Below are 72,089 nucleotides of genomic sequence, written 5' to 3'. Positions count from 1 at the left end.
GGATAAATCGATGGGTCATGAGTCAACTTCTCCCTCATAGAAGATTGGCTTCGAAGCTTCTATTGCACTAGACAAAGAAGTTCTTCCATAAGCTTTAATGGGTCTTGTTGGCTTGCATTGACTTTGGCTTGCTTACGATCCCTAATGTGGCCCACTATGTTTGTCTCATCTATCATGAGGTGTTGTAGTTGAACGATATCACAACATCATCACGTCCGTCTTTCTTAATCGCTAAAGGATCGGATTCGGCAGAGTAAGTCTGGGAGGTGGTGGAATCTAGATGAGATAAGCACATCAAAATGGTTCTTTTGAGGGCCTAGACCATCCCTGTGAGTCTGAATGACTAGTGGTGCATGCACTGATATTTATTTAACTTCCATAGATGATATTCATGTTTTCAATGTGGTCTTCTAAAATCCCACAACAGTTCAAACCTCACGGTTTGTAGAAACAATAGGCGCCCTCATGAGGCCTCTTCGAATGACCATCATCTTATGCATCATTCCCTAACCATCGTTTCTCAAGCAGGTCACCCTTCTAAGCACCATTTTTCTCCATGTCCAGTCGATGGCCATCTTGCTTTGTGTATTCCCTTATTTGACTTAGCAGTGGGTGGGATATGGGCGGGTACTAGTCTGTTGCACCCCTCATGGGTGTTCGGCGGGAAGCTGTTTGGCCCCCCTATGCGATGTTTACCATTACTAGCCACCCCTCACTGGTGTCGACGTCCCTTCATGTTATGTGCCCTATGGTTCCCACTCCTAACTTTAACCCACACGTTTTCCATTTTGCTTAAATCTGCATAGCAAGTTTGGTTGCTCATGCAGTTGCATGAATGTCCCCTCATTCCCTGTGGGCCTAAAGTTTTCACCCCTGACCTTGACAAACATGCCCCTTTGGCCACAAATTGCGTGGACTCTTTTGTTCCATGTGCAGTTCGTTAAGTTATGTTTATGCAAATGTCCCATTCAGGTGAGTCCTTAGTGTTGGAGGGCCCCACTTTGTGTTTTTTCTAGACTTTCTCTGCCTCTCTAATAATCTTTTCAACCCAACCCAACCCCTTACCCTACGGTCTCTCCTTCCCTTACAAACACTACAAGAAAAACATTAATTAGCGATAGAAATTTATGACAAAAATAATTCATTGCAAATTTGTGATGGATTAGCTAGAGAAAACTAACTGTCCCTAAAATTGAAATTAGTTGCAGAATTGGCGACGCAAATTTTTTGTCACAAAATCCATCGCTAATTAGTGACAGAAACATTCTGTCTCAAACTTCATCGCAACTTAGTGACAGATTTTGAGATAGAATTTTCTGTCACTAGACCATCGCTAATTGGCGACAGAGTTTGAGATGAAATATTTTCATCACTAATCCGTCGCTATGTTTCCCGTAAAACCCTAATACGAGCCCCTTTCTTTCCCTTTCTGTTTCATCCCTCACACGCAGTCGTCGCCCGCCACCCGAGTTCTCTCCTTCACCTCCTCCTTCCCTCACTCTATCTCTCTCGCCGTCGTGTGCCACCGCCGACCACCGACCCCGAACCCTCACTCACCTTTTGACATTGTTGAACCCTCTCCCTCGATCGATCGTTGATCGTCGACCACCAAGTTCTCTCCTTCGATCGAACCCCGAACCCACTCCCTTGCTCGACTCTCATAGTCGAACCCTCACTCACCTCGTCTGCACCTAATGTCGGTGGTCTCCCTCTCATCGATCCCTTTTTAGGTAACCTCTCACCCCCTCTCTCTTTCTTCTGTGCCTTCTTCTTCTACTTTTTCTTCTCCTCCTTCTTTTCTGTCGACCGGCAGGGGTCTATCATTCTTCCCTGCCGATAAACCATGGCCGACTGACTGGGGCTAAAGCCTCTGCCAGTTTTTTTGAGAGGTCGGTAGGGGAGACACCCCTTGCCGCTTGTGATAAAGTTTTCAATAGGGGCTTTGGGCCCTTGCCTTATTCCTTCCGACCAGCAGGGGCTGCCTGGGTGTTTCCGGCAAGCAGGGGCAAGGCCCTTGCCCCATCCGTTCCTTCTTTTTTGCCAGGGAGGGGTCAATTTCCCTCCCTATCTTCTTTTTCTTCATTTTGAGGGAGTGGCTCAGCCCCCTCCCGTTTCTCCTTCTTCGTAAGGGAGGGGCCGAGACCCCCTCCTTATTCTCCATGTCTTTATTTTCTACGGTTTTTAGGGAGGGGCTCAACACCCTCCCATTTGTCCTTCGTAAGGGAGGGGCCGAGACTCCCTCCCTGTTGCTTGGGTTACGAGGGAGGGGTTCGGCCCTTCCCCCGTTCCTTCTTTGTTTTCATTCGGTCGGTAGAGAGCGGAGCCCCCTATCCTTGGTTCTTTTAGTCGGCAGGGGGTGGAGCCCCTCCGCCCCCTATCCACTTTATTTCTCTGGCCGACAGGGGCTTTGCCTCCTTGCTATTATCTTTTCTTGTCTGGCAGGGAGGGCGAAGCCCCTACCTGAGTGGTTCTTCTGCCAACAGGGGGAGGAAGCTCTACCCCCTATCGTGTTCCCCTTTCGTCAGGCAGGGCAGGACGAAGCCCCTGCCTGTGTCTTTGTCTTTGGCCAACAATTTTTGTCATTGCAGGTGCGTAGCAGAGCAAAATGTGTGATACTGAATGCTAAGCATCACATGCAACTTAAAATGTCATGCGAAAAGAAAGAAGAAAAATGCAAATGCAAAAGTATGCAAATCAGGTAAATACCAATGGTGAGTAAGTAATGTAAGCACATCACATATTATTTACTTTCTTGGATGCAACACTTTCCTGCTCACACACTCACTTAGTTGTGGATATCTAAGACTGTTTTGCTGGAGTTTGGAGATCATGTTGAGCATGATTTGAATGTATGGGAAAATAAGTGCTCTTATTTGTGTAGTTCAGATTTCATGCTAGGCATAGTAGTAGTTAGCAGGATATTGGAGTATGTTTACTGCAGGTACATGCTTGACACTATTGTGATATGAATGATTGAATGTATTGCAATGTTTGACAAGACTATCCATGCTTGCATAAAGTTATTTTGGATTTAATTATGCATTCCTTGTAAAATTGTATCATGAAAACATGCTTAAATTGAATGTATCATGTTTGTGAATGTGATTTCATCTTTCTAAATATCCTTTTGATGTATGTAAATATGATGTGATGGTGTTATACATGAAAATATTGAATTATCAATGCATACATAATAGTTTATAGAATTACATTTTATGTTAAGTATGTTTGTGGTAGAGAGGGAAGAAAATTTGCGCATTAACTGAAACAAAAAAATTGCTCACCAACAATCACCAAACAAGAATTTTTAACAGATTTTTAAGCCACATAGCATTCTTATGATTCTCTTTTAACTGGTTAGGATAATATCCGTAATATTATAGGACAAAATGACTGCAAGCCATGAATGAATATATCGTAGAATAATTGATAATGAGGTGTCGCTTGAATATATGGATGGTGTTGACAATTTTATTGAATTTGCAACAGTAAGTGTCAGTATAGTGGATCCCACCAGTCAGATCAGGTGCTTCTGTATGATGTGCAAGAACAATCAATTTGTAGAACCTCATGGCGTTAGATATCACTTATACAAGAAGGGTTTTGTCAGTGGTTATCAGAATTGGATGCTTTATGGTGAAGAATTTTAGAACAATTTTGACGCATAGGTAGATGTGGTGCACGATAATCCATATATGGATTTGATATTTGATGTCGCAGGACCAAAACTGAGTTTTTCTATGGGTCCTAGTGATGTACCAACTGGGGTAGAGGAAGAAACAACAAACGATGCAGCTAGTAGATTTTATGACTTACTTAGAGATGCTGATGAGCCACTGTGGAATGGTTGCGAGAGTCACACTATCTTGTCTACAGTTTTTCAACTATTGAATTTCAAGTCAGAGTATAATTTGAGTCAATCATGTTTTAACCGTTTATACTCTATTGTGAAGAGTATGTTGCCCACAGATGAGAAATTATCACAAAATTTCTACTGTGCGAAGGTTATGGTCAATGCTCTAGGTATGAGATATCAAAATATAAATGCTTGTCCAAATCACTGTATGTATTTTAAAGATCAAGAAAATAGCAGATCATGTTCGTCATGTGATCATCCTTGATTCAAGCTAAAGATAAGTGACAATGCTAGCATGAGGTCAAAAAAAGTGCCATACAAGTCACTTCGCTACTTCCCTCTCACTCCTAGATTGCAACCACTGTATATGTCTTCGAGGACAGCTAAACACATGAGATGACATGCAATTAAAGTTTGACATGATGAAGACAAGATCACACATCCTGTTGACGTGGAAGCTTGGAAGCACTTTGATCGTACTCATCAAACCTTCGTAATGGAAGTAAGATATGTTAGGCTCGGTTTATGTATAGATGAATTTAATTTATTTGGGGTAAATCAACCCCATACTCGTACTGGCCGGTATTTGTCACCTCATACAACCTTCCTCCAAACTTGTGTATGAAACATCAAAATCTTTTCTTGTCTCTATTAATCTCTGGTCTGACGTCTCCGGGCTAAAATCTTGATGTATACTTAAGGCCATTGATTGATGAACTGAAAATACTGTGGGATGACGGGATTCTCACGTACGATGCCCACAAAAAATAAAACTTCAATATGAAGACTGTTGTTCTATGGATAATTAGTGACTTCCCTGCATATGATATGCTATCTGGTTGGAGCACACATAGGAGGTTGGCATGTCCGTACTGTATGGAGGATACAAAATATTTTATATTGATGCATGAAAGGAAGTCGTGTTGGTTTGATTGTCACTGTCAATTTCTACCCAATGACCATCCGTTCTGACGACAAAGGAATACGTTCTGAGAAGGCACAACTAAAATAGAAGGTCCACCTACACGGTTGTCTGGCATAGAGACTTTAAGATAATTGTGATACTTTTTATATGGACTGACAGATGCCCGTAGTGCGACGCCCTTCCTTGGATTTGAGAAGAATCATAATTGAACAAAGAAATCTATATTTTAGAAACTACCATATTGGCCGACCTTATTAATACGACATAATTTGGATGTAATGCATATAAAGAAAAATGTGTTTGATAATGTGTTCAATACAGTAATGAATGTCAAAGGAAAAATAAAGGATAATCCGAAAGCTCGTATGGATTTAAAAGTAATATGCAAAAGACCAGAATTGAAACTCCAAGAGTACAATGGCAAAGTACTGAAACCAAAGGCAAGGTATGTGCTTGAATCAGATTAAGTAAAGCCGGTATGTCAGTGGTTGAGATAGTTGAGATTTTCAGATGGATACGTCTCTAACATTGCTCGAGCTGTGAAGATAAATAAGGGACAATTATATGTGTTGAAGAGCCATGATTGTCATGTCATCATGCAATGGTTGATTCCCTTAGCATTCCATGATAAAACTATATGGGGGGTATTATCCGAGTTGAGTCGATTTTTAGAACATTGTGTGCATCGAAAGTTTTAGTAACTGAGGTAAAGAATTTCGAGGATTCTGTCGTCACTATTATTTGTCAGCTAGAGAAGATATTTTCACCAAAATTTTTTGACGTTATGAAACATGTGATGATACACTTGCCATATAAACTTAGGGTTGGTGGTCCTGTGCAATATCAGTGGATGTACCCATTTGAAAGGTATATTTTTATTTATATTTTTTTCTTTAATGCTATTGAGAATTTATTGTATTACGAGATATATATTGTTAACAGATGCATGTTTGACCTCAAAAAAAGGTTTGAAATAAAACAAGAGTGGAGAGTTGAATTTCTGAGATGTACACTTTAGAAGAGATTTTAAATTTCTCATCTATGTATTTTGAGACTCACATTACACTTGCCCACCTTGTAATGATGATGGAGAATAAGTTATTGTGGCTGACAAACTATCAATATTTAAACTACTTGGGAATGCCTTTGGCAGTTGCCGATCAAGAATCTTGAAAGATCAAGAGCAAGACACAACATAAATCTATATCTTTTTTAATTGCTCAGAGATAGACTACCACATCGAGTAAGTATACAAAGTATGTTACACTAAGTTCTCTACGCACATGGTTCGGTAATATAATTATTTATTAAGTGCAAACAATTTGATCTAGAGTTGCGAAGAGAACTTCCACATCTCACTGATTCAGAAGTACAGAAAGAACGTGAAAATAAGTTTGGGGCATAGTTGAAAGAGTTGGTAAGGACGATGACATGCATTCTTTTCGTGTAAACAATAATATGTTACTTAATTGGTCGTGTTTACAGCCATTGTTTATACTTATAGGTCTGCCATGGTGATGTTAATGATCAAGGAATATGTGATTTACAAAATGGTCCGACCAAAGCTGTGCAATGTTACAACGGGTACATCGTAAATGGTTATCGATTCCATACAAAAGACTATGGTGTAAACAAGTCAATGATGAATAGTGGCATGTGTGTCAAGGGTAGCAGTTACGGTGAAAATGAACTTGACTACTACGGTGTTATAGAATAAATAATGAAGTTGACTTACTTAAGCATAAATAAGAGGGTAACTTTATTCAAGTGTCATTGGTTTGATCCCACAACAACAAAAGTTGACAAAGCCTCAGACATTGTGGAGGTGAATCATAAATCAAGGTTTGGAACATATGAACCATTTATATTAGCATCGCAAGCTCAACAAGTTTACTATACTTCATATCTGAATACAAGAAAGTCAGATAGAAATGAATGGTGGGTGGTGTGCAAGGTGAAGTCTAAACTATACCCCGAGTATGATCAGTTATAGGAAGACAAGATTGTTAAAGAGGGTGATTACTATCAATCATATGATATGTATGACTTCTCTTATGGTCACAATGTCATACATGGTCTGCATGTCATATCTCCATTGTTCGATGGCACACGTATGAAAGAATGTGATCCAAATGATATACCAAGTGGATGTCCGCCCAATGAAAAAGAAGACGAAGATGAGGAGAAAGAACAAGAATATGAAAGTTAAACAAGTGATGAGAAAGCATACTCGAGCTAGTGAAATACATCTTGTAATACATACCACATCACTTTCTCATATGCTATTATTTTTGTAGTTCGGAGACCATGCTAGTAATGGTTGTAGTTAATGAGATAGTGGAGTGTATTTACTGTATGTACATGTTTGACATTGTTATGATATGAATGATTTGAATGTATTGCAATGTTTGACATAACTATCCATGCTTGCATGAAATTATTTTTGATTTGATTATGCATTCCATGTGAAATTGTATATGAAAATATGCTTAAAATGAATATATCATGTTTGTGAATGTGATTTCATCTTTCTAAATATCCTTGTGATGTATGTAAATATGATGTGATGGTGTTATACACAAAAATATTGAATTATCAATGCATGCATAATAGTTCATAGAATTACATATCATGTTACATTCCATGCATACTTAGCATGTACATGCATAGTTCATGCATAATTATAAAACTGATTCATGTAAGACCTTTAAATCTTTACATTTCATACGTATGTCATGTTCATGTTAAGATCAAGAGTTATCTAACTGATCCAAATAACATTTTTATTTGTTAGAATATGGTTCGTGGAGGTCACAGTAGTCGAGCACCCAGTGGTCGAGGAACAAGTGGAGGCCGTGGGACAACATTAGGTAGATGACTTTGTGTTATATTTAAATATGGGCATTCATTATGTTTTTGCTTATATGTTGATATAAAAATTATTACTTGTTAATTGTCTTTATAGGATCCCAGCTCAGTGATAGCCAGTATCAACCTTCATCTTCACATAATGCTTCAATATGTATATCATTTAGATAATTGTATATTTGATTAGTTTAAATATGCATTATGTGAATTTTTAACTCATTGTTCTGTAGATGATGTTTCGCCTGCACATGACCCACCTATACTAGCTACTCATACACATCACGAGACAACGTCGGATGTAGGGTCTTCTTAGTCTGACACACGATGACTCATTTAAATAGTGTATATCGATAGTCGACCGTAAGTATTACATTGTCAGCTGTCCAATACTTATCTTATAAATAGTGTATATCGATAGTCGATTGTTAATGTGTACCAATTCATTTGCAGCGTGAGGTTTAAGCCACAAGAAGTAATACTAGAAATTAGGAAGTCACTAGTTCAACATCTTCTAGAATCGGTCGCTCAATGAAAAGAGTACCCGAAGGAGGTGTTAGAAAGATTATAGTCCTCATTCATGGTATACAATTGTTTATCATAGCTAATGTGTTTCATATTTAATTTTTTGTTATAGTCATGTATATTAACTTTCTAAAATTATTTATAGGCTTCAAATCGCTTCGCGACTGCGAAGGAGAAGCAAAATACGAGGCTAGTGTGGCAGAAGGTGGTTGCCAAACGATTTGCCGACATGCTGCATAATATGAAGACTGTAGCAATAAAATAGCTGGTGGGATAGATGATCCACTGCAGTAGAAGGGTCATGACCCTTTTACTATCAGGATAAAATATTGGGATGCAATGTGCAACAATTGGGCGAGCAATAAATTTTGAAACCGCTTAGCAAAGGCTGCATAAAATTGAGCGAAGATGCCCAATGCCCATCTACACATAGGTGGTTCTAAGACTTTTGGGAGTTACTAGAAGAAAATGGTAACTCATCAATATATATATATATATATATATATATATATATATATATATATATATATATATATATATATATATATATATATATATATATATATATATATATATATATATATATATATTATCAAATTTATAAGTATTTCTGCATACTTTTTAATTGATTTTTTTATCATTTAACCTTACAGAAAGCCAAAAAAGAAGGCATTGTGCCTTATAAGGATGTGTTTGTTGAAACACATAAACGTAAAAGCATGAGAGAGTTCGTATCAGAGAAGGCAAGAGCGATAATGGTATGTATTTATTATATTAATAAACATTATAGTATAAAAGTTACCATGAATTACATTATCATAAATATTGTAACTCTTAATTATTAATTCATACTATAATCATTACTTTATATGAGTCATACGAGCAGCAAATGTTAGAGTGATATGACGATGACTCCACTCAGCATCTGCCTTTTGATCCTGTAGCATGAGTGAATGCAATCGATAAACCCAAAAAGGGTTGTGTGTTCGGGTTTGACAGTAATATGAATACCACACCAGTCGTTGCCTCCTGCAGTCAAGACTCTCAGTGTTCTCCCACCAGCATCAACTCCCACCGTCCAATTTACCCTGCTATTTCTTGGGATGGTGTCTGCCAGCTTCTTCAGGACATAATGCGTGACTTTAAACATGAAGCAATTCTCAACCTTGTCCATAATGAGTTGTGAAACTTTTTTTGGGATAGGAGAACTTTGTCTCCATTCAACATGAGCTCCAGTGTCCGTCAGGTATAAAGTTTCATGTCATTTGTTTCATGTTGTTGGATTTCAAGCTAGTATATGCATGATTGAATACATATATGCATGATTGAATCACTATTATTTTTTTTGACACCTTTAGAACATATATATGCATGATTGAATCAATATACAATTTTTATGACAACCTTAGAATACATATATGCATGATTGAATCACTATAAATTTTTTTGACAACCTTACAACACATATATGCATGATTGAATCACTATAACATTTTTATGACACCCTTAGAACACATATACGCATGATTTCATCACTATAATTTTTTTTTTACAACCTTAGAACACATATAAGCATGATTTCATCACTATAAATTTTTTTGACTTCCTTATAACATATCTATAAATTTTTTTAACAACCTTAGAACACATATAAGCATGATTTCATCACTATGAAATTTTTTGACTGCCTTATAACACATATTTGCATGATTTCATTAGTATACAATTTGTATGACAACCTTAGAACACATATATGCAAGATTGAATCACTATGAATTTTTTTTGACAACCTTATAACACATATATGCATGATTGAATCACTATAATTTTTTTATGACACCCTTAGAACACATATAAGCATGATTTCATCACTATAATTTTTTTTTGACAACCTTAGAACACATATAAGCATGATTTCATCACTATAAATTTTTTTAACTGCCTTATAACACATATATGCACGATTGAATCACTATGAAAGTTTTTTGACAACCTTAGAATACATATAAGCATGATTTCATCACTATAAAAAAAATTTATTGCCTTATAACACGTATATGCATGATTTCATCACTATAAATTTTTTGTACAACCTTATAACACATATAAGCATGATTTTATCACTATGAAATCTTTTGACTGTCTTATAACACATATATACATGATTTTATCACTATGAATTTTTTTGACAACCTTAGAACACATATATGCATGATTTCATCACTATGATTTTTTTTGACTGCCTTATAACACATATATGTATGATTTCATCACTATAAATTTTTTTGACAACCTTAAAACACATATAAGCATGATTTCATCACTATAAAATTTTTTTTGACAACCTTAGAACATATATAAGCATGATTTCACCACTATAAATTTTTTTGACTGCCTTATAACACATATATGCATGGTTGAATCACTATGAAATTTGTTTGACAACCTTAGAACACATATAAATATGATTTCATCAATATGAAATTTTTTGACTGCCTTATAACGCATATATGCATGATTGAATCACTATGAAAGTTTTTTGACAACCTTAGAACACATATAAGCATGATTAAATCACTATGAAAGTTTTTTGACATCTTTAGAACACATATAAGCATATTTTCATCACTATAAATTTTTTTTGATAGCCTTACAACACATATAAGCATGATTTCATCACTATGAAATTTTTTGACTGCCTTATAACACATATATGTATGATTGAATGACTATGAAAGTTTTTTGACAACCTTAGAACACATATAAGCATGATTTCATCACTCTAAATTTTTTTAACACCTTTAGAACACATATATTCATGATTGAATCACTATACAATGACAACCTTAGACCACATATATGCATGATTGAATCACTATGAATTTTATTTGACAACCTTAGAACGCATATATGCATGATTGAATCACTATGATTTTTTTTGTCAGCCTTAGAACAAATATATAAATGATTGAATCAGTATGAAATTTTTTTAACAACCTTAAAACACATATATGCATGATTGAATCACTAAATTTTTTTTTGACAACCTTAGAATACATATATGCATGATTGAATCACTATAAATTTTTTTTTGACTGCCTTATAACACATATATGCATGATTGAATCACTATGAAAGTTTTTTGACAACCTCTGAATTCTGTCAATGTCCTTCACTTTATTGTTAATCTATGTGTCATTCAGACATGTTACTTTGATTGCCTTAGATTAGGTGCATTGCATATAATTTATTTCATTATATTTTGTTTATCAATACTAACATTTTGGTTCTCTTGTAGGATGCTGGAGATGATCAACGTAGAGGAGTTGATGGAGGCATGTATGAAAGGGCAGATTGAGACAATGAAGAGGATGATCCTCCGAATCTTGGCGAGGATTAGATTCATGTGTTAAATTTGTTTCACGTACTTGTTGTTTCGAACAAAACTCTTTGTATATGTTCATTTGTAACTAATTAGAACTTAGCGAGGATTATACTGGGTTGTTAAATTTGTTTTACTATGTATTTTTTATGTCTACTTTATTTTTTATACACAGGTTATATAAATTGTATAACGAGAATTTTTTTCTCGATATTTATATTTCAAACAATTTTTTTTTTATTCTTTTTTAAAATTTATGATGGATAATATTCGTCGCTAATATCTGTTGCCAATTTAGCGACGGATTAGAGATGCATATTTATCTGTCTCAAAAACTGAATTAGCCGATGTTTTGCGATGAAATATAATCCATCGCTAAATTGGCGATGGATATTAGAGATTGATACGTATTTTTCGCTAAATTTTAGCGACGGATTAGCAACAAATATGTATCTGTCGTAAAACCAAATCAGTCTTTATTTAGCAATGGATTAGCAATGGATCATAACATTCACTAATCCATCGTGAATTAGCAATGAAAGTAACTACAAATCAGTTTTGTCGCTAATTAGCGACCATAAAATTGCAATGGATGCTATCCATCGCTACACCGTCGCCAATCCATCGCTAAACAATTCAGCGATGGATTGGCGTCGGATAGCACCCATCGCTAATCCGCAGAATTCTTGTAGTGAAACGACACACCTGATCCTGAATCCTCTTTGCCACCTTCTTGCCATGGCATCCCTTGACTACGATCCCTTTTCAACTATCCTTTCATTTTCTAGTGGGTCTCAACTTTCTCATTGCCTCCATGTTGCCCTTTGAGCCCACCTTTCCTCCCTCACTCGACCCTTATCGCCTGTCTTTCACATGTTATTCCTCACCCCTTCTCTGTCTCTCTTTCGTGTAACCACACCCCCCTTCCCTTTTCCCCTTCCCCCACTTTACTAGAACCCATCCCCAGTGATAGGGGGTTGATTTCTATGCTCCACTCTATGCTAGGTGCTCCCTTGAAGGTTTCTCTAGAGAAGGTAAGTCTGTATTTCACCCCTAAACAACTTCAATCACTAGATGAGGGTATGCCCGAGAGGGTTGCTTTGGCTTCGACACCATTTACTAGTCTCAGGCAAATCAAACACCTTGCAAGGGCTATCCATTCATCGGCCGATACCACCCCATTGCAGTGCTTTCTTTATAGGTTTGGTTCTTCCAGGAATATGTTCAAATGAAGAGTGTTTTAGAATATCAAATAACTAAATTGCCCTAAAAATAGGTGTTCATGTGCAATTGGTTACGTCATCATAATTTTGATATAGTTGGTCTTATTGAGATGGTGGATCTTCCGTTGATAAATCAGGTTAATTTGGCATAAGTGCAATTAGACTTCGCTTCCTGCTCGTGAATGCTTGGGTGGTATTCTGGTGATGTGAAAGTGATGCCACAACATCTTTACATTTGGTTGAGGCCTATTCTCTACCTCTCTATTGCTAAATTTATCATCAATACAATCCCCCATTGTGTTGTCTACGGTTTACGACCCTGTAACTTTGGCTAGAAAGTATATCTTATGGGAGGAAATTGAGGAGGTTTGTCGCAGGTCACCAGCTACATAGATTTTCTCTTTGTGACTTATTTGCACTCTCAATTCGACAGAAAGCAATCAGCTAGTCAAATTCATCCATATGAACTTTTTGGGCATATTTTCCCTTGTACCATTTTTTATCATGGTGCAGTAACTCTCAGTTGTGGAGTTGGTTTCAGCCAACATCAGAATTTTCGAGATTGAACAATGGTGGCTTCATGAGCCAGACTTCCTGGTCATTGTTAAGCATTCATGGTGTGCAGACATTTGATGGCCAGTGGGACGAGTTCCGTCTCAGTGGTAAGCTGAAGCGTCTGTGTAGTGATGTGAAGACGTGGGCCTCCAACATGACTGTGTCTAAGTTCAAAAACATTTTTGAGTGGGAAGCAGAGTTACCTCAAAGTTGGATTCACGAAAATTAAAGATTTATATCAAGTTTGAAATCAAGCTTCACTCTCCTTCAACAAAGATGGTATCAGATGATCCAATATAGCAATGGGGTACTCAAGTAATGAGTGAAAACCCATTGAAAATCAAGCACAACTAGTGTTATAATCTTTTGTTTATGTAGCATAAAAGTATGAGTCTTGTGGCATGTTTTTAATTGTAAGATATTTAATATTTTTGAATTGTTATTGTGAGATAGTTGATGTATGATGATGTCTTATGCAACTCATAGAGATATAAATGCTTCATATGTGATTTTATGGTTGTATTTCGTGCAATTCATCATTATTCGATGTGAAATGATTTTTTTTTAATTTTTTATTAATTTTTATATTTTTATTTTTTAGATATTTAAAATTTTTTTTATTAAAAATTTATGATACGTTTATAATGCGATACAATACGATACAATGTTACTATTGGCCTGATAGATACAGGTAATGATAGGCTACTTACAACCTTGGAATAAAGTATATAGTCTTACAAAAACTTTTATCATTAACCACACTAATAGGACATCTGAGCAGCAAGGTCTAGTGTCTGAAAGAGGACTATGACATACAGGGTAAAGTTCTATCGTGAATATGTGAATAACTATATAATTTTGAGCATGGATCAGATATGTGGAATCCTGATGCAATCTAAAAATCCAAAGAGAGGATCTAAACACAAAAAAAGTATCTAAGCAGATCCTTTAGACTGGATTGCACATTGCTCTGAATCTACATGACTGCATGAACACTGTAATTCGTATAAATTGATGTAGGAATAAACCCAGGTTGCCCGAGTAGCAGCGGGCCCCGCTGCTAATTCCTTTTTCCCCCAAGACAAGACCACCGCTAAATGTCGTTATACACAACAGTTGGACGCGCTGGATGCATACGATTTTGTCCGATTAAATGAGCCTCGATGTTACTCCCTTTCATGTATATATATATATATATATATAGTATAATACAATAATAGCAATAAATGACTTGTTACTCTCGAAAAACATGATTATGAACTTAAAAAATAATTGCTACTGAATAAACAAAATATCAATAAAACATGAATTATGAACTTCAAAAGTATGAATATCTTTTCATTGCCATTATTATTAAAACTTATATACATAATGACTTTCTTTTTAGTGCTTTGCACATAAATTGTAAACTATTTTAATTTTATACAAGGCCTAAATTATTCTTTTGAGAAATATGCATGAGAAAATGAAATGAAACTATGCACTTTAGTTATTAAATATCTTGATGTAAATGCATGCCAATTATTATTTTTAATTACTCAAGTTAAACTTTTTAGATACTCGCACCAAATTTTTATGCCAGATTAATGTTATTAAAAACTCTTATCAATAATTCTTTTTCACATAAAGTCATATACCAAAACGTTTTAGGCCTCTATGCACTAATACCAATACCCTATACGTGCACCGTTAGCGATTTCTAGCAAACTACATGCAAGATAATGAAAGCATAATTTGGTGACAACCATAAGGTCCTGGAATTTTCATACCAACTACAGTTTGTAGTGTCAATGGGTCGTGTTTGGTTTAGATTCAGATCTGATTTGAGATGTTGATATCAAGTCCGGATCCGAGTCCAATAAGACCTACCATAAGAGAAACCATACCCGGATCCTATAAAGATTACATGAACCGGACCTGGACCATATCGGGTAAATTTTATATCTTTTTATCCTTCTTACATTGAAAAACTGTGGATCCTAGTCAAAACTCGAGTTGGGGTCGGGTCTGTTATGAAAGTTCACAAACCATACTCGGCTCCATACATTAATGGAACCTTTCGGGTGAGACCCGAATTCTATTTGAACCTTCTTATTTATCACCAAACCCTGACCCTATAGGTTTGGGTCCAGGGCAAACCCAACCCAATGGCACCCCTAACTACAGTCATGCTTGAATTCAAATATACCCACTAGGACTTTTAGAAAGAATTCAATCACTGGTGAGGCTTTCTCTCATTTTGGTTGGGGGAAAACAGAATATGAAATGGGGGAAGCTCTCAAGGCAAACACAGAATTCCGGGGAAGCTCCTTAGTAAGTAATCTGTGTGCCAGCACCAACGGAGGGCTTGGCTTGATTGGTAGGACAGTAGCTTGTATAACCGGTGGGGGTCTGCAGTTTGCCTGTAAAACAAAAAAAAGAGAGTAATCTGTGTGCCAAAGGTCAAACGTCTGATTGTAACAGCTTTGATTTTTTGATCTATCATCATTTCAAGGCTATGTGCATACACATTTGGACTTGTGAATAAACGATTAAACAAATGAATTATCACCAAACAATTCAAAGCTTTTCGGTTGCTTTGCAGTTATATTATACGCAAGAAGTACAACACTAACAAGGAGAGATAGGGATAGCAGTGCACCCGGGCGGAGGCGTCTCCATCAAAATTCTGCCCTTCATCCCCGTATGGGTTTTGATTTTAACTTTCATTCTCACCTTCATCTCTGTTTCATGTTCTTTATCTCCGATCCAAATGGGGCGAGAGATGGCCCCGTTTTTTTTGGGTCCACTGCCATCCTAAAGGTATTTTAGTTATTTTACTAATGGGAACAGGGTGGAGGAAAGCATAAGTCCAAACAAGACGAGGCAGGGCAGGGCCCTATTTTTCCAGTCTATTGACATCCCTATAGAGAGAGTTTTTTATGAGAAGAATAAGATTCATTAAATAATAGCAAGAAAGAAGTATACAGATTAGCCTGATGAGGGAGTCAACAGACTAATGAAACATCAAAAGAAGTTCAGAGTTGATTGTGGGCTTTTAATCATCCCCAAAGCTTTCATTGATGTTGTTCTGAACCACAAACAACATTAAGGTTAGGCATAGTGACACATTTTTTTAGGTAAAATCTCGTTTTTCAAAAACTCGTGAGAAATTGAATTTTTTTCATAAATCTCACATTTTGTTCAGCAAAATCTTGGCAATAAAAAAATAAAAAAGATCTTTATAAGAAAATATTAATAAAAAATATTTAAAAATAAAAATACACGTTTTTTTCATGATAAATAGCCGTTTAAAACATAAATATCGTGTTTAAATCACAGTATTTATGTTTTCTCATAAATCTCGCAATATTTTGAAAATCTCACGAGAAATTGCTGTTTTAAACTTTCAGGCAATTTGTCACGATATTATCACGAGATTTTCATAAATCTCGCGATATTTGTCAGTATGGTGTTAGATGGCGTGGTAAATTGATCGGCGAGGAGAAATTTATGATAAATTTATCATGAAGAAAAGGCTGCTTGAGGGTGGGGGAGGGGAGGAGAGACATTTTATCTCTTAAATTTTTTAACGAGATTAACTCATCAATACAGTGGAAAACAATGAGAAAATTTTGGGCATGTTTGATGGTATGCGTCGGGCCTATAAAAAACTTAAAGTTTCTCCTTGGAGGAGAAATTTTCGGTGCCGTCAAACGCACCTTAAAAATAGGAAACGATTGAGCCGTCTGGCATGACTTTTCTTAAGGTCGTTGCCCTCATTTCTGCCTAATCTTTGGTGTTTTGGGAAAAAGATCAGGTGCAATTCAGAATTTCCATTTGGTGTCTAGATCTTTGCAAACAGGAGTGTTTACCACCATATGGTATTATAGTTGATATCTAATATTATACCATTACATTTTATTGTTGTTGAGAAGGTAAACTCAACAGCTCACAATTTATGGAAATAAGGGTAGTTTAAAACCAATATAAAACATCATATTTGAGTCAACTTTAATACATGAAAAATAATACATACAACCAATATATATATATATATATATATATATATATATATATATATATATATATATAGAGAGAGAGAGAGAGAGAGAGAGTCTTTTTTGACATAAAAAGAAGGGGTTAAGCAGACCCGTATCACAACCATATACCATTGGGATTTGAACTTGCAATGTCCCAATACAAGGTGACATGAAATAACTGCTCCTGCCCGATGAGCTGAGCCTCAGTTGATAGAGAGAGAGTTGAAATTGTGCTTTTCACCTTTTTCATACAAACTAGAATGATGTCTGCGGGGTTGAATGTGTACCATTAATCGTGGACCTGCATCAGGTCAGTTGCAGCTCTGATGACCTTGGCTGTTTGTTTTTTGATGTAGAGGTTGATATTTGGCATTGTAGATGTTGTTCATCTAAAACATGAATAACTCAAAAGAATTTGTGGTATCCATCCAACTAACAACCTATTCTTGGTTGCCGTTGATCACATGGATGAATGGTCTGCATCTAACCTGATGCGCCCTCTCGAACAAAATCCTTTCCTGAAATCGATATTTGAGGTGACCAAAGTGTTGGGAAAAAACTGGCTTTCCCACAAGTGTGAATCGATGGAGGCAATACAACGATGATAGTGGAAGAAAGGTAAACCAACAACGAAAATAAAAAAAATAGCACACAAAGATTTACGTGGTTCTCTCTCAAACTGGGGTACGTCCACGACGACCAATAGGTCAATACCTTCCACTATTTTCAAACAGATATTACAAAGTGGCCAAAAGGCATAAGCCTTACAAACACACACGGTGTAACGAAAATAAACAAAGAGGATATATATCTCACTGAAGAACAAAGAATGACTGTTCTGAAGATCCAGTCTCATGAAGCTGTCCTGAAAGAAGTGTAACAACACTTCTTGCTTTGTTCTCTTCACACCCTTTCGGTGCCCTGAAAGTGTTTTCACACTTTCTTCTTGCTTTTTTCAGCTCTCATTTTCTCTCTCTCATCCATCCCTTAAATAGAGGACGAGACATGTATTTAATGCGGAAGACTAAACATCTTGCACAACTTACAATGCGCCTAAATTGCCTTATCACAAATCGCTATCCAACGAGTACTACAAATCGCTTTTCAGCGAGTACTATAAATCACTATCCAACAAGTACTACAAATCGCTATTCAGCGAGTATTGAAAAAAATCGCTATGCAGCGAGTACTACAAATCGATATCCAACGAGTACTACAAATTGCTATGCAGCTTAATGCACTAACCACAAATCGCCATCGATAAATCGTTGATCCTCAAAACTCTGAACAATTGAATCGTCATTCAGCTGTGAGGACTTCTACAAATCTCTATCCAGTGAATACTCGAAATCATCCTTAAGAAGATCAAGCATCATGCTTGGGAATTTTGCCGCGATAATGAATATGCATCGAACTACTAATGATGCCATAAATGATCAGTTATCAGATGATTCATTTTCAAGATAGGTGGATCGCATAAGGAGGGAAACCCAACAATTCTCCCCCTTCCCGACTTATGAGGAGGCTTCTACCATTCCTGCTAGTAATCGACACTTCACAAGCTTGTCCTTGGGCAATGCCTTAGTCAACATATCTGATGTATTATCATCAGTGTAAACTTTCTCAAGTTGCAGCAATTTGTCATTCAAGTCATCTCAAATCTAGTGGTATCAAACATCAATATGCTTTGATCTTGAATGAAATAAGGAATTCTTACTCAAGTGAATTGCACTCTGGCTATTACAGTAAAGAACATACCTTTCTTACTTCAAGCCCAACTCTTGGAAGAATTTCTTTAACCACAATAATTTCTTACTTACTTCTGTAATGGTGATGAACTCAACTTCTGTGGTGGAGAGTGCTACATATTTCTGTAATTTTGACTGCCATGCAACTGCTCTCCCTGCAAAAGTAATCAAATACCCAGAAGTAGATTTTCTACTATCGACATTACCAGTCATATTAGAATCTGTGAACCCATCAAGAATAGATTCACCATTTCCAAAACACAGACTCATCTTTGAAGTGCTCTAAAGATACCTTAGAATCCATTTCACTACTGCCCAGTGTTCTTTCCCTGGATTTGACAAAAATCGACTAACAGCTCTATGTAATCTGTCACAAATGATTCTCATCCCAAGAATTTGCTTTGTTGGACCTAAATCCTTCATGGCAAAGGTTTCACTCAGCTCCAACTTCAGCTTGCTTATCCTGCTGATGTCTTGGCCTACAATCAACATATCATCCACATCTGATTTTTTTTTTCACAAACACACAATGGTCTATAGAGATTCTTAAATATCCATGCTCAATCATAAAAGAATCAAACTTCTTATACCATTGCCTTGGTGCTTGCTTCAATCCATACAAGCTCTTCTTCAGCTTGCAGACAAAGTGTTTTTTGCCCTTGTCAATGAAGCCTTCAGGTTGCTCCATATAAATTTCTTCTTCCAAGTCACCATGTAGAAATGCAGTCTTTACATCAAGCTGCTCAACTTCTAAGTTCATTGTTGCTACTATATCGAGCATAGTTCGGATGAAGGACATCTTCACAACTGGTGAGAAGATCTCATCAAAGTCAACTCCCTTTTTCTGACCAAAACCTTTCACGACAAGTTGTGCCTTGAATCTAGGTTGAGAGACATTCCCATCAGTCTTCTGCCCGAAGACCCACTTGTTCTTCAACACCTTCTTCCCTTTAGGTGGATTTACCATATCAAAGGTGTGATTCTCATGTAATGAATTCATTTTTTCTTTCATTCCCTTGAGCCACTCATACTTCTTTTCATTCTCCAAAACTTCTTCAAAAGTTTTTGGCTCTTCTTGATCTGTAATCATCACATACTCGTTTGATGAGTATTTTCTAGATGGTTGTTTCTCTCTAGTGGACCTCCTTACCAAAGTCTGAGGAATTGGCTCTTGGGGTGTTGGCTCTCCCTCAATTTCTGTCTCAACACTTCCTTCCTCTGCATCATTATAATGATGTGACATCTCCTCCACGAAATCATGAACAATCGGTGCATCAAGGGGATCTAAGTCAACAAGATCACATTTACTGGACTCTGATGGCTCAGACTTACCAATGTCTTCAATGGTCTGATCTTCCAAAAAGACAACATCTCGACTTCTGATCACCTTCTTATCAACAGAGTCATATAGTCTGTAACCAAATTCTTCATGGTCATAGCCAAGAAATATGCACTGCTTGGACTTTGAATCAAGCTTGGACCTCTTTTCCTTTGAAACATGAACAAAAGATCTGTAGCCGAACACTCTTAAGTGTTCATAGGAAGATTTTTTTCTAGTCCAAACTTTCTCTAGATCATCTTCCTTTAAGGGAATAGAAAGAGACAAGTTGATAAGATCAACTGTTGTTCTCATTGCCTCACCCCAGAGAGATCTTGGCAATTTTGAGTGTGATAACAAACATCTGACTCACTCAAGAATGATGTGATTCATTCTCTCAGCAACCCCATTCTATTGAGGCATCATCCTCACGGTCCTTTTATGCTTGATGCCATGATTGATGCAATACTGATCAAATGACTCAATGTATTCACCACCATTATCCAAGCAAACACATTTCAACTGTCTGTCAGTTTCTCTTTCAGTCATGGCCTGAAAATGCTTGAATACATCTAGAACTTGGTCTTTAGTTATCAGTGTATAAGCCCAGACTTTCCTAGAGTGATCATCAATAAAATTCACAAAATACAATGCACTATCAAGTGTCTTGACCTTTAAAGGTTCACACACATCAGAATGTATAAGATCTAGAACATGAGATTTTCTAGATGAAATGCTTTTATGAAAAGAAACCCTATTCTATTTACCATGGAAGCAATGAACACATGGTTCCAAAGATGTACCTTCTGCCCCTATTAGGAGCTCTTTCTTGACCAAGACTTGCAGCCTCTTCTCACTCATATGCCCGAGCCTTTTATGTCATAACTCTATGGATGAGTCATTCTTCACAACATTCACAATACTCTTGCAAATCTTTGCTTGCAAAATGTAGAGGGAGCAGGTCTTCGTTCCTCTTGCTACCACCAAGGAGCCTTTGGTTAGCTTCCACCTTTTGTCACTAAAGGTGTTGTTGTAGCCTTCATCATCCAACTTTCTGGCAGAGATCAGATTTAGTCAGATGTCTGGTACATGCCTAACATCTTTGAGCAATAATTTGCAGCCAACATTTGTTTCCAAGCAAATGCCGCCTATGCCAACAATCTTTGACACATCTTCATTTCTCATTCAGACATTTTTGAAATCACCTTGCAAATAAGAAGTGAAGAAATCAACCTACAAGGTAACATGAAATAAAGTGACAGAATCAATTACCTAACCAGTCTCTTGATCCATCAAATTGATGCTAGTACCATCACAGATAACCATGAGCTCTCAATCTGTGACTGCGGCTGTGACACTTTGCTTTTCTTCTGAGCTTTTTTCTTTGTTCTGCTCCATGAACTTGAGCTTCCTACACTCTCGCTTCTGTGCCCTTTCTTGTGGCAATAATAACACTCGACGTCTTTCTTTGAACTCGAGTGTGAGTGACCTCTGGATTTGTCACGATAGTGCAGAGTCTTGCTCTTACTCCTTCTCCTCCAATTTTCAATCACAAGTGCCTCAGAGAGGGAAGGATCTGATGATTTTCTCCTAGTTTCTTCATTCAGCAGACTGCTGGTAACTTGACTCATCATTATCGTTTCATTAGGTGCGAAGTTACTAACTGTGACCACCAAGGTTTCCCAACTCTTAGGAAGGAAACTAAGGAGCAACAAGGCTTACAACTCATCATCAAAAGTGATTTTCATTATAGCCAACTGATTTACAATGCTTTTTATCTCATTTAGATGTTCTGCAATAGAGCTGCCCTCTTTATATTTGAGGTTCACAAGCTTTCAAAATAGAAAGGCCTTATTCACTGTCGTCTTTCTATCATAAAGACTTTCTAGTTTGGTCCAAAGACCATGCACAAAAGTTTTTGTGGATACATAATGAAAAACACTATCATCGATCTATTGCCGGATGAAACCGACAACTTTTCTGTCTAGCTTTTTTCACTCATCATCTTTCATCTCTTCTGGTTTGCCGCTATCACCCTCTATAGGTCCATCTCAATTTTTACAAACTAAGAGGTCTTCCATTTTTGTTTTTCAGGTCATCCAATTTGTGCCATTCAAACTGATCATGTGACCGACGTTGTTCTCCATGACTTCACACACAAATATAACGAACTGAGACTAGAGGAACCAAGACTTTGATACCAGATGTTAGGAAAAAACTGGCTTTCTCACAAGTGTGAATCAATGAAGGCAATACAATGATGATAGTGGAAGAAAGGTAAACCAACAGCGGAAACAAAAAAAATAGCATACAAAGATTTACGTGATTCCCTCTCAAACTGAGGTACGTCCATGGTGACCAATAAGTCAGCACCTTCCACTATTTTCAAACAGAGATTACAAAGTGGCCAAAAGGCATAAGCCTTACAAACACACACGGTGTAACAAAAATAAACAAAGAGGATATACCTCACTGAAGAACAAAGAATGAATGTTCTGAAGATCCAGCCTCACGAAGCTGTCCTGAAAGAAGTGTAGCAACACTTCTTGCTTTGTTCTCTTCACACCCTTTCGGTGCCCTAAAAGTGTTTCTCACATTTTCTTCCTGCCTTTTTCAGCTCTCATTTTTTCTCTCTCATCCATTCCTTAAATAGAGGACAAGACCCATACTTAATGCGGAAGACTAAACGTCTTGTACAACTTACAATACACCTGAATCGCCTTATCACAAATCACTATCCAGCAAGTACTACAAATCACTATCCAGCGAGTACTACAAATCACTATCCAGTGAGTACTAAAATAAATTGCTATGCAACGAGTACAATAAATCGTTATCCAGCGAGTACTACAAATCGCTAACTAACCATAAATCGCCATCTATAAATCACTGATCCTAAAAACACAGAACAGTTGAATCGTCATTCAGCTGTGAGGACTTCTACAAATCGCTATTCAGCGAATACTCCAAATCGTTCTCGAGAAGATCAAGCAGCGTGCTTGAGAATTCTGTCGCAATAATGAATATGCATCGAACTACTGATGATGCCATAAATGATCAGTTATCAGACAATCCATTTCCAAGATAGATGGGTCTCATAAGGAGGGAAACCCAACACAAAGGTGAACCCCATTACAAAAGAAAAAGACGTATACATATTTTATTATGAGAAAGAGCGAGTTGCCAGAAGGAGAAGAGTGAGTTAGACGAGAAGGATGAATGGATGTTCCGTTCATCGTTTGCTTTCTCCCTGCAAACCTACAACCACCCTATTTATAGAACTTCAAACGGAATTCTGTCCAGGTTCAATGAACCTGCGAACCACGCTCATCATCACACGTGGTTTACTTGCAAAAGGAAAGCCTTCATTGACAGTACAACCCTCACCCATAGCTATTTGGATTAGATTTTTGGGTATGGTATCGGGTTTGGATTCGAGTTTAATCGGGTTTACTATAAGTGAAACCATACATGGACTGGATACCCGATAAAAACTACATGAACCAGACCCCGACCATACCCTATAAAATAATATTTTTTAACAGTTTTTACATTGAAAATTTGTGAGTCTTAATCAAAACTGGAGTCAGGCCCGAGTTTGATATAAAATTTCACAAACTATACGTAGGTCCATGTATTAATCGGACCGTCAGGTCTGAACCCAGGTCTTTATCGAGTATTTGTCACCATACCGGAACACTATAAAGTTTGGTATGGATAAACCGAACGGGTTGACACCCCTACACCTAGCCCATGCATTATTAGATATTGGTATTCAAAACATTGAGCAAGCTAACACCACCAGTGACATAGCATTGTCTCGATGAAGCTTCCATTCAAAGTGTTGCGGGGCTCATGCAATGTTGCCATGTGATTGGCGTTATTTACTTGATGGACAACGTTCTGCTTTGGACAGTTTTCTGTGGGAGGCCACTCAAAACCCACTGAATAGGATGGGCCCCAATTACATGGTGTTGATTAATTCAGAATGGTATGCAAGAGTTGAATCTACGGCGTACAATGTGCATTTTAACCCTCATAAAATAGTATCTTAAAATAAAAATTAAAAATATGATCCAAGGTTTGATTCCTACTATTTTTTACTATAATGAACACAGCAGTGTGGTTTCAAAACAACCTTTCACTATGTGTTTCAACTAGGGTCCCTTACCTCTATATATTATTTGCTGAGTTTTTTGTAATTTATTTTTTATTTTAATTTTTTTTTTATGAACGTAAAACCTTTTTTTTTTATGACGAAGAACCCTTGCTGAAGCGAGGAAAACCCCAAGTGAGGCCTCACGACCACCCTACTTTATGTAGCCTGCATCTGAAAGCTACGGACACAAAGCCTTTTTAAGCATGCATTAGTTATTTAGCGATCTTTTTTCAACTCACGTATTTTGCTATATATGGTTGCCATTGACAGGGGCCACAAAATACTCATTTAGAATAAGAAGTTAAAAGAATGCCCACGATCCAAGTCCCACCTATGACCAAGGTGAAAATCAGAGATAAAGGGCATGAGTTGAATGAATGCTGCTTGCCCCTCTTTTTTTTTTTGTTTTTTTAAACCTTTTGAATTCTAAATGGTAGCTACGACGTGATAATGACAATGACTATGATGATACATGTTGCATATTTTAATCATATATATATCAATAGTCAAGTTAGGGTTTGGCATATTGTACATCAATCTATACATAATTCACTTACAAAATTGGAGGTAGCGCAAAGTCAAATGAGAAACACAACTTACAGGAAGATGCCATTGTCGGTCCGATCGAAGTGTGCGTAGACGTGAGTGGTCAGTGTTCTCCTCAACCTATTCAAGTCAAAAGGTAAGCAGGACCCTTGAACCCAATGTGAGAGAGAGATCACTTAGGTTGCACTCATCAAGCAACCATGTCTCTCTCTATATAGTGGGAGGAGAGTGGAGGTTACATGCGTGACATTCATGCATGCGAATCACTCACATTTCCATAATGAGTATGAGCTCTTCACATTCACATAACAGCCCTCCCCACTCTCCTTTGTCTTTTGGTGTGCCCTGTATCAAACCGGGTCACCTCCGGTTGGACTTGCTCAAAAAATTCAACATTCTCCCACTTGACCCATTGACATGAAAAAACACATAATAGAGGTTCTTTACCATTATCTTGATTCAATTTTTATGTAGGTTCGCATGCTATCCCGTATCACAAGAATGAATCATATGATCAGTCATTGAGATAAAACACATCTATACGAAATGTCAAATTTTCATGCACTACAATGTTATTCATTTTCAGTGTTTTAGCATGTTAAGATTATCTTTATGAATGAGTTGATTTTTAAACCATTCTATTGGCCTATTTTAATATTGTTATTCTGTTATTTTCTCTAACCAAATGAGATATATTTTACATAGAATCAACAATGCACAAAACCATAGAGAATCAATTTAGTTTTATAAATGTAATCACATATAACCATAATGTATTATCATACATAAGAATGAATCAAACAGACACATCTCTATTACATGTTGGGAATATAATCCTAGTGCTAGCCCTTTAATAATGGTATCTATAATCATTTTCTTTGTATCGATTGTATTAATACACACTAAATGATTCTCAATGCTTTCTTTAACAATAAAGTACTTTAACTCTATATGTCGACACACAGTAGTGCTCTTGTTGCTATTCGAAAAGGACAAAACAACTTTATTATCACAAAAGATCTTCAGTGGTCTCTCAATAGAGTTCACAATACCAAGATTCATAATAAAGTTTCTTATCCAAATGACCTGAGATGAAGTCTTGTATAAAGCAATAAATTCTTCATTCATGGTATAAGCTGTAGTTGTAGATTGCTTTTTACTTCTCCGTAAGACAACACCACCTGTTAGTAGGAAGACATATCAAGTAATATACTTTCTACTATCGAGACATCCTCCTAAGTTCGTATTAAAGTATCCAATGACCACTAGGTGGTTAACCTTTCTATAGGTCAATATATAGTTCTTCGTTTCTTACAAATAGCATATGACCTTCTTTGTTGCCTTCCAGTGCGCAATGCCTGGATTAGACTGATATCTACCAAGCATCCCTATAATAAATGCGATATTTGGTCGTGTGAAGGTCTGTACATATTATAAATTCTCAACCACTGAAGCATACAGAACAATTGCCATCTGAGTCTTTTCATTATCATCTTGAAAACAATTCTTTAGGATCAATTTATCCCCATTCACTATGGGTGCCGAACTAGAAAAACAATTCTCCATCCCATATCTTTTAAGAACCTTACGAATATAGGATTTATAAAAGAAACCAAGGGCACCCTTAGTTCTATCACGTGGATCTCAATTCCAAAGACATATGCAGACTCACCATGTCCTTCATATCAAAATGAGAGGAAAGAAATATTGTTTCATGTAGCATACTCAAATAATTAGTTGCAAGAAGAATATTATCAACATATAAAACCAGAATTATGAACTTACTTTCACTAGCCTTAAGGTATATATACTAATCATATCAACATTGTTTTCAGTAAATCAAAAGTTCAAAATCACCTGATTAAACTTTTTATACTATTGATGAGAGGCCTGTTTAAGTTCATAGATTGATTTCTTTAATTTGCAAACTAAATTATTCGAGTCATCTACACTGAAACTAGGTGGTTGTTGCACATATATACACCATCTTCTAGATCCCCATTTAGGAAAATTATTTTCACATCTATTAGATATAACTTTAAATTAAAATGCGCTATAAAAGTCATGATTATTATTAATGATTCTTTAGTTGAGACAGTAGAAAAAGTCTCATTATAATCAATGTCCTTCATATGTGTGAATCTTTTTGTAATGAGCCTAGCCTTGTACCTCTCTACTCATCCTTTGGAGTTTGTTTTGGTCTTAAAGACCCATTTACAACCAACATATCTTACTCCGTCAGGTCAGGGTACAAGATCTTACACTTGGTTCTTTATTATAAAGTCAATCTCTTCTTTCATGACAATCATTTAATGTTTTGATCTTTCACTTTCAATGACTTTTGCAAAGCTTAAGATCATCATCAATATTTATGAAATCATTGGGCTCTTATAAATATACTACATAGTCTGAATGAATACCTGATTTTCTAGTCTTCATGAACCTTCATGCAGGTGCTACAGGTGATTCAAAATGAACTTTTATATCTCCATCAATAACTTGTTCTACTTGGGATTGATATTCATTGACCAGATTTTTTCTAGAATCATCTAAAGAGACAATAATAAGAAAAAATATATCTTTTTCTTCACAAGTATGAAAATTAAATCATGCAATATCTCAAATTCAAAACTTTAAGATATATTTATTCCAATAGAATCATTTTCAAAAAATCTTGCTTTATCTATTTTCACTATTTGTGGTATATGAGATGGATAATAAAACCTAAAGCCCTTTGATTTTTCTGGATAACCAATGAAAAATTCACTAGTCATCCTAGAATCAAAGACTTTTATATGTAGGTTATACAATTTAACTTTATCTGGACATCCCCATATACATATATATGACAAGAAATGTTTTCTACTAGTCCATAGATCATAAGGAGTCTTTTGGTCAACCTTCATAAGAACCTTGATCAATATGTGCACTATTATCCTAAGAGCTTCTCCCCACAATGTCAAGAAAAGATTTGAGTGATTTAATATCGCTCAAACCATTTTTATAAGCGTACAATTTCTTCTTTCAGCTATACCATTCTGGCAAGCACTACTAAACATAGTGTATTGAGGTACAATATCTTTCTCTTTTAGGAATCACGCTAATGACCCTTTCTTTTGTCCCATCTTAGTGAAACAACCATAATATTTGCCACCTCTATATACCTAGCTACTTTAATAACTTTACTAATCTATTTCTCTACTTTTTTGAAGTCCTTGAAAACCCAAAAAACTTTAGATTTCTCAAATAATAAGTAAAGATACATATACTATGAGTAATCATCTATAAAGGTGATAAAATATTTGTCACCCATGTAATATAAAGAAAAAAGCCTGCAAACATCCGTATGCACTATCTCTAATTTTCTATTGTTGTATTTGACATCTTTTTTATATGTGTTGTACTGTTTAGACTTTATATAGTCAATACATGGTTCGGTTTTTGTGAAATCAAGGGATCCAAGAATCTCTTCTTTCATAAGTCTTTAGACTCTTTCTTTTGAGATATGCCCTAACCTTCGATGCCAAAGCAAATAGAATTGATCATCCTTTAGACTATGTTTATTGTCAATCATTGTATTTTCAATAGAGTGAGATTTCTAAATTTAGAATTTGGTTTTCAAACGATACAAACCATCACACACATATTCAAACCAACAAGAATAAAATTTTTAACAATAATAAGCTTAGATTTTTTAAAATTAAATGCAAGCCCAAACTTATTAAGTTCTGAAATAGAAATGAATTTCCGACTATAAGATGAAACATAAAAAGTATCAACCAATTCCAAAATAAATCTAGGCTCCAACACAACTCTGCAGGTCCCAACATTCTTGACATGCAAACATATCTTATTTCTTGAGAAAATGTTTCTTTTATACTCTATTGGTTTCTTTTTATTCATAAATGCTTGCAAAGAGTTAACAATGTGCACCATAGTATCAAAATTAATCCACCAACTATGCAATGGAATATGGATTAAATTGCACTCATGAGAAACTCGTCTTTATTCTTAAGCTATTTCTTATACTTCAGACAATTCACCTTCTTATGTCTATTCTTCTTGCAGAAGAAGCATTTTATAGAAGAACCTCCTGCCTAAGAGTTAGAACTATCTCTAGAGGTTTTCTTCTTATTCTTCTTATTGAATGAACCATTCTTTGCCCCGGCCTATATTTTTCTTGATAAGAAGTCATATGTGCACATAATACCTTCTCACATTTTAATCTTTGTTCTTCTTCAACACACTTGGTCAAGAGGTCATTGAAGAACCACTCATCATTATGTGTGTTGTAAGAGATTTTGAAGGGTCTGTATTCAGTAGGCAACAAGGTCAAAATCATATAGACTAAAAAGGAGTCTGAAATGACGAACTTCATGTCATTCAACTGAGATGCAATATTTTTTATTTTCAAGATATGTTGTCAGATGTGACTATTACCAGAATATTTCATAGACACCAACTTGGACATCAGGGTACTTGTCCTAGCCTTATTAAAATTGACAACCTAAGCCTCAATAGCTCCAAGGAATTTTTTTATTGTCCTACAGTGATGGATGACTCTTCGAATGTTTTTAGCCACTCTTGATTGCAAAAGCAATAGGCTAAGTCTATTTGAGTGCTTCCACTTCTCAGAGGTAGCCTTCTGATTGGCTGTACTCTGCTCTTTAAGAGCAGAAGATTTGTTAATTTTAAAAGCTAAATTTCGATCTATGTAACCCAAAGTGAATAACATTATTTTTTTCTAATCCAAAAAATTGGATCCTTCTAAGATGAAGATATTATTTAAATCATCAATAATCAAAGAACCTAATACTGCAAGAACGAAAGGAAAAGACCATATAAATGCTCAAACGTGACTCATGTTGAAAAAGTAAAAGTGAGACCCTTTATTATTCACCTTTTCAAAGACAAGTATAATAGGGTCATTATTATTCCACTTTGGTGGAAACAATAATACTCAAAGCTAATTCATCTTCTCAATTCTCAAGGATTTGACTTCAATTGGTGAAACTACCAGATCATATAATTAGAGGCAATTCAGAACTATACTTTTGGGTACGAACATGCTTTATGGACTAGTATATACACCTATTATTACATCCAATGTGAATTTGGAATACAATGATATTCCTTTGGGTATAATCATTGTTTCATAAGTTATACATAATCACAATATAAAATCTTAACACAGTCCAAAGAATCCTCAATCAACAGAACTCAAATCACTTTGGTGATTGCATGAGTCAGTTAATCAAGATCTTTTACCGCAAACATATTTGTATTATAGAGCATGCCCATGCACAATGATAATGCATGTATATTCATGTCAAACTATGTATTATAACATCAAAAATACAAATCCATGCTTCATCTCATATGCATAAATAAAATTTTGATGAAACACATCACACATGTCATGAATTTAGTCATAATTCATACTTGAATATCATGGATAACTGAAAAAAGCATAAAATGCATGTATTAGTCATGCAAAAGTCATGCATCCATGATAATAAATATACATAAAGCATGAGAAAATGACAAAAACATGATTTTACAGGTAATACCCAGGGTTCAAGTATTGGAAACAATCACAAAATACCCTGAATTGGTCCCAGAACAACTGAACCAATTCAAAACATGCACTAAAGCCTATAAACCCCTAAAATCAAATGAAAAAACCATTGTTCTTTCTCAGATATAAGAAAATAGGGTCTTCTCATACAAAAATAGGTAAAAAATTAATTAGAACCGATCAGAAAAGGCTCTGAATCGGTCTTAGAATGCCCTGAATCGGTCACAGAACTAGTTTAGCTCTTTAAAAGGGGTAAATAGTGTATGGATTCAATTTCAGACCAGATCAACCTAGTTTAGATTCAGATCCATTCTCAATGGGTCCTAGGTCAGATCCCACAATCCAAAAATCCGTTCCAGATCCATACCTAGTCCAAACTGGATCCTAGATTGGATCCCATGATCCAGGCCCAATCCAATCAGATCCCAGGTTAGATCGAAATCCTAGACCAAATCAAGGTCATACCCGGTCTAAGACCCGAAACTTCTTAGAGCGAGTCTCTCCAGATTAGGAGCAGACCCAATACACCCAAAACCATTTTTAATTGGTTCCAGGTTATGGATCGGGTCCCACCCGGGTCGGGTTCCACTGTAGCTGCAGTGGACAACCGACACTTCCGACCCTGGTAACATTTTTTTTAGGGTTTCACCCCACCTTGCCTCCCACTTTCATCTGCCGCTAACAATCTCCATCGACGACCGACCATGGCTGCCATCAGAGATGGCCTGCCTCTGATGGCTAGATGTCATCAATCCTAGTCATCGGTCATGACCGAACCTTCTCTACCACCAACAACTGCCTCTAGCAGTCGGGCACACCTGCTACAACAACGGTTGGCCATCCGACATCTGTCTGCAAGTGTTTGGGGCATTCTCCCGGTGACGACAGCCGACTAAAGTCGACTGTGGCTTTTTATAGCCACAATCTTCAGCAACCGGCCATGGTTGCCATCGGTCGTGGCTGATTCTGGTACCCGACCAACACCCATGGCTACAGGTCCCAAACTGCCGTCTGATGACCCTGCACCCAATTAAAGTGGTGGGAGAGGGGGTGAGCTCCTGAATCAAGGCAAAAACTGAGATCCTGTGCCCCTACTCACTGGCGGCGACCACCACCAGTCTTTGCGGAGGGCAGTAGTTGTTGTCGCTCGATTCACATGTTGTGGGTCACCATTCAATGGTTGCTCCCTTGTCTCCAAAATTCCCAAAACCAAACAGGAATCCGACAAGAGAAAAAGAACACTAACCATTATTTTTGGCGAACGTCACATGGACATTGGCACACCCACATGCACAGTGAAAATGTGGAAGTGGGCCCATAACCCAATTTTAGGGAAAAGTCAAATAAGAAATGTAACTTACCGAAAGATGCCATCATCTGTCTGATCGGAGCTTGCATAGACATGGGTGGTCAGCGTTCTCCTCAACCTATTGATGCCCTCAAAGAAGCACATGCCATCAAGTCAAAAGGTGAGTAGGACCCTTGAACCCAATGTGAGAGAGAGATCACCTTGGTTGCACTCATCAAGCAACCATGTTTCTCTCTATATATTGGGGGTTACATGCATGATATTCATGCATGTGAACCACTCACATTCCCATAATGAATGTGAGCTCTTCATATTCACATAACAACCCTCCCCACTCTCCTGTCTTTTGGTGTGCCCTATGTCAAATCGGGTCACCTCTAATTTTACCCTCTCCAAAATTTCAACATATTGTTCTTCCAAACTCATTCTTGCTCCATCAGGAATAGGTGTGCCAGTGATTTGCATGTCCATTTTGACAATTTGGGATTGTGTTCATTGCTATTTGATCAAAGTTCAACATTTGGGATACCAAATCCATCGTGACCACATATTGTCTTCTTTTGCCTTAAATAAGTCTCTGAACTAGAAGTTTCTATATGAACATTGTTGTTTTTGTCAATGCATTCCAAGATTTTGATCCATCCTCTCCACACCCTTTCTTCAATGGTACTCCTATGACAGGGGTCCACCATACAAAGAGAAAATGTTCTCAATGATCACCAAATTGTATAGCTCATTAACCATCCACTCCTCCATACACTATATACATTGACTTTCAACCATCCAGGTTTAGGGGGGCTTCCAGTTTCCTACTGCTCTCCATCTAGATGCCGCAGGGTGGTGACAATTTTGCATTTACCACATTGGTTTGCTCCCTCACTACACGAAGACCTTTTCTTGCAATGAAGGTTGATGTTTTCTTGGTCTCTAAAGATGCTATCATTTCTTATCCTCCATAAGGCCCACATCATGCTTCAGAAAGCAACCAACCATGCACGATAAGCTTTTCAGTTTTGAAATTTGTTCCTTATTTTTATCATATTTTTTAAAATAGAAAAAGCTTGTCCTTCCATCAATGTGTTCGATAGATGATGCATCCATTATATGTCAAGCGCCTATAGGTAAATTACCCATTATTTGGGTGAGCAGTTTACATGAATGGACATGCTAATTAAATGGATGCTTGTGTTTTGATCAAATTTGATCTTATAAACGGATTCAACATGATTGATTTAGTATGAATCAACTCTTGCGTCTGTTATGACCCAAATTTTAGAAGATTGTGCAGATCCAATGCCCAAGATCTAGACACTACAGAGGTTAATGGGGGTTGACCAACATAGTGTGGGTCATAGGATGCTAATGTGGTAGCTGACATGACTTTTCTAATGGTTGACAAGTAAATGATCTAGAATCATAGAAAAAAATAGAAAGAGCCAGACACATGTTAAGCCCGAAGGCAAGCCAATTAAGGAATAGGGTCCACCAAAGTGGCGTGCCATGCTAGAAAGTTCTAGGGGACGTCCCCTAGTTCTAGAAGATTAATTAGAGTTAATTAATTATGAGATAGTTTTTTAGTTGGTTTGTTCATTTGCTAAGGAATTCTAGTTTAGTTGGTTTCTTAATGCAAATAGGACTCAACCCAAACTCTATCTATATAAGGAAGCCTTAGAGATACATATGAAATTGAGTAATGAATAAAGTTTTTTCAGAAGGCCTAGTTGTCCCCCTCTCTTTCTCCTCCTGTCTCTCTGGCGTCCCTACCCTCTAACGCCCTATTTTCTCTCTCCTCCCTCTTGGGCGTCCCTACGTCTTTGACATCTTCTTCACTTCTCTCCTTCTAGTCTAACCTAGCACCACATGTGTGGTGGTAGATCCAACCTATGCAAATGGCCTAAGCCTTTCACGAGTTTCTTTAAGAGATTTAGGAAGGCTACATTGTCTAAAAAAGCTATTCGAAAGTCTTTATAGTCGTGGTTTTATTGTACTACCCTTTCTAAAACCTTACTTAGATACTCAACCCTCTAACCCTCTGATATTAGTTTTTTAGACCTATAGTGAGACCTTAAGTTGTATTAGTTTGCTTTTCATAGCCTTAGAACCAAAACCGCATCCACCGGATTAATCCAAAAAGCCTAGTTTTTATTGTTTGACCTTCCCAGCCTTCTAATGACCTATTTTACTTTTTCATGACCTATAGCAACTTATCCTAATCCTGACACACGTCTCTAGTTGATCAACAAGGCCTTGGTTCAATCTATATCAAATCTAAATTGAATCCCTATCCTGATTGGCCTCTGGGAATATTTTTAAACGACCCAATTTTCTAATTTTTGTTGGCATTTTCCTAGAACCATCCAAAACCTTCACCACGGTTACCCTTAGTCCTCTATCCTATCGTTTTTAGTAGGGGTCTGCACCTTTGACATGTTCAAACCAACCTCAGAGGGCAAAGAACCTTAGGTTTGATCCTTTCACATTCATCGGGCTCAGACTAGAGTACCCATCTATTGCTAGCCTAGGGCTCCCTTCTGGTTCACTCTGTACTAATCCAACTAGTCCTTGAGGAGGGCCTAACAATGTCGTGCTTTTTTAACAAAAAAAATAAGATTGTTTAAATAACAAAATTTTGTATTTTCTCAACTGTTGATTTTGAATCAATAAAAAGTCTCGCACACAAGTTGGATTTCGGCAAATTGAATGTCCATCTTCACTAAATGAATGATATAGATCACATCATGGAGTCCTATTTGACCAAAACAACTTGCATCAATGAAATTCCAAGGAAGGTATGAAGATATGGATGACATAGGGGATTAGTGGGACCAATTTGGGGGTTTTACACCAATAAACTCATTGACTAGGGAGTTTTTCTCATGGTTATTGAGAAAAAAAGTTGCTTGTATGACATTACAGGGTTTTAATGTGACATGGGCATGACAATAGCCATCTTCATAAAAAAAAACAAATCATTTGTGTAAGTTGGATGCCTCCCTACAATGTCTTATTGGCAGGAGAGGTGGGAAATAGCCTGATAGGCCCCTCAGTCAGCCTGCTATGGTTGGGGCTTGAGCTTTCATTTTTGAATATATATATATATATATATATATATATATATATATATATATATATATATATATATATATATTAAGCAGCTACCTATGCAACCACACTAGCCGTCCATCATGCCCTACGATGGATGGCCATAACAAATGCAAAAAAAGGCAAAAATGTGCAAATATTGGGGCCATGAGATGTGATCTATAGGTTTTGTTAAGTGGGAACCAGCTTTTCCATCACCAGAATCTGACCTGCATACAAGTTTTTTTAGTGATCCAAAATCAATGGATATGAAAGCATCAATTTTTCTTGGCTCATAAAAATAATTCTTTTGTGAAAAAAACATGATCCAAATGTATATTCCCACTAGATTGAGCATGCTAAACACATCTAACGATTCAGATCTATCATAAAACACTTCAAAATTATGAGTTCTAACAGGGCAAAATGAGTAAAAAAGGGCCTAATATGTTCAGTTCTCATATATATATATATATATATATATATAATATCATGGGACGAGCCCCTGCTCTGAGCTAGTGGACTCATGGTTGTGTGTCCACTCAGAAGGCTTTAGCAGCGGTCACAACAACCACTAAAGATCTGTTTTGTGCAAAATCAGTGTGCACTGTTGATCGCGTGCACGATCAATGGCGTTCACTCGTCCAACAGGGGCATCCAATGTTTGGGTGTCTTCTAATACCCCGTCTCTTTCTCTCTCCATATATATATATATAAAATCGCTAGAATATGAGAACTAGAAATATGGGCATTTCTAACATTTTTTTTTTGTAAATCCAACTATGTGGATGTGCTTGGCATGGTGAATATGCTTTGGATCAACTATTGGATCGTGTATTTTAGATAAAAAATGTGATTTTTGAATACTTGAATATTTATGATGATTATGAGTCATTGATTTTAAAGCATTAAAAAAATCTTGTTTATGGATGATTCAAGAGCAGGTTCTTATAAAACTAAGCATAAAGATCACAACCATATGGTTAGATTCAAGAGAAAAGAACAAAAAATCCATGAAAATCATGGTTCACACATTAGTTCTCATATTTTCAATTCTCATATTCTAGTGACTCTCTCTCTCTCTCTCTCTCTCTCTCTCTCTCTCTCTCTCTCTCTCTCTATATATATATATATATATATATATATATATATATATATATATATATATATATATATGAGAGTATTTGGTACCCTCATGAGTAAGGAATCCCCTAGTGGGAACCTAGGGGACGCTCCATAAGACGTGGGGCGCATGTACCCACACAAACGCATGACACACAAGATCCATGGACACTCCTTCGATGTTCGTATGGGTGTGTGGGAGTGTCCTGTGCCAATCCAGCCCCGTGGAATGGTGGTGCCCGAACATGTGGGATGCTGCTGATGAAACAAAAAAAAAAGCACTTGATCTCCACCCCACCCGACTCTCAACTACACTCTCCCTCTTTGCTACTGCAGTGCACTCTGTCTCCCTCTGCACTCCTCTAGTCCACTGGCAGTGTGATCGACGATGCTCTCTCTCTCTCTCTCTCTCTCTGTTGTTGAACTATTGTTAAGTGAATCCTATCCCGATTTTTGGGTTAGGATTTGCTAAATTAGATTTTTTTCAAATATGCTTTAGATTTTAGTATTTTAATCCCTATTTCGGCAATTTATTGAGTGGATGATGCTAAATCCATTTTTTTTCAGATATGCTTTAGATTTTGAGGGATTTGTATTTTAATCTTTTTTTTTCAATTTATTGAGTGAATGATGCTAAATCCATTTTTTTTAATATGCTTTAGAATTTGGGGGTTTTGTATTTTAATCCCTACTTTTGCAATCTATTGAGTGAATGATGCCAAAACCGATTTTTTATCAGATATACTTTAGATTTTGGGGTTTTTGTATTTTAATCCTTATTTTTTAATTTATTGAGTGAATAATGCTAAATCTGATTTTTTCGGATATGCTTTAGATTTTGAGAGTTTTGTATTTCAATTCTTATTTTTGTAATTTATTGAGTGAATGATGCTAAATATGATATTTTTTTATATGCTTTAGATTTTGAGGGTTATGTATTTTTATCTCTATTTTTGTAATTTATTGAATGAATGATGCTAAATCAAATTTTTTTATATGCTTTAGATTTTGGGGGGGTTGTAGTTTAATCCCTATTTTTGCAATTTATTCAGTGAATGATGCTAAATATAAGTTTTTTTAATATGCTTTGAATTTTTGGGGTTTTATATTTTAATCTCTATTTTTACAATTTATTAAGTAAATGATGCTAAATTTATTTTTTTTAGATATGCTTTAGATTTTAGGAGTTTTGTATTTTAATCTATATTTTTGCTATTTATTTTTTATTTTTTTTAGATTGTAGCGGTTTTGTATTTTCGGATATGCTTTAGATTTTCATATTGCAAGCTAAATCCATTTTTTTGCTTAATGCTTAGAATATGAATTCTTTTTTTATTAAAATACACAAATTTTAAAGATTTGTATCCAACTTGTCCATGATGATAGTGCCCTGGACTGGACAAAGTCAGAACATAGTGTCCTTGTCCCCCTTATAGTGGGGGGTTGTTTTGGCCAAATCCAAACCCATGGATGTGTTCAGCTTGGACTCAAAATAACAAAAATCAACTTTTTGAACTTTTTTTTCAACATAGAAATATAATTTTATGAGGGTTGAAAATTTGGTATATTATAGACAGTTCATTTTTCAATCCTTGTAAAATCATATATAGACACGTTGGAATAACACGAACTAAGTACTAATTTCCACTAACCAAAACATATGGATCAAATCTGCAGGGTTTGATCTCTGTGACAAATATCATGAGGAATTGCCTGAAAGTTTCAAACGGTAATTTCTGGCGAGATTTTCAAACCGTGACAAATATCGCGATATTTACATTTTTAATAATTGAAGAATTTCTTGAGATTCTTTGTCATTGCAACGTTAAATTAATGACTTTTGAAGTTTAAGATTCAACAAACCCGATTATCAAAAAAAAAAAATTTCAACCCTCCCATTTTTTTAAATTTGGTGGTGCACTGATTGCCTTTTCTTTTTAAGTTATCAAATGATGTGGAAGTTGGATCCACACTTTGTTTTTCAGGGGAGGAAGTTGGATTGACACTAACAACTTCAGGAAAAAATGAGTAAGGCAGTGGAGGAAGTTATCAAATGTGGAAGTCGTGGGGCTCCACTTGGGGTTTTTCTAGTTTGTCATAAAAAAAAAATTGAGGAAAATTTGAAAAAAAAAGTGTGACGGATAAACCATTGACTTTTCTTAACCTAGTTTTTATTTATTGAATTTAACGATTGTTGCAATCGTTGTAGCTTTGGTGGCCTCTTTTTATTTTTTCCTTGCAAGTTCAAGTCATACGTCACGTCCAACATTTTTGTTTTCATTAGTCATATACCTAAAGTCCTCAAGTTAGGAACAGCCTTGTCTCCAAGTATGGTTTGATACTGTCACCTTTAGAAATTATTTTTTGGGCCAAACAACGGCGCCCACTTTTTTGAGTGAGAATTGTAAATTCGAATTAGAAAAAAATTTTTAGGGTGGAATATCAGACAATTCGAATGAGAGCAGATCGAGTGATCTGCCGAATCACTTTTAGAAAAGTGATTTGGCGTCCTCACCGTCCACAATGAATGGCAATGAACGGTGAAGATGTCAAATCACTTAAAGTGATTTGACAGATCACCTGATCTGCTCTCCAATGGAATATTTGATGAAACTTTGGAGTGGTCATCATGTCCAAATGCAAAATCCAACTACTACATTTTGTTTATAAAACTCAGTTGTTATCTCTATTAGAACTTAAATTCACGATCTGTCAGACGACCTCGATGAAGGTGAGAGCCTAAAATGCTTGGAGGTGAGGTGCAGAACAATGACACTTTTCACAACTATGTTCACACTTGTGCTATAGTGACAGTCTTTAACAATGACACTTTTCACAACGATGTTCACACTTGTGCTATACTGACAATCTTTTGCACTGAAATGACCAACCACTACAACATGATCGTCCTTAGTAGCTTTAGAAACAAGGAAGAAGATGAAAAAAAAAAGAAAAGTTACAAAAGCATATAGAGATCAAGCACTTATAGACCAGGCAAAATGGTCAATCAACAAGGTTACAACGGTCTATTGACCGGACCATTTGAATACACCCATAATGACCAAATGCTTAACATGTACCCACTAATGTCCTAATGCTTGGAGACACCCAACAATGACACTTTCTATAAAGCAATAGTTGTTCCTTCGAATGTGAACCTAGGTGCAGAAGTGTGGTCTGCAACTCTGCTTTTAAGAAACGATCAAGCCTACAAATACTTGTGTTATGTCAGCCTTCTCTTGCACTGAGATGACCTAACACCACGACAAGTTCATCCTGAGCAGCTTTAGAAAAAAGGAAGAAGACTTGCAAAAGCATATGGAGATCAAGGACAACCAATGTACATATAGATCAGGCTAAACAGTTGATCACCCACAATCCATTGACCAGACCGTTAGCATAAACCCATAATGACCAAATAGGCAGCATGCACCCACTAATGTCCCAATGTTCCTAAGGATGTTGGAGCCAGGTGGAATGCTCAAATCAATTTAGAAATAGGCCTTGGTTGATCTGTTAAACTCCAAAACACACTACAAGAAATTACTCTTTACTAGCATGACTCATATGTGCACCAGTAATGAGGCACCTTTAATGGCATGAAATGTAAAAACTTGAGATTTTTTTTTGATAAATAAAACAAATAAATGATGAATTATTGGTGCATTTATAACTATAATTGTAAAATTCTTGATATTCTTGATTTTCTAGATTTCGATTAATTATGAACCTTTGTTTCAAGTTATGAAAATTATTTCAAGAATAATTGAGAAAGCTAAATTATGATGACTAAATGAGTTGGTGTGGTTTTGGATCTTAGACTTCAGTTCTGGATCCAAAATCAGCATTTGGATCCAATATAGATCTAAGGTGTTGTTTGAATTGGCTCGAAGTTAAAATATTAATTGGATTGAATGGTTATGGATTGGACCCGCATAAGGGGGACATCCTATGTGGACCCCCAATTGGATCTAAGTGTTCATATGAATTAAAATAATATCTAGTTTTAATTTAGATAAATAGATAAATAAATAAATAAAAATAATAATTAATTTTTTTAATTAGAAAATGTAATTAAAATTGAGAGATTTAAGAGGATGGGAAGTCACATACCTCTTAAAGAGTTAATATTTGTTAGAATTGTTAATGGTTAGTTGTTGAATAATCAAACCTAATAATCCTAATTAAATAAAATTTATGAAAAATTAAATAACTAGAAAAAATGAAGTCTAGAAGATAATTTTCTTTTTAGAAAGGACTCCTTTTCCCCTCCACACAATTTTGGAAAGGGAGAGTCCTTTCTTTAAATAACTAGAGAAAATAGAGTCTAGAAGATAGTTTCCTTTTTAAAAAGGACTCATCTCCCCCTCCACATGATTTTAGAGAAGGAGAGTCTTTTCTTAACTAGTTTAGGGTTGTGGAGAGGCAATATATATAACCCCTCTCATTTTTTAGAAAATCTCTCTCTCTCTTCTTTTCCCTTTTTGCTTTTCTTTTTTCTCTTCTCTTAAAAATGTCTAGGAGGTCCGAAGTAGGGTGTGCAATCATTAAACCTTCACAAACTTCAGTGTTTGTGGTGGTGTAAAGATCGAACTACCTGATTTTTTCCATGTCATAAGGATCTATCGATTTTTCGGGTAAGATTTATTTAGTAGATATTTTTTATATACATTAAGAATACATATCTAAGTTATATTTATTTTCAGTAGCATATTTACATGTCTGAAACTGTTATACATGTTTTCTTTTATGAAAAAATTATTATTTGGGTTCGAAGAAGGTAAATTATGAGTTTTTCATAAAAACAATTTTGAAAAATATGCCTAAATAGGGTTTCTTTATTGGTTCATATTAAATTAAGTCATAACTTGATTATTATTGAAGATATTCATAAGTTAAACCCATTTTGTATATGATGGAATCTAAAATATTGAGTTTTCAAAGGTTTTATGGATTTAAGAAGATTTTTAACAAAAATATTTTTTTGAGAAATCTAAGTTGGTGATGACCGATATGTTATTCTTGACCAGTTTTGGAAATAAATTGATATATCTTTGAATAGCAGTCCAAAAAATCTAAATAAAAATATTAAGTTAATTTACACATCTTTCTCTTGATTTTAGAATCTTGTTTTACCTGATTTGGATTTGTATTAAGGAAGAAATGTATGTTCTAACAGAGCTCCAGTTTCTAGCTTTGGATACAAGACTGTTTTGACCTATCTCTAATGAAAGGTAAAAACTTCTAAGAAAAATGACTAAATATTTTATAAAACTTTTGGGTGAAGATTAACATATACTAACAGACCATGTAAAAATGGTTTTTTCAAAACTTTTCTATAAATTTCAAGAAAATCTTTAATCTGATAAAAAATTTGCAGTTTGTAGATTCTAGATCGAAACTTTGTCGGAATAGGGTTCCGTAAAAGATTTTTAATTATTTATGTACTCATTATATTTTAGATTAGTTTCTTTGGTTGCATTTTTGACAGATACAGACAACAATGGTAAAAATATCATGATTTGTTATGTGATCTATTATTTCTGGCAAATTTTATAAGAATGGGTCATTAGGGATCTGATTTTTCTTAACGACTTATGCTTGTGATTAGCCAGTAATAAGTTTGGATCTTATGATTTTACTATTTTTCTGTTATATTCTACATATTATCAGTGTTTAAAAACCTCATCAAATCATAAACAAAAGGGCTAAAAATTTAGAAAGATCAAAATTAGAATTTATGCAAGTTGTAATTGAAAGATATTATCAAATCTTGATTGTCTTGTAAATCAATTGTTTTGATTGATTCCAAAAGAGAGTACATTTATTTATATGATTATGTTCAACATGTTTAGCTTGTTTAATATCTGAATTCATACTTGATTTAATGAAGATTTAATGATTCATGTTTGAGATAAACAAAACCCTGATTTCTTTGAAATCGGTTTACAGTTTCGAGCTCTTTCTTTGATTTTGATTCTTCCAAAAGCATATGTTGTTGATATATGATTTTTTCAAGTTATATACAGCATGAACTGAATTAAGTTGTGTATATTTTTATTTTTTTAAACATGGCTACAACTGAACATAATTAAAAATATATATCTTTCTGATTTAGGCTTATGAAGGTCTGGCTCAAAAAAATTGACTTATGTGTTTTTTGTTATGGGTTAGTTGTAGTGGATTTATTGATTTAATCTATTATCATGAATATTTTAATTAGGTCTGATATGATTTGGGTACTGAAAAATTAAGACATTAATTAGAGTCATGTCGATTTGCTTGATAAGGATTTTTTAGAGCTCTTATTGAGAAAGTCGAGTTTATGACTTTAATTATGTCTTGATGCTTTTTTCTAAATTTCTCACAAAAATTCAATTTTGATTCATATCAGATCTAATATAAATATTTATGATAGAAATAAAAGTGGATTAGATTGCAATTGATAAGTTATGGTTATGGTGTAAGGATACATGTTTCTAAGAAAAAAACTTCTACATAAATTGTATTTGAGATTTATGAGTAAATTCAGTTATGACAACTTAAATGTGTTTATTTTTATGATAAATTGAGCATGAGCATGATTGTATTTGCAAAGCATATGAAAAGATAAATATGAACATGTTGATTGTATTGTAAATTGGCAACATGTTTTGGTTGTGCAGCTTCAGGCAACTCTAGCCACGGGGCCTAAATAATTTGACAGTGATATTAGAATTGTGGTTCTCAGATTGATTCATATTTATGATATTGATGCATGCTTATTTATGAATATTGAAATTATGTAATATTGCATGAGTAAATTGTTGAATAGCATGTTGATATGATTCTTTGCTTATGAGAATGCATATTATGCTTTGAGATGCAGTGTTTATAAAATGCATGCAGGATGATATAAATCCTACAGGGTTGCATGGACACTTAGGATGCTTAATAAAATAATAATTTATAGTTTCAAAGAGGGAACAATGAGATGGCAATGCATTAGCCTAAATGGTAAATGCATTTACCTATAACTTAATTAATAAAGATAACCTTGTGATATATTTTCGGGTATGTCTTTACCAAGGTATGTTGAACAAAAATGATTGATGGTCTACCTTAGAGAGGGTAGGTGGTATGAAACTCTATAGGCCTTATTATTTCTTATTATGCTGCGAGGGGCAATGCCTTGACGGTCTCTTAGCCTAGAGAATTTAGGGGTACCAAGACTGTCTCTTATATCCTTGGCGGGCATGTCTATGATACTTCTGCAGAAGTGAGTGATCATGATCATTATTATAGCATGAAGTCATGCCCCTGGGTAGTTTTTCTCTGAGCACGCTGCTACCTCTCACAACCTGACTCCGTTCTTGAGAAATATGACTCAGTCAGTTATTTGAGAAATTAAAATATATAGCATAATAAACACCCGAGTAGTCTAGTCTATTTCATGTTAGTTCTACACGTACCCGATAGGCATTTGATAATCAAGTGAAACATAAAATACTTGCTCACTTTATTTTACTACACTTTTAGTTATGTTCATATGATTATGTGGATTCATACATATTATTGAATGTCTTGATTTTATTTAGAATGCAATTATGTATGCTTGAAATTGTTATATCATGCTTGTGTATATTTTTAGAATCATGAATGCATGCACTTCATGTAAAATCATTTATTTGACTATTAGATATTGAATGCAGTTCTTTGGTGATTGATACATATTATGCAAGCTTTATGTATTGTATTTTGCATTAGCTGTGTAGATCTTACTGAGACTCTTCAAAGTCTCATGCTTTCAAAATCAAATATTTTTCAGGAAATACGTGAATTATGGAGCGAATGCAGGATGCTGGAGGGAGTTGTGAGCTCTAATATTTTTGAGATCCTAAGGGCAACTTGTCTTATTTTAGTTTGATATTCATTGACTATTTAATTGTCCACTTTTGAACAATTGCTTGAATGGTTTAATATTTAAATGAGACTTTCATATTTTAATTCATTTATCTTATGGATGATTGAATGACAATGTTTTTAAAATATAATGTGTTAGGAAGGTTTAACCAAAAATCCAACTTATCAAATTGATTTTAAATCAATATTTTTTGTTGTGTATGGTTGGAATGTGTAGGTGAGACCATTGCATTGTTACATATTAGAAAAGAAAAATTAAATCAATAATATGTTAACTTAAAAAATGGTATTTTTTGGTTGAAATCTATTGGGCCCTTACATAAAATATGCTCAAGCTAGTAAAGATTTGAGTTATATTGGCATGACCTACATTGTGCCAGTAAAGTAACCACCTTTATGGGTATAAACATATTTTGCGCCAATAAAGGATAATAATAAATAAAAAATATGAAATGTGTTTTTAGCCTATACTAGCACAAAAATATTTTGTGTCAGTAAAGGCTAATAGTAAAAAAATATGAAATATAGTTTTAGCCTTTACTGGCATGAAAAAAATATCACACCAGTAAAAGTAGACTAAAAAAAATAAAAATAGGGTTCGAGAGCTCCTCTCTCTCTCTCTCTCTCTCTCTCTCTCTCTCTCTCTTTCTCTCTCTTTCTCTCGCTCCATGCCTCCTCTCTCTCTCTCTCACTCCACCCTCTTTCTCTCGACCCTGCCTTCTCTCTCTCACCCCCACCCTCTTTCTCTCAAACTCGCCTTCTCTCTCTCGCCCCAACCTCTTTCTCTGTGTCCCTCTCTCAATCTCATCTACAAACCCTCACTAGTTGTTGCATTCTTCTTGTCTCATCGTTATTTTCTTTTTCTTCCATAGTTTCTGCAGTTAGAGGCAAGGCTTCTAAGAGGAAGCTTTAGGGAGGTTGAAATCATGGCTTTATTTCATCTTCTCTAAAGTTAAGTCTCTCATTTGACTATCTTCTTCTTCTTTATTTTTTATTTGATTTTTTAATATATATTTTTTCATATATGACTTAGATTTTAGAGGTTTACATATTAATTGCCTATTTTATGATTTATGTATTGAATGCATGCTAAATATATTTTTTTCATATATGACTTAGATTTTAGAGGTTTTAAATATTAATTATCTATTTTGTGATTTATTTATTGAGTGCATGCTAAATGTATTTTTTTATATGTGACTTAGATTTTAAGGGTTTTACATATTAATTGTCTATTTATTTATTTATTTATTTATTTATTTATTGAATGCATGCTAAATATGCTTTTTTATATGACTTCGATTTTAGGGGTTTTACATATTAATTGTTTATTTTGTGATTTATTTATTGAATGCATGTTAAATGTATTTTTTTTCATATATGACTTAGAATTTAGGGGTTTTACATATTAATTTTATATTTAATAATTTATTTATTGAATGCATGCTAAATATATATTTTTTATATGACTTAGATTTTAAGAGGGTTATATATTAGTTGCTTATTTTATGATTTATTTATTGATTGCATGCTAAATATATTTTTTTATATATAACTTAGAATTTAGGGGTTATACATATTAATTGACTATTTTATGATTTATTTATTGAATGCATGTTAAATATATTTTTTTTCATACATGACTTAAATTTTATGAATTTTACATATTAATTGCCTATTTTTATGATTTATTTATTCAATACATGTTAAATGTTTTTTTTTCAAACATGACTTAGATTTTAGAGGTTTTACATACTAATTACCTATTTTGTGATTTTTTTATTGAATACATGTTAAATATTTTTTTATATGACTTAGATTTTAAGGGTCTTTCGTATTAATTGCATATTTTGTGATTTATTTATTGAATATATATTAAATTTATTTACTTTCATATATGACTTAGATTTTAAGGATTTTACATATTAACTGTTATTTTTTATAATTTAGTTATTGAATGCATGCTAAATATGTTTTATATTTTTTATTTATTTTTTATATAATAATTGCCCACAGTTTGTAGGCCTTGTACAAGTGTGGTGCACCCTAGGTTCTGAGACTATCTCTCTTCTATCTAATTAAAGAACTGAGATATTATATATAGATTTGAAACAAAATTATTTTTTTTCTATTATTTGACATTTGTTTAAAACTACTTCTAATTTATGCATAGATTTCTCATAGTTGTTTGGAGTTATATATTTGTATATATGAATATTAGAGTTATGGCAGATGTAAATATGATTGATGAAGAAAAAACTATAGTAGTGTGTATATGAATGCTTTGCATGTTGTGTTTCTTGCAAGTTTCAATTATAATTGTTGGAGTTATGGAGGATGTAATTATGAAGGGTTGGAGTAAGAGATATATAGTGTGTGTATGAATGCTTTGCATGTTGTGTTTCTTCCAAGGTTTCAATTATAAATATTAGAGTTATGGAGGGTTGAAGGAAGAGATATAATAGTATGTGTATGAATGTTTTACATGTGTTTTTTGCAAGATTTTAATTGTGAATGTTGGAGTTATAGTGGGTTGAAGGAAGTGATATACTAGTGTGTGCATAAATGTTTTGTATGTTGTGTTTCTTGTATGGTTTCAATTATGAATGTTGGAGTTATGGAGGGTTAAAGAAAGACATATAGTAGTGTGTATGAATGCTTTGCATGTTGTGGTTTTTAGAGGGTTTCAATTATAAATATTAAAGTTATGAAGATTTGAAGCAAGATATATAGTAGTGTGTGTGAATTCTTTGCATGTTGTGTTTCTTGCAAGGTTTCAATTGCAAATGTTGGAGTTATGGAGCGTTAAAGGAAGAAATATAGTATTGTGTGTATGCAGGTTCATGAATGAACCAAATATAATAGTGTTTGTATTCAATGAATATATAAGCAGATTCATGAATGAATTACATAATAAATAAATGAATGTGTGAACATGTTTATAAATGAATGAATGTATAAGCAATTTTTGTATTCAATGAATGTATGAGCAGGTTCATGAATAAATAAATGAATGAATGAACATGTATATATTGTTGAATTAATAAGCAAGTTCATAAATAAATGAATGAATGAACCCTTGGAACATGTATATATTATTGAATGTATAAGCAGGTTCATGAATGAATGAACATGTATATAATATTGACTGTATAAACAGGTTCATAAATGATTGAATGAATAAGTATATAGTATTGATTGTATAAGCAAGTTCATGAATGAATGAATGAACATGTATATAATATTGACTGTATAAGCAGGTTCATAAATGAATGAATGAACATATATACAGTATTTACTGTATAAGCAGGTTCATAAATGAATGAACATGTATATAGTATTGACTGTATAAATAGGTTTATGAATGAATGAACAAATTGATAACGAGAAAAAAAAGTGATCTATTTTGGTGAAATTTTGCGCGAGTAAAGATATTTAAAAGAAATGTGTTTTAATATCTTTAATGGCATAAAATTTAATCCAGTAATGATCTCTTTATTGGCTCAAATTTCATGCAAGTAAAGATATTTTCTCATATTTTTTTTAAATATCTTTTCATGCACAAATTTTGCACCAGTAAAGAGGTCTTTAATGATAGTAAATGTTACATCACAAAATTTTAACCTGAAAATACAAGAAATTATTTTTTTAGATACATAGTAAAAAACATTTAACTTAATTTCAGTAAAACCGTTGGGCGAGTTACAAGTATTCAAACACACCATCATTCATAAACTTAAAGCATCTATCAACTAAATAAAAGTTATTATAATCCAGTCTTAAATTTAATAATAATTTATTCAAAATATTATTTTCGAGATTCAAATTGATAGTTCACATGGTACCCCACAGCATCCCGCAACCACTCCATCATCCTACTCGTTACCTGGACATTGATAAAGTAAGGGATCAGACTACAACGAGTCTCAGTAGGAAACACACCATAACTAAGCATGCAAATATGAAACTAAGTACACATATAATAAAAAAACATTTTGAACAATTATATAACACAAATAAACCATAGGGCATCCAACTGAGCATGCATAAACAATATTTTTATGCAACATGCCATAAAATAAGAATAGTATAATGATTATGCATCTGAATTATTAGGGCATATTTCACATAAATTTTCACCCATAAATTTGATCAAGTTTAAGGCTTTAAGTTTCACTTTATTACTCTCATGTGGGTATGCACAGTATAGTCGCAGCCTCAGAGGAGACCACCCGGGTGTTTGTTATGCCATGTATATTAAGTACCCAAGTGACTTACTAAGATCGATCTATAGAGGGTGGTCCATGACCGAGCGAAAACCACCAGTGACCAAGATTTTGAGGATGCACCATAACTCTTTTGCAGAAGACATAGACCTACCACGTAAGATATATTGCTAGCCTTGGCTCCCTAACTTCGAGAACTGGAGACCAAGTGGAACATCGTTGCTATTAAAAAAATCATCACAGTCTAACAAAGTTTGTACCACTTACCTTCTCCAAGGTAAGTTAGAGTCTAAATGAGTTATTAGTTGTTATTAAAACAAGGTTCTATACATTTTCATTATAAGTGCTCACATAGAACTACAAAGGCTCATCAGCCCATGTACTCCTCCATAGTAATTTACCACATTGCTCTCCCAGCAAGATCATCATACTACCCATCTTGGCAGTTACACAATTTTTATTTGTTTAGTTAAGTTCATAGTCCATTCAGTATGCTCTGGTGCATTTAAATCAGTCAAAAATCTTGCCTATGAAGGCATATCCTCAAACTATTATGTGTGCATGTGTATATTTATTAACAAAAAGTGGTGCACTCACAACACCCACATTGGGTTCTCAACAACCCCTTGCTCACTTAGGAGCGAATCTGTGTGCAAGCATGTTCATGCCTTACAACACAATGATATCACATGCCACATATATATCCATGTGTACATCCATGGCACTATAGTAGTTCCTTGAACCATAATTCCATGTGCATTCATATCTCTCCATGTCTTACAACAAATCATAGAAAAAAATATGCAACATGTCATGTTTATGCTCTCAAGCACTAATTCGGTTCTTCGAATCGGGAAGCTCATCAGAAGCATTCACATGTGCAACATGAAACTCATGTGTCATAGCACATAACAATAGTAATAAACATCATGATGCATGCCTTAACATCATATCATAAACATATGTTGCATATCATTCTCATTCAAGCATGTAAATATAGCATGCATTCAATTAACCTTGTAATTGAAAATTTCAGCATATACATAATTACATGTTTGTATTCAATCATTAGCATAATTGTCATCATTAGGACTAAACCTTGTACTTAACCAAGCAAGGTGTTTAATTGGTTCTATTCTGGACATCATTCATATCCAGCTGGTTAATTTTTTGAACCATGACATATATTTAAACATGAGTTCTAACTCAGAAAAACATGGACAAAATTTATCATTCGGTATAAATTATGTTATGGATAGAATACAGTGAAATAAAATCTAAAATATTTACAGTAGATGCTCATATATGATAGCTAACTACAACTATGAACCTTGCCACAAACTCAATCCAAAACAGGGTTAAATAAATGTTTTACCGAAACTAATTTTCTATTCACTAAACAGACCTGTCCAGTTCAGTCTTAACAAAGAAGCATTAACTAGAAAATTTACAGAATGAGAAAAATTCTATAAATTTTAATGTAATTAGATGAACATGTCTAAAAAATCTTCCAAAAAAATCCTGTTTAAAAACTATGCCATCTGAGAATTAAAATTTATGCACTACAACCTGTTTATGTTCTTGGAAGATTGCAGTTAAAAAAATTTAGGTTTTTGGAACCAACTTTCTTGATTTTTAATTTACAAATCAAAATAGATTATGCTTAAAAGTTTTACAATAGACCAATGTTGATAAAAAGTTTAGCTATAAACATAAAGCAGATTAGGAGAAATAAAATCAACAAGACCGTGCAGTCATTACAGGAAAAAAATTTGCTTTGAGTTGAGGACATCAAACAAAGCCAATTTTTTTTTGGGACTTCTTCTATGTGTTTGAAACATCTCACTAAAATTTATAAATTTTTGGATTCACCATTTGGGAGATCCAATTAATTCTTTTAGACAAGTTAGAATAAAATTTACATAACAACAAGAATTTAAATCACAACGTATCATTTATTTAATAATTTTCATGAAATAAATAATATAAACATGATTTTTCCATATTTGATTTAACATAACTCATCATTAACACATATACATGATAAAATATGTTGAAAACCCAAAGATCATAATCATAGCATGAATTACATCATAAATCCATTGTTTCTACACTAGAAACTAGGTTTTCAGCAAAATTGATATTTTGAAAATGATTTCAGGTTTCAAAAATCTCAAAAAAGGTTTCTAAACCATTAAGTCATATTCCAACCATACATAATCATATTCAACATGCACAAATACAGAAATATAATATTAAGAGTGGATATTCATCCAAAACACACATCAAACTCTTTTTTTTATACGCATTTTTCCAAAAAGTATTTTCTAAAAAAAAATCGGTAAATAAAAACCCAACTATAAAAATGGTCCAATTCCAAGATGGATCTAGATAATCATACCCTTATGCATCTAGGAATTGAATCCCAATATATTCATGCTCTTTAGCATCATATACACGCTCTTAGTTAGAATGTGCCTACTTCGAAAAGCCGAAATATGAATATGAAATGAAAATCGGGACCGTAGGAGTGATCCTCTATCTCTAGGCTGCACCACCTCCTTCTCAACAATGAAGCACCTCCAACACCAGCTCCAAACCTTACAAGAACCCAATGGAGGGCATGGAAAGGGAGAAGAAGATAGAAAGAAGAAGAAAACTAGGAGAACAGAGAGTAAAAAATAGAGAGAGAACTTGAGAGAGATAATAAGGTGTGGGTGGGTGGGTGGGGGTGGGGTGGGGGATAGGGCTATTCATAGCCCTCCTCATTCTAATTAGCTTCTTAGTTGGCTTAGGAAGTCTAGACCAACTAGGTCTCCTAGCTATTTTCATATAATTTCCTATTTATATTATATTTATTTATTTGTATATATGTTGTATAACTCATCTTTATGGCAAGTTAGGTGGGTACGTCCCACCTCCTTGAGAGTCTATCCCATATGGACTCTATTCCTGTTTGGAAGGCCCACCTAGAGGAGGGCATCCCACCATAGAGTCCAATTTCAATGAAAATACTAAACTCCTAATTAACTATCTGCATTAGGAAACCTTTGGACTTTTAAACTAATGTATACTCCTAACTAGTTTAGAACTTTAAAAATTAGAATTTTAGCCAAGTGGAATGGGCCCACATAAGGAGGGTGTAAGGACCCCAGAGTGACCCTCGAGAAATGCAAAAATGTTTTCAAACAATAAATAATTTTAAAACATTGTAGAAAAATATCCCATGGACCTGGGGCACATTACAAATTTAATATACACAACACAATAATCAATTCAGACAGAGAATAAATCAAACCATGAATTGAAATTAAATTTATTTTAATTAAATAGTCCTTATCTAGGGTTCACACGTTCCTCCAAAACAAAAAACTTTCCAATATAGTCAAAATTTAGGCCATCATATCATAACCCTCACTCCCTCCAGCAAGCTGGTCCCTCCATCATTGTGCCTCAGTACCTGAAAAAAGTTTTAAAAACAAGGTAAGAACTAAAGTTTTCGTATAAGACCCTATCGAAATCCAACAGTAAGGAAATTAGCATAAATTAATTCAAACATAAGTTTAATAGGGCTTAACAAACATTACATATTCAGAACAAGCTTGCAATATAGTCAATTTAAATAAAATAACCAATAATTTTATGCTAAAATATACATTTAGAGATGCATGAATGAATGATTTTTTTAACTTTAATTATCAGTATTTCTTTGCATGCATGTGCCTACTTAATGCAGATAATTAAGTTTTTACTTATATAAAACCCGCCGATACTCAAAATAGGTCAAATTCTTGATGTTCAAGGCAGTTTTCAGTGATATTTTAACATATAATTTGTATTTTATTATCTGAGTTCTACACATATTCTTTGACCAATGTCAGTAATCATCATCATCAATCAGAATATTATGAATCATCATCTAATACCGAGATGACAAAGAAATCAACATTTATTGATGCAACTTTCTCAGTATACCAATAATTGTAGCTGAGTCTAACAACACTACCACTAGACAAAGTGGTAGAAGTTTCCTACAAACGTGACTGAGAACACGAATCACACATCATGTTCTTGAGAAAAATAATACACACATTATTTAGTATCCTCACAATCCCCCATGACCGCCATCTGAGATTCTCACCCTTTCAAAGGGCCTTTAAGAAAGAAAATTTATTAATATGTTTGGCCTCTTTTACCATGTTTAATCAATTAAGAGTTCTTTATACAAGAAAAGTTATGCAAGTCATCATGCATTAACAAATTTGGGTCTTTACCCTATAATTTTAATAGTATAATTAATTCAAAAGCAATACAAAATAGTTTTTCAATACATTTACAATTTACTATTTCATAAGCAACACATGCTCTCGACCACCAAAGGCTCATTTATGGTTCATACACAACCACACCACAAATTAATGTAATTTAAATGACATTGCAAATTTTCAGTGAACAACAGTCACCCATAGACAAACACATTTAGTATTCTAAGTGCACAAGACATGACACCAAAGCATATTCATGGCTAGTGAATGAATACAAATTTTATCAAGCACTTCAAATCTATCACATTATCCTAAAATCCTAAACTTTTTGTGACCGACCAAATTCAACACTTATTAAGCTCGAATTCAATTTAAATATCCATAACCGACCAGATTTCACAACTTAAATAACAATCATATTTTTGAATAGCATAAGACAAATTTCAGTTTTCCAAACAAATCTTCAAAACAGATTTTTAATTCATGTACATATCAAATTTAATGATTTTGATTGTCTCTTCAGCCTAATGTTTAATGACACACACACACACACACACACACACATATATATATATATAAACTAATCTGGTTAAAAACCAAATGACACAAAAAAAAATTATACTTTCAGCCGAACTGGAACAGAACTAACAAAGCTCACTGCCAACATATATATATATATATATCTTAAAGTTTGATCAACTGGCAAACATGATTCAACACCTGCCCCACATGCATACTCGAGTTTTAATATAAGAAATTTGTCCCTGTTCAACACCGAAAACAGCCTAGGAAAACTGGGTTCTTGATAGATTTTCTTTCAATTAAAATTTTAGTCCAGAACTATACTGATTCACCTTTTTCTTGAATTTAAAAAATAAAGTTTTCAAATATTATAGTTAATAGGTGTCTTGGGGGTGTGGGGTCCAAATTTGAGATTGATTGAATGGGTTTAGGTTGGGTTTTGACTACACTAAGTGAATAGGTCAAAACAAGCTAGGTGTGGTTGGTGACAGTCAAGGAAAAACATATTTTGGTGCCTAATTTTTTTTATCTTAGAATTTAGGTTAGTAAAAATTCTGAAATTTGGATAGTATTTAGTGGACACATGGAGGAATCTATAAAATAAAAATCATGCTTAAATGAGGCAGGGTTTAGGATATATGAGCTTTCAAAGTTAACCAAATTTTCAGTCCGGGTCAGGGTTAGGTTGGTTTGAACAACACCTTCTTAATATTAAGAACTTGGTCTTCATGTGCCCAAACTGGTCTCAATCTCACCCACACAACTCCACTACTTTTCCACATAAGAATACTCCAAACAACAAGAGTAACAACAATCTTTTACAAGAAAAGTCAATCCACACTCCAAGAACAAGTAATCTTGGTCTAATACTTGAGAACTCTAACAAGGTATGTAGATGCCCTTGTACATTCAATCAAGATTGACCCAAAATTATTTTCAATCTCACACAAACACAAATCGAGCTTCAAACAACTCTCCAAGCGTTAATACTTTTACATAAATCTAGCCCAAATGCCAATTTTCAATAAATTTTGAAATTAGTTCAAGAAAATTGGCAACACAATGACACTCCAATGCATGCGTATATGAGTTAGACCCCCATTTGGAATCCAACTTATAAAGATTTCTTGATTATCGCAGATCTTAACATCAAACATTGATAAACAACAGTCTAACATATCTAAAACATCTGATGAATAGTAGTCTAAAATATATAATTTGTATTCAATTTAAATCCAATAAAAAACGTCGATTCTAAAACTGGTTTTATAAAAAAAAATACTGATTTTAATTCAATCTATAATTTGCCTAGAAACGTGTATATACAAAGAAAACCAAACTTTATTTTAACTCTAAACCCATGCTTGAATTGATCTATACTAGATCCCATCAAGCTGGACTAAGAGAATCATGTGCCTTGTTACATACTCATGAAAGGAAGAGTGTAACACTTCAATCTGAGACCTTGAGAGTCCAAGTCTGGTTGGTATTACTACCAAGAGGGAAAGAATACAGAGTTCACATAGAGAAAACATGGCTAATTTTGTTCTTCTAATAACTCGATTTATTTCACAAAGTTTATCATTCATAACATGCATAAATAATGATTACATAAGTATTCAATGATAAGAAAGTAAACTAACAAGTACTCTGTTGCAAAGTCAGAGTAGTTGATCACGTCCTACCTGTGCTAGTGTGCCTGGAACCTATAATTGTAATTATACATGGCGTGAGTCTACAACTCAGTAAAGAATATTTATAAGCAAATAATGACTTTTACTTATAATTGTAGTGGGCTTGAAGCCTCTAGTATGAGTTTAGTTTTCGACACACCACATATGATTTGTATGTTTTAATTGTCCCCCTTAACTCTCTCAATCAAAACACTAGGTCGGCTATACTGGTCATAGCCGTCTATGAGCGTAGCAAGCCGCGTAGAATACCTCAATTCTATATTGTTGGCTAGACTATAAACCATACACTCCTAGTGATCCCTGAATCACTAAGCACTGCAATGAAGCAACAAGGGGGGGGGCACTGATAACTAGTCAGGAGGTCAGGCTCAAATTCAAACTCGGCATAATTCATGCTATATCATAACCATAATGACTTTCAACCATCCATGGTTGTCTAGAGTCCCAGATACTGTGTGAATATAATCCTAAGTCCTATTTTAAGTTCATTATTTTGAACCTTACTCTCAAGCTCGTGTTTCACTCGTTGTCCCATGAGTGATATCATGAAATAATCATGACGGATCTCACTCTTGATCTCAGAATGATATTAGGTTTTATACTTTGTATCATATTAAGCATACAATGAGGTAGAGTCTCTACTTCATTAAATCACAAGCGGCCCACTCTCCATGGTGGTTGTACTCTGATTGCGAACCAAAGGTGGCTCTTTACACAGATCGTCACTTCTAAGATTTAAGGGGTTATGCATGCTAATCTCAATATAAAATTCACATGATATGACTAGATTAAAGGGACTCAAGTCTAATCATAATCTCATCATAATGCATGTTATTTGCAGATTATAACATAGACATGTTATCATAAAAATAGTCTCTTTCTAATATACATGACATATCATGACTAATATGTGCATATAAACATTTCATTCCAATAATCTCATGCATGGTCATTTTATACATATCATACTCACACTTAAGAGCTATAATTCTAAACATGCTAATATACAACATCAATGATAACATGCAACATAATATAGTTTGTTCACAACTAAGATTACTTATATCCCTTACCTTGAATATGAATGTTATACTTGGGTCGCAATAAAATTTCAAGAGGCTCTAACAACAAAATCTGATCATCACACAAGCTTGTTCAAATTAATACACATATCTTCTTTATATTTTGACAAAATTACCAAAATACCCCTCTTCAGTTAACTCATCAGACCTTAATTTTTGTGCCCCTAATTTGACCAGAACCATAGGACAAGAAGAGTCTCCTCTATGATACGAGTTCAACGCACCAAATATCACTCAATTGTGAGTCTAGAGTGCAAAGTTATTCCCATTTTACTTAATTTGGTATTGGGTATACCTAGGGGTAATTTGGTTATTTTAACTCTTATGATTTGACCTGACTCATCCTAGGTTAAAACAGGTTTGGTCTGAGTTTAGAGTACTAGGTTTACTAAACCTAGTCTCGACCCATCTAGGTTTGGTTTTAAAAACTCAATTGGATTATCAAAATTCATAATTAATCACAAGCTAGATCCAGTTCTAATCTAGATCCAAAATTGTCTAGATCTAGAACTGTTAAACTGGATCAAGACCTAATTTTGATTTAGATCCAAGAAGAATCCATCCAACTATGAGTTGGATCTGGATCTAGAACTGTTAAACTTGATCCAGACCCAGTTTTGATCTAGATCCAAAACTTATCCATCTAGTTGGATCCAGATCTGATATGAATCCAACATTGATCCAAATCAGATACAGTTATGATCTAAATCTAGATTTGTCAGATAGGATCCAGACCCAAATTTTGTCTAGATCCAGTTCAATTTGGATCAGTTTAGATCAATCAGATCGAACTAGACCCAGATTTGATCTAGTCCAGATCAAACCAGATCCAAATATTGAACTCATACCCTGTAAGACCTGACTCAGTCTAGTTCACACGTAGACCAGTTCGGTCCAATTTGGTATGACCGAGTTGGACTGGTTCGGTTGGGGCCGGCCTGGTATAGTCAATTTTTTTTTTACTTGGTTCAGTTTGGGTGCGACCCAGACTTCCTAGTTCAGTCTGGGTCACACCTAGACCAACCCAATTCAGTCTATTGGGTAAAAAGGCGGAAGGGCCACGTCCCCTTCCTAACTTTCTCCTCTCAAAAACAGAGGGGCCGACAACCAAAGCCATCTCTCTCTCTCTCTCTCTCTCTCTCTCTCTCTCTCTCTCTCTCTCTCTCTCTCTCTCTCTCTCTCTCTGCAACAAGGTCGGCAGCCATGGCTGCCAGCTTGTTGTCTGTTTTTTTTTCTTTTACAACTCATCTGCAATGATGGTTGCTGACCCTCTGAACAACCAAAAAAAAAGGAAGAGGAAATGCATACCTACCGGTCGCCGTCGACGATCTCCAGTAAGTCTCTCCCCCCTACCACTCTCTCATTTTTTTTTCTCCTCACGCTCTATGTATTGATGGGGTGGAGGTCTTTTTATATGGCCCTCATGGTGGGTGAGGTTAATCCTCACCCCACCCATCAATCATGGGGTGTGAGGTTTACCCTCACCCCCTGCGAAGATAATGGGGAAGAGGTTCCACAAATGGAGGAACCATCTTCTCTTTATCTTTTTTTTTACCTCCCCCACCCAACGATCTCGATCGTCGGGTGGTTTTACAAAGAAGGAAGAAACATTATAGAAGAAGATCTTTCTCTCTCTCACGATTATGCACTTTCTCCTTTTTTTTGTGTTCAGCCCTCTCTCTCTCTCTTTTAAAAATCAATATTGAAAGAGAGGGCTCATATGAGGTTTTATAAAACAAGAGGCACTCCCTAGAGGGGACGTCCTATCTTATCTTAAAATAGAAAGTCTTCTATTTTCTTATGAAACTAGAAGTCTTTCTAAACCAAGGATCTCTTATATATATGTATATTACTTTCTAATTATCTTATCACTAATAAAATTTTAGTTTTAAAAATAAAAATAATTTACCTTAGCATAAATGGATTATGGATCTTGACAATGGGTCCAAGATTTGTATCATAAATGGATCATGGATCTTGGCAATGGGTCTAAGATCCATATCAAGATCCACTTTAACGTTAGCCACTATATATTAATATATATTATACACATTGTTTTAATTTTAGACATGAAAAATGTCATTATTTAAATAAAATTTATATTTATTAAATTTAAAATTAGAAGAAAATTATGAGATATTACAGCGGGGTGTCCCACCCTCTTGGGTTTTCTATTTGATTAATTACACTAATTAATTAAATCACTAAATTAAATCCCTAGTTTGGATTTTAAATCAAATACTAAATTCAATTAAGTTTAGATCCTATATCCAATCCGAATACAAATTATTTCTAAATCAAATTTAAATCCAAATTTAAATGTCAAATCCAAATCTACACTCTATTAGATCCAAATTCAAATTCTTGTTTGATTAAATCAAAATTCCAATTAAATCCAAATTAGATTCAAACTTCAAATTAAATTCAATTAAAATTCTAATTCATATGATATTCATATTCAAATTAATGTACACATTCAAATACAATTTTAAATATAATTAAATCCTTAATTGAGACATAAAATTTATCTTTATTAATTTTAATAAATGCCAAAAAATTCACAAGTATTATATCCTTCCACCCTTGAAAGAACTTTGTTCTCAAAATTCAGTATTAATACTACTCAAACAAATGAGGGTATTTTTCTCATATACCAACCTCGGGTTCTCAAGTAAAACACACTCTTGATAGAAGATACTCTGACAAATACAAAATCTCCCACATCAAAAGTGAGTTCTACGTCGTTGATCAGCATAGCTCATTTGCACCTATTGTGTGTAGTGCTACAGTAAGATTGGTAAATCTAGAGTCCGCTCACCAACCTCTTCCCAATACACAGGTGATCGATAGGGTTTTTTGTAAAGAGACTAAAAAGGTGTTATCCTGATACTAACATGATAGTTGTTGTTATATACAAACTCGGCAAGTACCATATGCATATGCCAATCACTCTTCCAATATATAACATAGGCTCTCAACATGTCCTCAAGAGTCTGGATCATCCTCTTTGATTGACCATCATATTGGGGATGAAAGGCCATAATAAACTTAAGCTTTATACCCAAAGCCTTCTGTAGTTGTCCCTAAAACCTTAAAATAAAGCAAGGATCATGATAAGCTATGATCAAGGTCAGTACTCCATGTAGTTGAACGACCTTTTTGATGTACAACTCGGGTAGGCACTCTATTGACAGGTTGATCCGAATAGGTAGGAAATGAACTGATTTGGTGAGTCGGTCCAATCACCCACATTGCATTGTGTTATCGTCAGGTCCTGGGTAACCCTACTACAAAATTCATCATAATATTTTTTCATTTTTGTTGCGAGATCTCAATCTGATGCATCAACCCGACAAGTCTCTAATGCTCGATCTTGATTTGCTGGCAAGTAAAGTACTTAAAGACATACCTTGCAACTTCTTGCTTCATGTTGTTCCACCATTACCTCCGTTGTAGGTCCTTGAACATTTTCATACTCCTTGGATGTATGGTGTACTTGGACTTATGTGCCTCATCTAGAAGCTCCTCCATCAGTCTAGGGTCAGCAGGTACCTAAAGTCTCAACTTTAACTAGATACTTTCATCCTCTTTAGGTCTAAAAGAGGCATGTTCTTGTTGAACGAGTGCCTTTGGTTTCTCATAGTGAGGGTCCTTCCTTTGTTCGTCGACTATCCTCATAAGAATCTTCAACTAAACAATCAAACTGGATAGTCGGATCACACCACTGCCATATGATAAAGGCTTCTAATCAACAAAGTTCTACACAAATCTTCATCTCCTACCTAGTAGACAGAACAACGTGCCACCAGTCTTGCAAATAAGAGCATCCACTATAATGTTCATCTTTTCTAGATGGTAGAAAATGATGAACTCATAGTCCGTAATGAATTCTAGCCATTGTCTTTGCCACATGTTGAGCTCATTGATGATGCATGAAATGCACATCATTTTTATATAATATTCATGCAATTTCACGTGTTTTAAAGGTCTAGAACCCATGTATTGATGTAATTAGGTATAAAGAGGTCATGGTTTGAATTTCACTAGAATCGAAGTTAAAATGAGGAAAATATTATATTTTTAGGGTTTTGGATCAGATTTTGAGGTAGACTGGATCCAATTCTAACCCAAGAGCTCTAATTTAGATCTTGGACTAGGCTCAAACCCTAAATATCCCAAACCCACGTGATCTAAAGTGTTTTTCATAAATATTTTCTGAACCCCCCCTCTTTCTAACTCATTTTGCTAACGTAGTGTAAATAACAAGTACTTTAGAATATACTTTTTAAGTAGGTAGTTTTTAGAGTTTAGCATAACTTAGGGAGTATAAAAGGTTTAGAAAAAGAGGAGAGGATGCCTTTTGGAGTTTGGAAAACTGCTTCTCTCTCCCTCCTCTATTTCTCTCTTTTGTCTCTCCCTCTATCACACGTCTCTCTCTATGAGCGTGTATATTCCCTTCTTCATCTTCATTTCTTCCTTGTTTTTGTTATTCTTTGAAGTACTGCATTTTTTCTTTTTGCAGGTGTTGCAGACCACGTGGAGCTTAGCCTCGGTGGTGTGCCATCTATGCCTTGTGGCTGGATGTCTCTCCCTCCATACGGCTCTCCTCTTCTTCTTCAAATCATCTACAAATTGGCTTCTACGTGAGTGAAGTCATGCAAGAGAAAAGTGCAGCACATTGGAGGATATGCTGGGCGTGTGGACCATCTCCAACTGACAGCTCTACCTCACCCCTCCCTCGTCGGATTGCCCTTGAGGTTGGTCTCCTTTCACCCTCTTTTTTTAGTGTAGATCGAGTCACTCTTGTGTGTCGAATCATGTCGTGGTTGTTCCAGTCAGATGTCTTTGTTTTTGGGTGTTTTATCAACCAGTAATCTATTGCTTTTAATGTTTTACAGCATTAGGAAATTGTGTTCTTGCTTCTGCAAGAACCAATTCAAATTAGTTTAGCCATTTGCATCAAAATTGCAATCTTAAAAATAAAAATCGGTTAATTCGTTTGATTATGTATAAACTGTAGACTATGTTCAAAATTTGTTAGAGTTGAGTGCATTCAGTATTTTAGGTTTAACAGGTCTGATGGTGAACTGCAACACTAGATCAGACTAGCAATGAGATTCGGCTAGTGTTGCAGTTGCACATCAGCCGAGTAGCGCATATCAAAATTAGGTAGTTATTATGTTAGTGGTTAACCAATATTTGTTAATATTAATTTTATTAATCATGAGTCTGATATTTCACATTTTGTTTAACAATAGCTTAATGTAGGTATTACGTTATTTAGATGGGTATTTAGCTAAAACTAACATAGCTAAAATGTTAGGTATGCTAGATTAATTATTTTGTGTAAATCATGTAGCTTAGATTCTTTTCATTTTTAGTTCTATGGTATCACTGAGTTGTAATTAATATAGTTTTTACTTTGCTTTAGACTTAGGATAATATAAACTTTTACCATCATGTTATTAGGTTAGCATATAGGTTGGGCGTGTAGTTTTAGTATTTGTTGACTTTCAATTAGGTTCTTTTGAAAAGTGTGCAGGTGTTTTAGGGAGTAATTTGATTTCTTTATTCAACTTAGGTAAATTTTCTTTGTGAAATGTTAGGTTAAATCCTAGATGTTGACTTTAAGGCTGATTTTGGTAAATATCAACTTTTGGTATGTTAGCGTAAGTAATTTTTGTGTCATCAATGTTAGTAATTTGACTTTTTGCATAATAGTTTTCCAATTCATGAATTGCATTTTAGTTAAAATCTCTGAATTCCTTTGTTTAGTCTTTAGGCAGTAGATATTCTAAATCAGCAAGTTAGCACATCCATTTTCATTGCATGTTACTATTTTGGCAAGAATTGACTTTGAATGAGATTTAGAAAATCGTGTGATGTAATCAATTTGGTAAGTGGGTGGTGGTTTCTTAAAATCGTGTATTTAATTTGGGTAAGGCTATTAAGAGTCCAGCCAAGAGAGAATCCTTCTCTTTTTTTCATTTAAGAAATAGATTTGAGTTTCAAATCTATTTCTAAATTCATTTTGTATTGTTTTGGGAAGGATCTTGATTTAGCAATAAATCTATAAAGCCATTCAAAAATTGTGTGGGTCCTATGGGCTAACGATTTTTGACTTTGGAATAGCCCATTCTCTCCTTAAGGTAAGTATGTTAGGGGCCCCACCTAATGCCAAATTAGCTAATTCATTTTAATGCCTTCCCTCATTCAAGTATTTAGATTAATATAGTATAACATATTTCCTAAGTTAGGAAGTTTGATTTAGGCGTGTGGTTTAATTCATATCATTTCTTATTCAATATTGCATATTAGTTAACTGTATTTGATTGTATTTTGACATTTAGTTAGTTCTAAATGGGGTCCACCTAGGGGGGCATGAGCCTCCTAGTCAAAGTCAAGTTATAAATTGTCCCCCTTAGTGTCCTAGTTTGGTCAATTAATCTTAGTTAGGGTTAAGTTAGTTTTTAACTTTAATTTAAAGTAATTTTAAATTCAATTGTCTTTTTAGAGTTAAGTAGTTAGCTTATATTAAGTTAATTGCATTAGGTTAGTCAATTAGAATATTATAATTCTTAATTGTATTTTAGTTTAATGTAGTTTAGTTATGGCGTGTAATTTAGACTTGATTTATAATTAATTTGTTTAAGTTCTTGTGATGTTTATGTAATTAATTTAATTGATTTCATTTATTGATTTTTAGTATAGTCTTACGTTTGTAAATGACTATTATTGCATGTGCTTTAAGTAATAGTGCATGAATTAAATTATTGAAAGTGAATAGTGCACTAAATTTCAAAATTGGATTTTGCCGCATTTTGTAGTCATCATTTTATGTGCATTTTTTTTTGAGTTTTTCTAAAATTTTTGTTCTATTCTCTTAATTGGTGTGTTAAATGTCAATTGACCAAAAATCAGCTCAATTGGAGTGGATTTAGTCTGGATTTTAAGCATTTTTTGAAAACAGGTTTTTAGGGTTTTCAAATTTTGGGACAAACGGTTTCCAAGATTTTATCATATTTGAAACACTTATATTTGGAGCTTCTGGATGAATTTTTCAACTCTTTAAAATCTGACAGATTCTTGAATTTGTCAAAAATAGAACAAAAGAAATTTCAGTGAAATCGAACTTTGTTTGCCCCTCCAAACAGTCTGTTTTTAAAAACCTATCAGATTTTAATTTTACACTATATCGAGGGCAAAGCAGTTATTTTGATAATTAGTTGGTTTTAAATAGTTTTTCTTATTTTTCTGCATATTAGTTAGTGTAATTATAGTAATTAACTTAGTTAGGTTTAAATTAATTAGTTAGTTTAATTAAATATTGCATTTTGTTTTATTTCTAGCTTAATTATAATTTAAATTTAATAATTAATTTTAGAAGTAGTTTTACTGTAATTTTTAGCACTAATTGTCGTAATTGTTTACTAACTTTTTATTTTCTTTTTGTTTAGGTTGATAAGTTTACTATAGGTCAAAAGGTGTATTCATACTGAGAGCTCGAATACATATGTGGTGATTAGATAAAAATGCCCCTGGCAATCTGGAGAAGACTTAGCAACCTGCTTGGGACTTAATTTTTATTTTTAGTTTGTAACTTATTTAGAGTTATAGTGGTTGACTTAATTGTAAACATTTCTGATATTAATAAATTGAATTTTTTAGATTTAATTTGAATATTTTTCCGTTCCTGAGGATTCGACCCGTACTTGCCACATTCATGGAAAGTCAGTTTTTATACTTTTTGTTGATGATTTTCCAAGTCTTTTATTGAAAAATATCTTTTTAAAATACTATTGCAAAAAGATCAACCAAATTTTGGCACGGTTGCCGAAGAGACGACGGTTATATTCTGTTATTTTTAATATTTCAGTCTATTAATATTTGTTTAGTTAGTTTTTTTTATCTGTTCTAGTTAGTAGGATTAGTTAGTAAATATAGGATTCACGTGTTTTTTCCTAGGATTCACCAAATTACATGCCTCAAGGAGCGATTAGACAGGTAAGTTTTAGCGAATATAGTTTGTGATTTCCCGTATTTGTTAATTTTGTGATTTAGATTAGATTTTGTTCTTTTATTTTAGTAGAATAGTTAGATAATTCTAACATAGTTTAGATTATTTGATTGTTATTTACCTTGAGTTTTTGTGTGCTTTATTTTGTTTAGTTTAGTTTAGATAGATTTATGTTTGTTCCATACATCTGGTCTTAGTACTTGTGTATGTAGAGGCAAAGAGCTCTAGGAACTCCTTTACATCCTTTTGTCGATGACCCAGAGAGAATTTTATATTCTCCTTGAAGTTCGAGAAAAATGGGTGACATGGATCCTCCAGCTCCAGCTCCTACCCGCACACTGAGGGATTACTTCGTTCCTATGGAGTACATCCAGGCATCCTGCATTCAGAGACCCAATATAGGAGTACCCCATTTCGAGATTAAGCCTAGTGTCATTCAGATGCTCCCATCTTTCTATGGCCTTAGTCACGAAGATCCCTATAGGCACTTTGACGAGTTCCTCGAAATCTATTCTACAATGAAGATACAAAATTTCAGGGACGATGCTTTGAGATTGACCCTTTTCCCGTTTTCATTGAAGGACAAGGCCAAGTACTGGCTAAAGTACTTAGATACTATAAAAATAGAGTCTTGGGATCAGATGCAACAGGAGTTTCTGAAAAAATATGTTCCCATCGGTAGGACGAATCAATTTAGGCAAGCCATTACCGGTTTTTCTAAACTAAATGGGGAGCAATTTCATGAGACCTGGGAGAGGATAAAGAATCTCCTTAGGAAATGTCCCCACCATCAAGTGTTGAGAAGACAACTGGTGTAGAGTTTTTATGATGGATTGCCTGATAGGAATCATCAGAAGATTGATTTTTCATGCGGGGGGACATTCATGTTGAAGAACGAAGATGAGACCTAGAGATTGTTTGATACGTTAACAGAAAATTTGTTGCATCATGCCTCTAGCTCTCATTTTGAGAGGCCCACACCCAACATTCCCAAGAAAGGTGATGTTCTCGAGATTGGTTCGACTGTTGCACTGCAAAGCAAAGTGAATATGCTTTCGCAGAAGCTAGATCAACTTCTTGCGGGCACATCCCCCATTCATCAGGTGTGTGCTCTCTGTGCCAGTCCAACACATTCTGTCACTGAGTTTTATTCGGCAACTCAGTACCCTGAATTTGTTCACGAACAAGTTCAGGTTGCTTAGGGGTTCGCCAATCCCCCGAATGGCCCATTTTCATCGACATACAATTCAAGTTGGCGAAACCATCCAAATTTTTCATGGAAAAACTAGCAAGCCCCAGTCCCTGCCCCTCAGTCTCACCGGGTTAGGCCTAGCTCTTTCACTCAGACATTTCATAGGCCAAATTACTCCTAGCCCTCTCCTACTTTTCCAATGGTTACCCCTCAGGAGACAGCTTCACAGTTGTCTTTTGAGGAGAAGATTCTTCAAGCATTGCAGGAGGTGAAAATCTCCAGTCATAATGCTATGGAAAAATGTAACCAAATGCTTAACTCCCATAATCAGTTTATAGCCAAGCTTGAAACGCAGATGGGCCAGTTAGCATATGCTTTGACGAGGAGAATCGAGGGTGGTTTGTCGAGCCAACCTGTGATGAATCCCAAGGGCAAAAAACTGATGGCTTTTGAGTTGAATATGCCAGAATTCCATTGAAGAATAGGATAGAATCTAAGCACAGGCAGTGTATCATATGTATATAGTAGGAATAGAAATTTGTTTTATTTGATTTTTTCTTGAATTTTATTATTGTCATGGAGGTATGCATATTATTTGATGCTTCAGTGTATAAGCTTCAGGTTACCAGACATAGGACAACTTCAGGAGCATACCATTGGCTAGATCAACAGAAAACCATCCATTCGTATATGCATAGTAGTGGTGCGAAGTCAAGTCAATCATCAGCTCAAGAGGCCCTGCACATATCAGGTTGTATCTTTCTTTTCTCCCATATTTATTTTATTGTTCTTTAATGTGCATCTGCATTGCATGTTTACATTTTTGTATGCCACTAGGGACAACATGGGGGGATGGTTTAGATGCACACACTCAAAAAAACAAATTTGTTCAGGTAGCTAAAACTCATAAGATTAGGCTTTAAGAAATAAGTTTGTAGCATATACGAATGTTTTTGCATGATCTGACAATTTAGAAATTTATAAGGTCCATGTAATTTTTTTTTCTGAACTAATCTAAAAAGAGGGTTATTATGTAAAATTCAAAGAAAAGATAGTATTTGGATGTTAGAATTTTTTTAATCACTAAAGTATAAGTATGCACAGTATGCTTTTGAAAAACTAAACAATTGAAAAATATAAAGAAAAATGAGCTTAAAAGTAAAAGAGCATACATTTAGTTATTGATGTCTTAGCAATCCCCAGTAGCTGAACTTAGACACAAGTTGAAGTGTTTGAGTCTCATGACGAAAAGGAGAATGAAGGAGATCATTTTCTTGTCTAGTTGATATATGTGGCATATTTGGTTTGAGCAAGTAGAGTCTGAAGGGTGTTTTACACCTTGTTCCCTAAAGCCACCTGGTTTGGGATCCACCGACTCAAAAGTTTGTTACATAGACTTTATAGAAAGCCTAATAGATAGAGACATTGCATATGGCAAGAGGAAAACTATAAAAAAACTATTAGAATGGAAGGTCTAGTGACTCAAGCAAGGGATACTCTGTATCTGGTGCCCTAAGGTCATCTGGCCTGGGAGTCACTGACCCAAAGCTCACTACACGGGTCACGAACCTGGATTTTGAAATAGTGCTCGACTGAAAAAAAAATTAAAAATTGAAAATTGAAAATTGAAAATCAAAAGAAAAAGAATGAGCTTAATGAAAAATTCATTGCTTAGAAGTAATTGTGCAATACTATGCAGAAAACATATAAGTGATGATAAATAATAACATGATAATACTTGACTTTCTGAGGAAAAATCATAAATAATTACAAGTTTAGAAAAGTGAAAGGAAAAAGTTTTTACTGTGGAGGCATGAAAATTCTAAATATATTATGAGAATGTAAATTACATAAAATATTTGCCTAAATTATGTAAATTTTTTAATTGCCTAATATTTTTGAAAAAAAAAAATTTATTTCCTGCATGACATCAATGTTTATGGGTAGCATCGCTGCAAACCTTCATGAGACCTTACTCGTCCACTGGGGTAATACAAGGGTTTAAAGGGCTTGTTGCATGAACTAAATGCAACCGTGATTCCTACAAAAGTGAGTTAGTCCATTTAAGATTTATATTTTATTTATTTTTATTCGTATATTTGTTTATTTTTTAGTTTCATAACTTAGGTAGTTTAGCTTAGTTGAATTTGTTAAGGGACTAACAAATATTCAAGCATGGGGGTATTTGATGATGCATAAAATATACATCATTTTCATACAATATTCATGTAATTTCATATATTTTAAAGGTTTAGAACCCATGTATTGATGTAATTAGGTATAAAGAGGTCACAGTTCGAATTTCACTCGAATCAGAGTTAAAATGAGAAAAATATTGCATTTTTAGGGTATTAGATCAGATTTCAAGGTAGACTGGATCCAGTTCTGACCCAAGAGCTCTGATTTGGATCTTGGACTGAGCCTAAACCCTAAATATCCCAAACCCACATGATCTAAAGTGTTTTTTATAAATATTTTCTAAAAAACCCCTCTTTCTAACTCATTTTGGTAACGTAGTGCAAATAACAAGAAGTTTAGGATTTTTATTAAAATATACTTTTTAAGTAGGTAGTTTTTAGAATTTAGCATAACTTAGGGAGTATAAAAGGTTTAGAAAAAGAGGATAGGATGCCTTTTGGAGTTTGGAAAACTGCCCCTCTCTCCCTCCTCTCTTTCTCTCTTTTGTCTCTCCCTCTATGACACGTCTGTAAACACCCCAAATTTTCAACCTCATCCAGTGCTTACATTTCATATGTCATTGCATATCATTGCATGTATTCAACATTTCATTTCATTGCATTGTATAGCAGTGCATGTCATTGCATCTCATCATTGAGATTCAGAACTCCTGTTTTCAAAATATTAAATCCAGATTCAAGTTTTAAAACTTTTCTTTTGAAATTAATTTCAAAACCTAGGTTTTAAGTCAATATTTTTGCCATTTGCCAACCGCCAGGATCATATATTTTGAAATATTTTCCCTTAGAAAACAATCTGGATTCATTTTAAACTCAATTTCAATTGATTTCAATTGATTTCAATTCTCAGATGTGGTCCATTTAGGTGGTGTCACTTATGGACTCCTTTATTTATCAAAAATCTCAAAAAATTTAGAGTCCTAGTCGGATCAGGACTCTGTATTTTTATCTTTTTGAATCTTTTTAAAACTCCATTAGCTGTGGTCATATCCTTGCCCATTCTTGTCATTTTTAGCCAAAATTTCAAAATCTCAGTCCAATCAGGACTCTTTTTCTAGAATCTCAGTTGGATCAGGACTCTTTTTTCAGAGTCCTAGTCAGATCACAACTCTACTTTTTACTACCCTTTTCACCTGTTTTTAAGAAAACCTATCAAAATCCTTTGTTTTTGGTCAAAATTTTAGAGTCCTAGTCGAATTAAGACTTTCTCATAGTCCTAATTGAATCAGAACTCTATCTTTCATCGTTATTCCTACCTGTTTTTAATCAAATCTTCTAAAATCTTGCAAAGAGAAGTTAAAAACTCAGAGTTTTGGTTGAACCAGGACTCTGTTTGAAGAGTCTTAGTTTGATCAAGACTCTGACCCTGATTTCAATTTTGAGAGAATCTTTCAAAAATCTTTTTATTTATCCTTTCAGGAATCAAAATTGTTATACCTTTATCATGGAATTTCAAAATTCTGAGGTTTTATCCCAGAGTCCTGATCGAATCAGGACTCTATCCCAGATTCTTGATTGAATCAGGACACTATCCAAAGTTTGTTTTCTCACTTCATTTTCACTGGTTTTCAAAAACATTGTTTAAATCTTACCATTTACTTCTTAGAAAACCAAATTTTTTTAGAGTTCTAATCAAATTAGGACTCCTCTTCAGAGTCCTAATCAGACCAAGACTCTGAACCGAACTTCAATTCTATCTTGTTTTCACTTGATTTTCAAAATTCTCTCATTTGTTTTCTCAGAACATCCAAAATTCTGAGAGTCCTAGTCCAATCAAGACTCTGTCCCCAGAGTCCCAGTTGGATCAAGACTCTGTTTTGATTTCAATATTTGTTATTGTTTTCACTGTTTTCACAAGTTCTCTCATATGTTTTTCAGAAAATACCAAAAAAAAATCTAAAGTTTCAGTCCGGTCAGGACTCTGTCCCAGAGTCCTAATCCAGTCAAGAGTCTGTTCTAGAGTTTGGTTTTACTTTCATTTTTATTCCTTTTCATTTATTTTTCAAAAATTAGGTCATCTTGCAGAGTCCAGTTAATTTAGGACTCTATTTCAGAGCTTCGGTTGAGTTAGGACTCTAACCCTGACTGTATTTTCTGACTTATTTTACCATTTCTGATAAAATCTTTCAAAAACTTCTTTATTTGGTTTTTAAAATTATAAAAGCTCAGAGTCCTACAAATTCAGGACTCTAGCCCGGAGTTCCAGTTCGATTAGAACTCTATTTTCAAACCTCTGAATTTCAATTATTGATTTTAACCCCTTTTCAAAGCTATTTTCAATCTTTATTTCAAATTTTCAAAACCCGATATGGGGCCCACTCAGTTGGCGCCATATCCATAGGAATTCTGACCCAGTCAGGACTCTGTGTTCTTTTAAAACTTTCAATCTCAAAGTCTACTTTTGAATATCTTTTGAAAAACCTCTCAATTTCAAGTTTTAAAATCATTTTTTAAAATTCAAATGGGGCCCACTCTGGGTGGCTCCACGTTTGATAAAGTCAGGGTTAGTCAGTGTCTTAGTTAGTTTAGAGGTTTATAAGAGTCAAAAACAATTTTAAAAATTCACTTTATTTAGGTTTTAAACCATTTGTTTTTAAAGGTTTCAAATTAAAGTTTTAAAAACCAATGTGAAAAAATGCCAAGTGGCACCACATTTGGGGGTCTTTTAGGTTAGTTAGGAGTTTAGGTTAGGTGTTAATTAAGTTAATTAGGCTAGGGGTGGTTAGGTAATCTCTCCTACAAATCCCCGCCCCCCCCTTTAGAATCCAACTTTTTCCAAACTCTTGATTTTAAACCTAATTTTTTTTATAAAAGCCCATAGGGGGGGTCGACCCCCCTATCTCTCTCCTTTTGATTTCTTGGAGCTTCTCTCTCCTCTCCAGCCCTTCCTCCTTCCTCCATTGCAGCTACAACCTCAAGGTAAAAAATTTCATAAACTTTTATGTTTTATTTAATAGTTTTCCATGTTTTAACATGAATTCCACCATTGGCGCCTTCCCTTTCATGGATTAAACCATGGAATCACCATCAAGAACCTCAAGGTTGGTACAAGAAGATGATCTAACCCTGTTTTACTGTTTTTCCAGAGATGCTAATTCGTTATGATCGTTGAGAAACACGTTTTTCATGTTCTTAGCCAATGAGATACGTGATTCACCTGTTAAATGGGTTAAATCTGCACTTTCAATGGCAAAATCAATTCCAACCATGGATTCCATGTACTTTATTTTTTTTATCATCATATTAATGTTTATTTTAGGTACTAAAGCATCAAAATAGATTTTATTTTACTGTTCAAGCGTTTTTTTATTGTTTTCATTGATTAAATCATGTTTTATTAGGGTTTCTTAGATTTCTGTATATTTTAATCTTGGATTCATAGAAATCATATTAGTTTGTATTAAAATACTCGTTAGAAATTACTAATTTTGTTTATATGTAATACATGGATATGTCAGTGAGGTTCTGTAAAAAAATCAGACGTTTTGGGATTCGAGAACCCTGTCAAAAAAATAAAAGATCGAACCGTAATTTTCAATCGTTAAAATCGTTATTGAAATTCATAGGTAACTTGAAGTTGCGTTATTTCTTTCATCCGATATCCAATTCAAGATCCGTAAAATGAAGTGGCTTCATGTTGATGTAGGATATTTACTGTAAAAGTTTTAAAATTTTTTGTCTCTGTTGATATTTTTCCTCTGTCAGAAAGTCGGATCCATGTTTTGAAACTTGTTATGATTTATTAAAACTCTAATTCAACTTGTGTTGCTCATAGATCCTTAACCGTAGATCCAATTCATGATATGTAAAAAAAGAAGTTGATTATTTTTTTGTCTACTATTTACTGCTGGAATATCAAAAAATTTTGATGAAGTCTCCTATTTTTTTCTGTATTTGCAACCGGAAGTACATATTTTAATCAATTTTATATTCGTTAAATTTAGGTTTAGATTGCCAGAATGATATCTCCCTAACCGGAGATGATTTTTCCAATCTGTAACAAGAAGATTCTGTGTTTTTCTGTCTAGTTTGTCTCTGTAAAATTTCAAAAATTTATATGTTGAATTGACCCCTGATTCGGGTCTAACACTGAAACTGGTATGTGACCATGGGTAAAAATAGCATATTTTAGGGTTTTAATGCAATTTTTGAATTGGAATAATGTAAAAAATATATTTTTATGATTCCAATCTTATTTTAGGGTGATAAAAAGTGTAGATGACAATTTGTATCAATTTTGAAACCCATTTGAAGCTTAGATAAGCCAAATTGCAAAACAGGGTGCCCGCAGGATCCCGAAACACTATCAAAATCATGATTTTTGTGATATTTTTAGTTTTTTATGAATAAGTTCATGTTTTTAGGGTTTTTTCATCTTTAGAATCATGTTAGGACACTTCATGGTTGATTTGCTTGCTATTTGATTTTATTTAAATCCTAAACCCAAAGTTTTTATCAAAAGTATTTTCTAAAAACCCTGATTTCAAGGGCATAGTCTTGCTATCAGAAGCATTTTGGTTATTTGACCTCAATTTCGAAATCCCTAACCTAGATTTTCTTATTTTTGATCATGTTATATCATCTTGTGTTTGATTTATTTTTATTTGAGTTCCAAAACCCCATTTTTACAAAATATCTTTCTGAAAAACCCTGGTTTCAAGGCCATAGTCTTGCTATAAGGGGTATTTTGGTCATTTTGACCCAAATTTCAAAATTTCAAATATCATTTTCATATTTCTTCAATTTTATTTCTTATTTCATTATACTTATCTCATGG

This window comes from Nuphar pumila, chromosome 14 (genome assembly GCF_984573655.1).
Source record: "Nuphar pumila chromosome 14, dmNupPumi1.hap1.1, whole genome shotgun sequence".
In the NCBI taxonomy this organism is placed as follows: domain Eukaryota; kingdom Viridiplantae; phylum Streptophyta; class Magnoliopsida; order Nymphaeales; family Nymphaeaceae; genus Nuphar; species Nuphar pumila.
This window is presented reverse-complemented; position numbering follows the sequence as displayed.